At 34.8% G+C, this 61,716-nt stretch overlaps 7 protein-coding genes across 12 annotated transcripts; 4 read left to right on the plus strand and 3 right to left on the minus strand.

Annotated features, from left to right (window-relative positions):
- Positions 1-919: 919 nt before the first annotated feature.
- Positions 920-1,535, minus strand: LOC145580649 (uncharacterized). Its single transcript, XM_081637779.1, has 2 exons — positions 1,381-1,535; positions 920-1,256 (listed from the first exon to the last, which is right to left on the minus strand). Exons 1-2 carry the CDS (start codon positions 1,533-1,535, stop codon positions 920-922), a joined length of 492 nt encoding a protein of 163 aa, XP_081493905.1.
- Positions 1,536-4,081: 2,546 nt separating this feature from the next.
- On the plus strand, positions 4,082-9,204 carry LOC145580651 (uncharacterized). The gene is made up of 5 exons (XM_081637780.1): positions 4,082-4,105; positions 4,198-4,665; positions 7,516-7,875; positions 7,981-8,196; positions 8,458-9,204. The coding sequence occupies exons 1-5, from the start codon at positions 4,082-4,084 to the stop codon at positions 9,202-9,204; spliced, it is 1,815 nt and encodes a 604-aa protein (XP_081493906.1).
- Positions 9,205-12,918: 3,714 nt separating this feature from the next.
- LOC145582763 (ultraviolet-B receptor UVR8-like) lies at positions 12,919-17,398 on the plus strand. Of its 3 annotated transcripts, none has more exons than XM_081639775.1 (7): positions 12,919-13,245; positions 14,270-14,309; positions 14,423-14,714; positions 14,819-15,183; positions 15,268-15,669; positions 15,908-16,292; positions 16,886-17,398. In XM_081639775.1, exons 3-7 carry the CDS (start codon positions 14,487-14,489, stop codon positions 17,129-17,131), a joined length of 1,626 nt encoding a protein of 541 aa, XP_081495901.1. In that variant the 5' UTR covers positions 12,919-13,245; positions 14,270-14,309; positions 14,423-14,486; the 3' UTR covers positions 17,132-17,398. The 3 variants fall into 3 exon arrangements, with proteins under 3 accessions (XP_081495901.1, XP_081495902.1, XP_081495903.1); XM_081639776.1 differs by having other exon boundaries at positions 14,276-14,309; XM_081639777.1 differs by lacking the exon at positions 14,270-14,309.
- Positions 17,399-20,530: 3,132 nt separating this feature from the next.
- Positions 20,531-25,641, plus strand: LOC145580652 (uncharacterized). Its single transcript, XM_081637781.1, has 9 exons — positions 20,531-20,665; positions 21,556-21,580; positions 21,728-21,792; positions 22,144-22,161; positions 22,991-23,199; positions 23,374-23,533; positions 23,698-24,820; positions 25,123-25,257; positions 25,427-25,641. The coding sequence occupies exons 1-9, from the start codon at positions 20,531-20,533 to the stop codon at positions 25,639-25,641; spliced, it is 2,085 nt and encodes a 694-aa protein (XP_081493907.1).
- A 4,545-nt stretch (positions 25,642-30,186) lies between these two features.
- Positions 30,187-32,479, plus strand: LOC145582765 (putative pectate lyase 5). The gene is made up of 4 exons (XM_081639780.1): positions 30,187-30,297; positions 30,701-31,444; positions 31,596-31,734; positions 32,120-32,479. Exons 1-4 carry the CDS (start codon positions 30,188-30,190, stop codon positions 32,339-32,341), a joined length of 1,215 nt encoding a protein of 404 aa, XP_081495906.1. The 5' UTR covers position 30,187; the 3' UTR covers positions 32,342-32,479.
- A 764-nt stretch (positions 32,480-33,243) lies between these two features.
- On the minus strand, positions 33,244-41,147 carry LOC145582764 (T-complex protein 1 subunit epsilon). 2 transcript variants are annotated; one of them, XM_081639779.1, is made up of 9 exons: positions 40,870-41,147; positions 38,771-39,089; positions 37,080-37,428; positions 36,465-36,597; positions 36,322-36,374; positions 35,336-35,438; positions 35,011-35,177; positions 34,820-34,933; positions 33,244-33,649 (listed from the first exon to the last, which is right to left on the minus strand). In XM_081639779.1, exons 1-9 carry the CDS (start codon positions 41,066-41,068, stop codon positions 33,479-33,481), a joined length of 1,608 nt encoding a protein of 535 aa, XP_081495905.1. In that variant the 5' UTR covers positions 41,069-41,147; the 3' UTR covers positions 33,244-33,478. The 2 variants fall into 2 exon arrangements, with proteins under 2 accessions (XP_081495905.1, XP_081495904.1); XM_081639778.1 differs by lacking the exon at positions 40,870-41,147 and adding an exon at positions 40,128-40,528.
- A 1,685-nt stretch (positions 41,148-42,832) lies between these two features.
- Positions 42,833-45,974, minus strand: LOC145581677 (protein TIC 20-I, chloroplastic-like). 3 transcript variants are annotated; one of them, XM_081638703.1, is made up of 3 exons: positions 45,784-45,974; positions 44,634-44,796; positions 42,833-43,802 (listed from the first exon to the last, which is right to left on the minus strand). In XM_081638703.1, the coding sequence occupies exons 2-3, from the start codon at positions 44,791-44,793 to the stop codon at positions 43,162-43,164; spliced, it is 801 nt and encodes a 266-aa protein (XP_081494829.1). In that variant the 5' UTR covers positions 44,794-44,796; positions 45,784-45,974; the 3' UTR covers positions 42,833-43,161. The 3 variants fall into 3 exon arrangements, with proteins under 3 accessions (XP_081494829.1, XP_081494826.1, XP_081494827.1); XM_081638700.1 differs by having other exon boundaries at positions 44,634-44,801; XM_081638701.1 differs by having other exon boundaries at positions 44,634-44,874.
- Positions 45,975-61,716: the final 15,742 nt, after the last annotated feature.

A 61,716-nucleotide genomic window follows, 5' to 3' on the forward strand; every position in this document is an offset into this window, starting at 1 on the left:
GATGTCCCATTCGTTGATGCCAAAGCTCGAACGATCGATTCCCATCCACAGCCAAAGCCTTCACCTTAGGAACACAACGGAAGTAATAAAGTCCATCTACTCGTTAACCCGCTCCAATCACCCTCCTCGTCGATAGGTCCTGTATAACACAAAGTTTATTAGTAAATTGAGTAGTACAATTTGATTCATCACTCAATTGAGTCACCGAAATTAAATTGCAATCTAAGTGAGGCACAAAAAGAACATTATTAATCGTCAAGCCTCCTTGCAATGTCACCGAGCCAATTTTCAAAGCACTTGCACTCTTTCCATTCGGCAATCCCACCGGACACTTAGGAATATTAGTCACATTATGCATTAGAGAAAGATCACATGTCACATGGTTAGATGCACCGGTATCGATTATCCATCCTAACTCACCGTGAAGTTTGGGTTTAAGACTATTTAGATGATCCAACAATTGTTGGATCTGAGCCGAGGTAACCCCCGCAAGAGCCCCTCCATCTGCTGTTGTAGGAGCCGAAGAAGTACTGTGTGTGGGCTGGGATGAAGGCTGTCCCCCTGTCTTATTAGCACGGACAGGAGCTGCTGCCCCTCCTCTCCCACGCGCACCTGGTCTGCCTCCACGCGAACCTGACGCACCCCCACGACCCGGGCCCCGACCTCCACGAGGTCTATTGCCCCACCATTCCGGAAAGCCATGAATTTGAAAGCATTCGGACTCATCATGACCCTCACGACTGCAATTGTTGCAAAACTTATCACTGTTATCTACCACACGCGACTTAGATTTCGAGTCATATTGAAGTTTGAAAGCCACCGCATTCTCACGAGCCGAGACCATAGAAGTCTCACCTCCACGCAACCTCTCTGCTTGAGTCACCTGTTGATAAGCTTTATCAACACCGGGCAGCGGTTCTTAAGCCAACAATTGACCTCGAATAGGAGCATACGCATCATCGAGTTCAATCAAGAAATAGTGAACATAGTCATCCTCATGGATTTTCTCCACTTGTGCAACAATGTTGCATTTACAATCACCACAAGAGCAAAGTGGAACCAAGACATAGGCATTCAACTCATCCCAGATTTTTGGCAATCGACCGAAATATGCAGCTATTGTCTCTGTTGGTCCCTGCTTACATTCCCCTAAAGATTTCTTCAATTTACAGAGGCGTGTGCCACTCACCACACAGAATCTATTCTTAAGATCGGTCCACAACAGTTGTGCATCATCATAATCACCAATCGTAGACCTGACAAGGGTCCAAGGTGTTAGTTAGCCAAGAGACTAGCATGGATTGCACTGCCATCCAGTCTTCTAGCTTGTCCGCATCAGTCGGTTTCACCACGGTTCCATCAATGAACCCGAATTTTCACTTCGCCTTAAGAGCAGTCCTCACGGCTCTTGCCCACTCATTGTAGTTTTCACCCCGAAGTTGAATAATGGTGATAACATTCCCTGGAGCATCACTCGATCCAAGGTGAAACGTGAGATCCACCTTGGTTGGCTTTCCACCATCACCACCAGTCATTGCTTATTCTCACAGAAAAAAACTTCGAATCAATTCTCAAAAAATGAATTATGTGAACTCTCCCCTTCTCGTCACTCGTGAATTATGTAAATTACGTGTGAAAATTTTTTTTTGGATCAAACCTCAGCTCTTGATACCATGTTAAATTGATCACAAGAATATGTTTCTGTATTTCTCATCGCTATATCACGGCCACAATACATCAATATATACCTAGATACTTAGGAGTCATACTCTAATATTCTCTAAAGATAAACTTCCTAAGATACACCACAATATATCACAATAATATATTTTACATATTTGATATTATCCTAATAAAGACTCATTCGAGTGGCTAAAATTTGATGGCTATTATATCTATCTTTTTACTTGGTGTTATATTGAAAAATGAATGACTGCATACATATAATTTAGCAACGAGCATCGCTCAGGCACTATATACTGTAATTGTAAAAGGTGGTTATGCAATTTTTATAAAATAAATCATCTAATCCCATGATATATAATCTTCTTAAAAAAATTGAGTAAAAGGTTGTAAGAGCATGTCCACTTAGGGTTGATTATGTTCACCTCATTTTCACTTAGTTTAGTTAACTAAAAATAAGTTCCTTTTCAAAAAAAAAAAAAACAAAACAAAACAAAAAAAACAAAAAAAAAAGTTTTATAAGGGTTATCCAAATACAAATTACCACAAAAATAAATTTTATAAGGTCAGATAAGTTTAGGTAATAAGTTCGGATAAGTTTAGATAAGATAAGATAAGGTTTGATAAGTGAAAATCAGGTAAATAGAATGAAGAATCATATAAACCCTTTTCCTTAATCTTTTAATCTCCCTCGGTTCCTCTTCTACACCATATCCATTCCTCATTATTCTTTAAAAAATTGTTGATCTAACTACCTATTAATTTTCATTGGCGGGATGATCAACCATAAACACACGAGAAGTGCTGGTTGGTTGGGTTAACGTGTTGTGTCAATGGATAACTTAATTACTTAACTACACTTTAGTTGATTATATACTACAGAGTAAAAAAGATAAGTTCTAACAATGACTTATTCACAACTTGATAAGCTAAGCTAAAAAAACATTACGTTAGTCACACTGTGAGCCCACTTCACAAAGTATGATCAATGCCTTGAGATGCTTACCAATTTATACCATATGTGAGAAAATCTCACGTTCCTCAAATCATGAGGAAACAAATTCGTGAGTGGGTTCAAAGCTAAGATAGTGTAGTTTTTCTCACGAGGAGTGCATGCTCTAAGTATCAACTTTTGTTCAAATTGACTATGTGGTTACAACATACGATGTTGGCAAAATATGAGTTTTGTACTAATTATTAATTGTTCAAAATCAACTTGATAAAAGATAGACTTGAATTGAATTTGATGGATTCTAAATTTCCAATCAATGTACAAATGAAATTTATTTCGTCACCTTATGTATGAAGGAGGCAGCTTCAAGTTGAAGGGTTCATTCTGATTGTACATTTTCTTATCAGTGTTTAGGAGTTCACGGAGTAAAATAATTATTAGAGTATACGTGACACTATATGCTGTTAGTATAGCTCTTTCAGCAATTGTAAGTTATGTAAAGCAATGAAAAATATGTAACTTTATTGAGTAACGTCAGCCTATGCTATAGGACATATTGTCAATATAAGTAGTAACTCCTAAACTTATAAACTGTTTATTTATGTTTATCTTGATCTCATAACATAATCCAATGTAAAACAATTCAAATATGCTCTTTTCGTTCTCTAATTCATGTTCTACTTGGTGACTGTAGATACACAATTTAATTAAGAATTATTTAAGAATGTGAGTGGGTGTAAGATGAAGTAAGAAAAAAATATATCTCTATAAAAAAATGAGTTCGTACTGTATAAAGCAGTAAGAGAAATAAAGAGAATGTGTATGAAAAAAAAATATATACGTAGTAATTATTGTGGGATTAAAGGGGTAAGATGATAAAAGAAATATGTTAAAAATAGAATAAAGCGAAGTGAGTAAATTTAAAAGGACTGATCTAATATAAAAAGTGAACAAAACAATAAAGAACGAACTGAGCAATTTGTTAAGATCATGTATTTGAGATCTCAACAATTTTTCGGATATCACCTCTGAGATGATAAGAAGTAAGAGTTCATGTTTTTCCAAGATTCAAATTAATATCGACAAACTACTCTCTTGTTCTAAAAATGTTTGACTACAATTTTTCCTTACACAAATCATCATTCAACAACAATTTTTCCCTTTTGATATGATGTCTCTTTCGCAAGTTAAAAAAATATGAACTAGAATTGTTAACCTATATATTAATGTATAGTAATTGGGCCAAGGTGAAAAGCCCTAATCATGCTTAGGTTGTATAAAAACACTTGTTTACACTCTTATACAGACATACTGCATTATTCACTCTATTATTGACATGGTGTCGGAGCCACTAATCCTCTAAACCCTAAATCACTATTTTTCTCTTCTCTGCCAATCACTAATTTTTTTTTTTTTTTACTCTGTTAATTCCTCTGCTAATCGACTATGGTGAATGACAAAATTGATCTTGTTTCTCCCTTTTACCTTGGATCGGGTGATCAACCCGGCAATTCGATCACACATGTGGTCTTGAAAGGAGAAAATTATCTTGCTTGGTTTAGGGCAATTACCTTAGCGTTGAAATCTCGGGCAAATATGGTTTTATTGATGGAACAATCTCTAAACCTTCTGAGGACAATAAATTACTTGACTGGGAAACGGTGAATTCCATGTTGGTGTCATGGATTCTCCGAGCTATTGATCCTAAGGTTGCGGCATCCATCCCCTACTTTGAAGAAGCCAAGAAACTTTGGGATTATTTGGAGAAGCGGTTTTGCGAGGCTAGTGGCCCTCGTCTCCAACAACTGCGAACTTGTATTACCAATTGCAAACAATCGAAGGCTATGACTGTTGAAGAGTATTACACTACTTTGATGGGATTTTTTGATGACCTTCTCCGTCTCAAACCCCCTCATGGATGTGAATGTGGCAAGTGCTCCTGCAATGTTGCTGTGAAGTACGAGTTGGATAGAGAGGAGGAGAAATTGCATCAGTTTTTGATCGGCATTGATGATGACAAATACGCAATGGTGTGCACGAACCTTCTCTCGCAGTAGCCTCCTACGACCCTGGACAGAGCATACCACGCTTTCCTTCAAGAAGAGCATTCTCGTGGCATTGCTCAAGGCCATGCCCAATCAGGGAAGGCTGAAGCACATGTTTTTGCCTTGCCTTCGGATTGGCGATCTTTTCCATCTAATTCTCGTGTGGACAAATCCAAACTATATTGTACTCACTGTAAACGTACAGGGCACGACAACAATGGTTGTTTCATCCTCCATGGTTATCCCGAGTGGTGGCTTGAAAAGTATGGAAAAAAAGAAGGGGCATCGTCCTCGGTCAGCGCCCGTCTCTTTCTGATGCTGCCCCGTCTCTTCCTCCTGCTCTTGCTACGGCTGTGTAATACCCCGCATTTTTTAAACGTATTTTCTAATTAGTATTCTCTTAAAAAGGGTATTTTAGTAATTTATTTTACTATTTGAATTTTGGAGCCAAAATGATATTGAATTTTGGCGCCAAAAGTATTTTAAAACTCAATTATTATTTTTGGATTTTGGATAAGATTTATTATCCATTTATTTTATTTTAAAAACCGGATTATTTATATATATATTTCGGATATTTTAATTAAACAAAATTATATTTTATTATTTATTTAAAAGGGCCGAAAATTCCTAAATTATTAACTATGATTTTCGGATTTTCTATGTGTAGAAAATCTGATTTTCTTAGTTATTTTATTTAGTGAATAATTGGAATTTTATTAATTAATTATTTTATATAATAAATATTATTTACACAATTATTTTTAATTCCTTAAAACTAGCAAATTAATTCCCTAAATATCTAAAGCCACCACGATGGATTTTTGGGTGACTTATTTTGGTAAATTATATTTTTAATTATCTCCTCAAAATATCTTATTTTCCTTAATTCTATTTCTCCATCTTTTTTAATATCTAATCATCATATTTTATTGTCATTCATTCTTCTTAATCATTCCCCAAGTAATCTTCCTTGCCATATTATTTTTCATGACAATATACCTTCCATATTTTTGTTATACACGATCACCTTAATATCAAAAGTTTCCATATTTCTTTATTCACTTCTCCAAGTAATTTCCTTAATTCTTTTTACCATAATTCTTCCTACATTCTTCTACCATAATTCCCTCATTCACGAGCCTATAAATACCCCTTGATACCTCTCATATTCTTCACACCAAAAACCCAATTCTCTTCTTCTCTCTTATTCTTCTTTTCCCTAACCTTTTCATACTTTTCTTCTCCTCTTTTTATACAAATATTATCCCGTATACCTTTGAAGCCAGTTTTCGGGCATTTCTGGTCAGTTTTTGGGTTATTGATGTTTCACAGAAGATTGTTCCTCTCAAAAAATCCTTGAGGTTAGACTCAAGAATCACCCAATTCGGAGTTATATTGAAGGAGTTATGACCTCTGCAAGTTCTGCCTATTCTTTTCTACGAAAATTCAATTCTCTTAAATCCTATTCTTTTATCTTCTTCATGGTTAGTTTTCTAAAATACAAATAAGCTATAATTTTATATTAAAGTATTATTTTAAAAGAGTTTTATAGTCCATGCACATTAGATTTGAGTTTATGTTGTGATAACCTTATGGTTATGTTATTTGCAAGGTGTATTCGTGATTGAACTTTGAAAGTGCGAAGTGTTGATTGATATTCGGAATCAAGGTTCTTAAGGTTCTTTTTGTGTGATTTTTCTAGCAAGGATCAAGGTACGTTTAGGTGGCTAGATACCTTTGAAAGTGATTGGTTTGAATAACATGTTTTACATGATTTGATTGGTGATTGAATTAAATTGATTTGAATTATGATTTTGAAATAAATTATGTTTGAAGGTATTGATTTTAATAAAAGTATTTTGAATGATTGATTTTTAAATCATGTTTTGAATGGTTTGGATTACTTATGGTGTTTAAATAAAGGATTTGATTTTAAAAGGTTCGTTGAATTAAATAAAAGGTTTTTCAAGGAAGAGTTATTGATCTTGAAAAGTTATTAATATGAGATTTTATTCTCAAGTATCTACTTAAAAGGTTTTGATTTTGAAAGTATGTGGAATTATTAAAAAGGAGTTTGAATTATATTGGAATTTATTGAATATTAAAAGGATTTATTGAACCATTGAATTATTATTATTAATGCTTTATAAGCATGTTGGTAATCTCACTATGCGGATTTGGTTTATTGATAAGGCCTTGGACTTTGTATGACCGGGTCTTTCCTCAAGAATAGCCTTGTAATATAAGGAGACTAGCTTGGGGGGTGTGCACACTTGGGTGAGGAATTGGATTAAAAGAAATTGGTTCTTAATAAGGGAATTGGTTTTATTAACTATTATTTTGAATATTGAATCATTGGAATCGGTTTTGGAATAATGAGTTTGGAATTTATTGGATTAATTATTGGAATTGATTTTTAAAGCATGTTTGCAAATAAATTGAGCTTACATTATCTTGCACTTATCGTACTTAGCATATTTTGCTAATCCGTATTTCCTATTTGTTTTGGTTTGCCCTGTTTACCGTAATGGTAAGCAGTGTTGACTATTTTCAGGTGGAGTCATGAATGAGCATATGGGGGTCCTGGGATTTGCTTTACCTAGTTTAGGAATGTTGGTTACGTGTTAATTTGAGTACTCATAACAATGTTACTATTTTTATAAGTATTAATAAAAGAAAGTTGAGTTTCCGCTGCAAGTTTTGTTATTGAGTTAAGTATTTTGAGTAGCCTTGCGTAATCACGCGACGGTAATACGCCTAAATCTATCTATACGGTATAATTATACGTATTATACTAGTATTTCCGTAGAGGGAGATTTGGGGGTGTTACAGGCTGTGACTGATCACAGCAAACCTAAGCCTCGTGCCAATGCTATGGGTACATCTACGGCTGCTGCTACTTCCTTGCCATCGCAGGAAACCCTCTCGGCTCTGTCAGAACTTCAGCCCGAGCATGTCCGTCTTCTCTTAACTATGGCTAATAATCGTCAACAAGATAAGATGACGGGTGAGTATTTTTCTTTGTCCTGGATCATCGACACCGACGCTTCACATCATGTTACCGGTGACGAATCATGTTTAATGGGTGTGCAATTCATTTCTCACTGTCCTGTTGGTCTTCCGGATGGCACGCAAGCCATAGCTACGAAGGAGGGGCGTGTTTATTTGGATGACGGAATTATTCTTGAGAACGTTTTATACGTTCCTACACTAAATTGCAATTTAATTTCCGTATCTAAGATGATAGATGATTCCAATTGTAATGTACAATTCACTGAATTTTTGTGTGCTATACAGGACCAACTCTCGGGGAACCTGATTGGAGGCGGTGAACGGATAGATGGACTATATTATTTCCGGAGACTTCCTAGAGTATGTGCGATGACTAATCCGGAGGTCTCTACGTTTGAATTATGGCATCGTCGTCTTGGGCATCCGTCGTATCATATTGTCAAGTTAGTACCTGCTAGTAGTGCTAGTTCTAGTAGCAAATCTTTGAATAAAGCATGTGATGTATGTCCACAAGCTAAACAATCAAGGGATAGTTTCCCTACTAGTGATAGTCGGGCTAGCCGTATTTTTGAATTAATACATTGTGATTTATGGGGGCCGTATAAAACTCCTTCTACACGTGATGCTCATTATTTTTTGAAAATTGTTGATGATTTTTCGTGAGGTGTTTGGGTTTATTTATTGAATGACAAAACTGAAGTATATTCTTCTTTTTGCTCTTTCCTTGCTATGGTTAAATGTCAATTTGATGTGCATGTTAAGTATGTCCGGAGTGATAATGATACGGAATTCAAATCTATGCTTCCGTATTTTAATGAGAGTGGCATTCTTTTCCAAACTTCTTGTGTTGGCACACCTCAACAAAATGGTCGGGTAGAACGTAAGCACCAACATATCCTAAATGTCAGTCGAGCTTTAATGTTTCAAGGGAATTTACCGATTTCTTGTTGGGGTGAATGTGTTCTTGGAGTGGTTTATTTAATTAATCGCACTCCCACTCGTTTGCTAGATAATAAAACTCCCTATGAATTATTGTTTGGCAAAGAACCTAATTTTGACGCATTGCGTGTTTTTGGGTGTCTTTGTTTTGCACATAATCAAAAGGCCAAGGGTGATAAATTTTCTCCTAGGATTAGAAAGTGTGCGTTTGTGGGTTACCCTCATGGCAAAAAGGGGTGGAAAGTGTATGATTTAGAAACCGGTGATATATTTGTCTCACGTGATGTAAAGTTATTTGAGAATGAATTTCCGTTTCTGAAAAATGATGATTCTAGTGCTACTAATGTGGGTTTGGCCGAATTGACAAATGCTAATTATGGGGCGGACAATGATTTCTTGGATGACTTAGAATTTGTCTTGGAAATTGGTGAGAATTCCCACGTGCCCGAAATTGATACTCACTCCCCTGCTACTCGCACCCCTGCTACTGTGACTGCTCCTGTGTCCCCTACTACAGCTCGCACTCCAGCCCCTACAACCCCTCCTACGGACTCTGCTGTCCCTCTTTAAGTCAGCCTCGACCCCAGCTCACCTGCGGCAGCTGGTTCCCACCGCAGCCCCATTGCGGAGGCCACTGCCGAGGCTCCTTCTGCTGCTGCCAGCAGCTCGAACATCACTCTAATGCTGATCCGGCTATTATTTCTGATACTTATATCGAGTTGGGTCGCGGTCAAAGGCCAAAGCATGCTCCGGGATGGCATCGTGATTATGTCGCACATACTATATCTCTCTCTAGTCCATCTATCACTCCAAGTTCCTTTAGCACATTTTGTGAATTGTAATAATTTTTCCTTGCGACACCGTGTGTTTATTGTAGCTGTGGATACAATGGTTGAGCCTCGTAATTTTAATGAGGCAATGCAACATGAGGGGTGGAAGGAGGCTATGCAAAAAGAAATCACAGCTCTGGAAAATAATGAAACATGGGTGATGGAAAAATTACCTCCGGGTAAGAAAGCTCTTGGATGCAGATGGGTTTACAAGGTCAAGTCTAATTCAGATGGCACAATTGAGAGATTGAAGGCTCGTCTCGTTATATTTGGTAATCATCAAGTTGAGGGTATTGATTATAACGAGTCATTTGCTCACGTAGCTAAAATGGTCACCGTTCGGGCTTTTCTAGCTGCTGCCGCTGCAAAAAATTGGGAATTGCACCAAATGGATGTCCAGAATGCTTTCCTCCATGGTAATCTTGATGAGGAGGTGTACATAAAGCCTCCCCCTGGGTTTCATGGATCTCAACCTGGTTTGGTGTGTCGTCTGCGAAAATCATTGTATGGTCTAAAACAAGCTCCTCGTTGTTGGTTCTACACATTGGCTGCTTCTCTGAAAAGGTACGGCTTTTCACAATCGTACTCTCACTACTCTCTTTTTACTCTGCAATCTGGGTCAACTCAACTTAGTGTTCTGGTGTATGTTGATGACTTGATTATTTCTGGTAATGATTCTTCTGCAATTTCAACATTCAATCATACTTGAGTGATTGTTTTCATATGAAAGATTTGGGTGTGTTGAAGTATTTTCTTGGTATTGAGGTTGCCCGGAGTCCGAAAGGCATATTTTTATGTCAACAGAAGTATACACTTGATATTATTGCAGAGTCTGGTTTGTTAGGGGCCCGTCCGGCAGGTATTCCTATTGAGAATAATCATACTCTAGCTAGATCAGAGTCCTCTTTTCTTTCTGATCCTGAAATGTATCGACGACTTTTGGGTCGTTTGATTTATTTGTCTTTTACTAGACCGGATTTGGCTTACGCGGTGCATATCTTATCTCAATTTATGCAACAACCGCGACAGGATCATTGGGAGGCCGCCCTCCGTACGGTACGATACTTGAAGGGATGTCTGGGTCAGGGAATCCTTTTGAGCTCAGATTGTGATTTACATATTACTGGTTGGTGTGACGCAGATTTGGCTAGTTGTCCTTTGACGAGACGTTTCATCTCTGGTTGGTTGGTGTTTCTTGGTAATTCTCCTGTTTCTTGGAAGACTAAGAAGCAGGATACTGTTGCTAAATCTTCTGCAGAGTCAGAGTATCGTTCGATGTCTAAAGGCACTGATGAGTTAAAATGGTTAAAGGCCTTACTTGATAGTTTGGGAGTCTCGCATCCACGTGCGATGAGTTTGTTTTGTGATAGTCAATCTGCATTACATATTGCGCAAAATCCGGTTTTCCACGAACGTACCAAGCATATTGAGGTTGATTGTCACTATGTTCGGGATGCGATTCAGGCAGGTGTTATTAGTCCCTCACACGTAAAGACTACTGATCAACTTGCAGATATATTCACTAAGGCCTTGAGTAAGACTCAGTTTTAGTACTTACTTGGCAAGTTGGGCATTTGTGACTTACATGCTCCAACTTGAGAGGGAAGGTGTTAACCTATATATTAATGTATAGTAATTGGGCCAAGGTGAAAAGCCCTAATCATGCTTAGGTTGTATATAAACACTTGTTTACACTCTAATACAGACACACTGCATTATTCACTCTATTGTTGACAAGAATGCAATTCTCTAAGTAAAATGTAGGCAAATTAAAGCTACAAATATGATACAACTTTTGGTTTTTGTTCCTTGACTTATGGACACATCAATTAAAGAACTGTCACACGCGTCTAATATTCGGTCTAATTAGGATGTTAAAAATAACTTCTACAACTATATATTTCTAATATGACAAATTATTAGGTGATATATAGTCTATTTGATACCAATTAGATGTTGGTGTAATGGTGAATGGGATACACTTGATAGGGATGACTCGTGTTCGATCCCTCACAACAACAATCGAGAGGGAACTGAAATCTAATCATCCAGAACTGATTCCCGAATTCGGATTAGCCCTAAGGGTGAATCGGGTGGAAACACACAAAAAAAAAGGTATATTTGATCATTCTATGAATTTGGAATTTTCTCATTGTTTGTGGAATGAGGATGTAGTAAAAGTATGTTAAATTAGTATGCTTGTATCACGTTTTCCAATGGGATTATGATATGATTTGTCTATGTGTATAATTTGCCTAATCTTAGTGAACGTGGAATCATGTAGTAATTTTTTTAATAAAAAACGGTCGAAGTGGCAAATTGTCCCCATGATCCTTAATAATTGTGCAAAACTAGTTCTTTAGTCCATTGAGTTGGAAGTGTTGGGTCTAGGGTAGCTAGTGGGGCTAGAGGATATATTGAGATAAGGGAGGGAGAGGCCGATTGCTAATGAGGTGGCATTGGAGGAGGTTAGGGTGGCGATTGATCTAAGTGGCAGTTGAGGAGATGGTCGCCAACATGTGGTTGCAGAGTGGAAGGGGCATAGTTAAAAACTTAGAATTAGGGTAGGGAAGAGAAGAGAAGAAAAGAAAATAAAATAATAGGTTATGAATTTCCGTACTTATCTTTAAAAGTAAATATTTTATGATTTTTGGAATTTGAAAACGAGTACTTCAATGATATTAGTTGGTCAAATTTAAAGATGATTTTCCACTTAAAAGTTTACATATATAAGGATGAAAATGTGGATGATTGTATAGAAAATTTTAACAATATAATTTTTCTTTTATGAAACTCCAAAACCTTGTTGTAGTGTGTGACATATTGGAAAACTAACAGTTGTAGTAGCAAGTAATTGAAAAAAGTAGATACCTTTCCTATATGTGCGGATGTGACTAATGAATATACCGTTTTTTATACTTAAATTAAATTTGAAATTAAATCTACTACCTCATCTAATTACAATGAAGTAGCTGATCAAATTAGGTTAGCTTGCTAAGCTTGATCCAAATCTTGTACATGTTTTTGACAAATTTTCTTTGATCCGTATTGCATTTTTGACTACTTGACCTTACATTCAACATAAGACCTGAGTTTGCATCATTAACTCATTATTCGTACTAATACCTAAGCCTTAAACAAGGTGATTTTCTTACATTATCAACCTTCTACTTCAATATCTTTTAGAAACGAAAAATTATTGTTGAACATATCTTTAACCAACCCTAGTACTTTGATAATTAAAACGTGACAATTGGTATCAGAGTCAAATTAAACCGTTATACCTAGCCATATTGCTATTTGTACTCCACAAGACTCCTGTTTAACCAAATAAAGGTAAAAAACAATTAAACCATAGTTCACCCAAAATAGTTTACGTGTAAAAATGTAGTATCCCAATATACATAATGTGTGTATGTTATAGATTGTGGCATTTCCTTTTGGTTCACCACCAAATACACACCTCATCATCAAAGCTTATTGCTATTGCTTGCTCCCCTTTCTTTAAGAAACGTACACCAAAGCCCAAAACAAGAGAGAATTGAGGAAAGAGAGAGAATTCCTCTCTCACTTACAACTATTCCCAAATTTCTATCTTTTTATTTATTTTTTTATTTTAAACAAACCCCAACAAATTTCCTATTTCTTCTCCCAAAAAATCAAATTCCCTTAAATTTTATATGATATATTTTCCCATGGATCATTATCATCATCCAATTACAAGATAAAAAAGTTGACGATTTGAAGATTTTATTTTTCTGGATTCCATCCTAATTATAAGGTCCAATTTTCATTAAATTTCGTGTAAATTCAGTCAATTAGTTGAAGGATGTATATGAGTCTGATTTTTTCTGGGGTTTTTTTGATCATATGTAATCTTCATTTCTCATAATTATTTTTGCTTGATCTGTTGTGATCATGTTGTACATACATAATTGAATTGAAATTAAATTAGTTGTTAATTTTGGTAATTTTATGTCGTTTATTTTGTGTTGATGACAGTTTATTTACTAATCTAACTACATGATCAAAATTAAAACTTCGATTACTATTTGTATAAGTAAGAGCCCCACTTTGTTCCCCTGTTTTTTGGGTAACTTTAAGATCACTCTGTATGCCTTTAATTTTTGTTTATTGATCAAAGTTTCAATTTTTATTACTAATTTGATCGATCATAGATTGATTTTTGCTCTGCAAATTACTCTAATTCGAAGTATTATGATCATCATGTAAAAGTTTGCTTCTTTTTTTTTTAATTTTATTATTATTATTATTATTATTATTATTATTATTATTATTTTTTATTTCTGTTGTTGATTGTTTTGGATAAAATTTGGTCAATTAAATGAAATTCTAAACTTGGATACCTATTTTCTCAATTGGGTATTGTTTAATTTCCATGCAATTGAAAGTTTTTGATGAGATGATGGGAATCCATGACATGTGCTGAAACTTTTAATTGTTTTTTTGAATATTTGGTTGTCTTTTTTGTTATAATCAAAGAGAATTTGTTCTTTGATTATTGTTTTTCATAAATACTCGGATAATTGTATCCTACAGCTTTGTGATTGCGTGATTATACACTCCTTTCGTCCGAATTAATTGTCACGTAGATAGCTAATATTGAACTAGAACTAGTAATGTGACAACTAAATCCGAGTCAGTAAGATAGTATAGTCATTAGATTGTTACTTATTGTATGTGGTGCTTTAATTAATTTTTGTGCATGTCATCATTCTATGGCCATTATGAATATTGTTTTTCATGTGAGTGGAAAGTTTGGTTATGACTTATTTCGCTTGTAGGTTCAGGTGCTGCTAACTGTTGAATAGTATAAAACTCGAGGTAGTTATTTTCTCCATCATTTGATCAATGTTAGAGAATTTGCATTCTTGAATTTTATTGTAATTTATAAAGTATTGCATTTTGTGATAATGTTTGATTGTGTAAATTTACAGAAATTTGTTTGGTTGCTGTTAATTGATAAGCTTGGGCACTGCAAAGAATTCAGCAGTGCCCAACATGGATGCCACGACAAGTGGAACTGAAACAATTCAATACTGTAATATCCCTGAACAACCCATTATCGGATCGCTTGTTACCTCGCCTAGACCGGCATTTCTTCGTCAAGTAAGACATTGCTTTGGGGACTTGGTCCCTGGGGAATTTCCCTTGGCAGCTAACCCTTCCATCGTTCTTCATGTCCTTACAGCGTCTAATTTAGACCCCCAAGACCTCGCGAAATTAGAGGCAAGTCTTCCTATAGCTTTAACTTTTCCGATATGTATCCTACTAGTGAAATGTGAATTGATGATGCTGCTGATTTGAATTGGGGTTTTGTTTTTGTTTATCAGGTAACTTGTTCATTCTTTAGGCACCCGGCAAACTTTGCCCCTGACTATGATTTATCGATTGCTGAGCTTGCTGCTCACGATATGTGCCAAAAGAGAGCCATATTTAGACCAATGACCCCTGAACAAAAGGAAGATTTGAAGCAAAGGTGTGGGGGATCATGGAAACTAGTACTTAGGTATTTGTTAGCTGGTGAAGCTTGCTGTAGGAGAGAGAAGTCGCAAGCAATAGCTGGGCCGGGACACAGCATTGCTGTGACTTCAAGTGGAACTGTTTACTCCTTTGGCTCTAATAGTGCAGGACAGCTTGGTCACGGACTTACACCTGAAGGGAACTCTGCTGATGAGTATCGGCCTCGTTTGATAAGGTTGAAAATTTCTTATATAGATGATTATGATTGAATGGGAAATTCTGTGCAGAAGGAAAATTAACAGAATTCGTTGTTGTGCAGGTCCCTGCAGGGCATCCGGATTATCCAAGCTACTGCTGGGGCTGGGAGGACAATGTTGATCAGTGATACTGGAAAAGTTTTTGCATTCGGAAAAGACTCGTTTGGGGAAGCTGAATATGGTGTTCAAGGTTCTAGAATAGTAAATACCCCACAACTTGTTGAGTCCTTGAAGGACATCTTTGTAGTTCAAGCTGCTATTGGAAATTTCTTCACAGCTGTATTGTCAAGAGAAGGAAGGGTTTATACTTTTTCGTGGGGCAGTGATGGGAAACTCGGTCACCAAACAGATCCTAATGATGTGCAACCGCGCCCTTTATTAGGTGCACTTGAGAATATACCGGTTGTGCAGATTGCAGCTGGATATTGCTATCTTCTTGCTCTTGCTTGTCAGCCTGGTGGCATGTAAGCAATTTCTTCACCCCTTTTAGCTGGTGTTTATATTCATTGGTTTTCTTTAACCTTGGAACATTGGTTACCTTTTTTTTTTATATAATCTTGATTGCAATAAGTGTGCTTGGAATATGGGTTTTTTTGAACTGTTAAAATCCTAGTAGAACTAAGTGAATGCTAGTCAGCTACAGAGTAGTTGTGTTGATATGTACAATGACATGAACTGTTATCTGGCATTTTTGTTTGTCAGGTCTGTGTATTCTGTGGGGTGTGGTTTGGGAGGAAAGCTTGGCCATGGTTCAAGAACAGATGAAAAATATCCTCGATTGATTGAGCAATTCCAGACATTGAATATTCAACCCATGGTTGTGGCTGCCGGTGCTTGGCATGCAGCTGTTGTCGGTAAGGATGGAAGGGTTTGCACATGGGGTTGGGGACGTTATGGATGTCTAGGTCATGGAAATGAAGATTGTGAATCCGCTCCTAAGGTGGTGGAAGGCTTGACTGAGGTCAAGGCAATTCATGTTGCCACAGGCGATTACACCACTTTTGTAGTGTCAGATAATGGTGATGTATATTCGTTTGGTTGTGGAGAATCTTCAAGCCTTGGACACTATGATGGGACTGATGGAGAGGTTTGAATTCTTTGAACTTCATTCTTTTTTGTCAAGTTTCTTTTGTTACTTTTTGGTTGTGTTTGGTAAATTAAACTTTACAGTATCTGTTAAGTGTTAACTTTACAATATTATGTTTTATTTTATATATGCACGTAGAAGTTAGAACCAAACTATACCGGCAAGCATCAATGTTTAGTGAAGTCACCTTTGAATAAGGTGGTGCTTCTAATTTGAAATTTCTATGTACATTAACTTTAGTGGATGGATTTACTTGGTTCAAGATCTGGTGGATTCTCACCAAGATTAGAAGTAAAACAAAGCTTTAAAAGGGAGTACTACATTATATAGAATTAACTATGGCTTCATTATTCTCATAATTGGGCGCATATTTTTTTAGCCATGAGCTCATACTATATGTTATTATTGTGAGTCCATGAACTCTGATATTGTTGGAAAATTGTTAGTCAATCTTGCAGTTGTCTTTTCATTTCATTTAGGTGTTTTTTTGCTTGAAACCCTTATTTCTTTGCCAACCTTACCACTGCTTTTACCTCCCATTTCAATGTTTATGCATTTATCTCTTAGTGCTTGATACATTTTATTTCATATAGGGGAATCGACACGCTAATGTACTTAAGCCAGAGCTAGTGACATCTTTGAAGCAAGTAAAAGAACGAGTAGTGCAAATAAGTTTGACCAATTCTATTTTTTGGAATGCCCACACATTTGCGCTCACTGAATCTGGAAAACTCTATGCATTTGGTGCTGGCGATAAAGGACAACTAGGTGCAAAGCTTGGAGAGAATCAAATTGAAAGGGGGAGTCCAGAGCTAGTTGAAATTGACCTTAGTAGTTAGCCACACACTAATCAGTTGCTTTCTCCTCTCATTTGCAAAGTTTATATTGCCATCATTTAAACTGCATATGGGTCTTATTGTGTAGATTTCTGTACATAGCCAGAAAAAAGTAAGATGGTTTAATTTAAAGTTGAAGTTAGGGTTAGAAGGCGCTATCAAGCAAAATGATTTGCATCATGGACTCCTAAAGTACCAAAACTCGATTGACACTTATGGCGTCGAAGTTTATTTATTTGAATAGTTTCTAGTAATTTATTTTTAATATCTTATCTTGAAGCAAATACTTAGTTAATTCTGTACCGATTTAGCCAAAACTTAAACCAATTTTTATAGCTTAATTGTTGAATGTTTGTAATATCTATAATTAGTTCTTATTCTATTCAACTGTTAAGGAGAGGTGAAGGGAGTTGGAAAATCATTTACCAAAGGACTAAAGGTCTGTTCCGTTTAGCTTAATTTTAATCCAGTTCAGCTCCAATCAGTTTAGCTCAGCCCACTTCAGTTTCTAATTTCTTTTTCTCATAAACAATTCATTTCAGCTCTATTCAGTTCAGTTCAGCCCCAATCAGTTCAGTTCATTTGTTTTCAGTAAACTAGAACAAGCACTAAGACCTTGTTCACCTCACTTTTTTTCTAAAATTATTTTTACTGATCTTTATCTTATTATATTTCTTCTTTAAAGTTACTTTTTTTTTGAAGTAAAAAGTTGGTGTCCAAAATATGAACTGCCAATCATTATTTTTTTTTTAATAATTATAGTGATTAATTTTTATTTTATTTTATATTTAGAGGGTTAAGTTTTATATATCAATACTTATATACTAAAGTAATCCTCAAAACTTTGTTATTATTAATTTTTTAAATGTTAGAAGTTTGTTAAGATATCTAATTATTGATACTTTTGAAAATTTGTGAAAAAAATTTGTTACTGAACTTGGAATAGTTACGTATTAATAGTATACTATTATTTTTTTTATTTTTAATTGAATTAAAAATTTAATATAATCAAGTATATTTACTCGTCTTATGTAATTGTATAAATTTATTTCTCTTTAGGTGACATATAAAGAAGTTTTGTAGGTATTTTTTAATAAACGAATATTGAGATACTAATGTAAAATTACTATAAAACTATATATATATATATATATATATATATATATATATATATATATATATATATATATATATATATATATATATATATATATATATTCCAAACATAGTTTGTTACAAAGTGTTTATTTTATTTTCCTTACTAAGCATGAATTTTTTTTTCCTTTCTCTCACATTGCTATTCTTCTTTTCCTTTTCCTCCCTTTCCTTTTGTTTTATTATTATTATTTCAAAATGTTGTTTTACAAGTTTTATTTTAAATGAGATTTTATGTTTTCCTTTTTTTATATTTAGGTTAGTTTTTACTCTGTAATATTTAATTTTAAAAAAAGATTTTATTGATATTTGAATATAACTCTTCCATAGGCAAAAAAAATCATATATGATCACACGCTCTTTCACATATAAATAAATTAAATCCATGCCATTATCACAAGTAACAATAACTTTTTAAGTAATCAAAATATTTTCAATTTAGAGTAAAAGTGTCATTGTTGAGTTTACATCTATTGTTGAGGTTTTGTAGATATAGGTGATTAAATATGAATTGAAAAGTATTGGGATGGAGATGAGATAAACTTGCTAATTGAAATTATGGATATGGAAATGAGAGCTTTTCTACGAAAATAATTAAATTAAATAATTAAATTGACAAATTAAAATTGTCTTTCAAATAAAAAGAAAAAAATAATGGTATATATAGTATTTGATTGAAAGTGATGTTGAATTAATGTTTGGTTTTAAATGTTGCCACTTAGAGCAAAGTCTTATATATAAACTTTTTATGTTAACCAATTGATGTATTGAAGTAGATATTTGTTTAAAGTATTAGGTTGTGGAGCTGAATCTAGTCATGTCTTCACCACGCCTCCAATGAGGCTTCATCATGTATCTATCAGCAGAGCCGGTTATAAGGCAGTGGCGGTTACGTTCCAGGAATTGCTCGTTATGAGTTCGAACTCTCTAAACAAATACATATATCAAATATCATAATTCAAAATAAAATTTACATTGGCTAATTCGGGTGTGCACAATACATATCAATTACAACAACAACAACAACAACAAAAAGTTTAATTAAATTATAATTGAACTCGACTTTTTACAATTTTGACACACGTTCTTTCCAAAATACTTTAAGTCTTTCATCTTCAAACCGTAAAATACAATGTCAGAATATATACATATTAACATTCTACTTCCTATTTCACTAATTCTGATTTCACAGTTTCACATCATTTACCCAATTACTCATTTATTAATTAACAACTTTACAATTCCAATCAAACATTCACAACTTCAAATATTTAAGTAACAATGAAAGTATATAACAATTTAAAACTTAAAAACAAAACCAAAAAACTAAAAAAAAAAAACACACACAAAAAAAAAAAAAAAAAGGCTATACTTGAATTGAAGAACACTCCAAGAGATGAAGAGAAACCCACGAATTGAAGGCTGACGCTCTGTATAATTTGCAATATTGTAAAAAAAAAAAAGTAAAAGGAAATTTTGAATTTTGGTACCTCGAAAATGGACCCTGTTGAATTTTCGTACCCATTTAACCTCGAAAATGGACCCTGTTGAATTTCGTACCCATTTAAAACTTTTTTTTTTACTTTGGTTCCATCAAAGTGTAAAATTATAGGTTTTGGTACCTCCGTCCATGTTCCGTTAACTTTTCCGTCAGTGGGGCCCATTATCTAATTATTTAATAATTTAATTTATTAAAAACAAAATTAAAAAAAAAAAAAAAACCAACCAGCTATTGCAACCCCTCCCTTATCCCCGTTAGCCACCCTTCCCCCTCCTTGTGCCGGCTGCCGATGCCCAAACATTCCCCCGATGCCGGCGAGCCCACCTCCTCCCTTTCCCTCCTCCGATCTCAGCTACAATAGCTATAAAATCACCGCACACCGCCGCACAGTAGCAACTGCCCACCAAAACAACCACCATTCGCTGAAAACAACCCCCCTCCCCAGTTCGCCGACCTCCTCCTTTCTTGAAACAACCACCATCCCCTTTTCGCTGCCCCCCCCCCTAAAACCCATCTAAAACAACCCGAAAAACAAAACCTGTTTAGGGTTTTTAAACAACCCTGAAAACGGGTGGTTTCTGGATTGTTTCGTTCAGGTGGGTTTTGCGGCAATTGCGAGGATGTTTCAGGTGGGTTTTGCTGGTGCGTGTTATAGGGGATAATTTTGGTGGTGGTGGTGTGATGGAGCGGCGAATTGGAGGTGCTGGTGGTGCGAATTGAAGGTGTTGGGGTTCGAATTGGAGGGGATGGTGGTGCGAATTGGAGGTGCTAGTTCTCAAATTGGTGGCTACTGTGGTGCGAATTGGTGGCTGTTGTGGTGCGATTTAGAGGTGTTGGTGGTTAATTTGACGGCTAAAGGTGGTTGCAGTCATGGTGGCGAGGTGAGATGGCTGCGTGCTTGGTTGCTACCGGCTTGAAGGTGGCTAAGGGGTGGCTGGAAGATGACGGGGCCCACTAACAGAAAAGTTAACGGAACATGCCAAAAAAAAAAAAAAAAGATGCCGGCTTTGGGTTTCGAAGCCCTGACTTTTCACCTAAAAGGTAAAGCTCTAACCATTGGTCCGCGCATTGTAGTATTAAAAATAGGTGCATAGTTTAGTATTTAACCCTTATTTTAATTATTTTTCTTTTAAAAAAAAAACCTATTCATTTTTTTTTCGGATCTAGTATAGGTTCAGCTTAACCCACTAGAGATCGCTCTAGGCCCACCTTTTGTGGCCCCCTGTATAGATTTTTCTTACGGAAATAAAAAAATAAATAAATTTTTAATTAATAAATAACTAAAATAGAAAAATATGAGAAGTATTCACCTATAATTTTTTTTTCTTCTAATTATACTCATAACCATGCTAATAATTTTTATCCTTTCCTTTTCTCTTTATCCCATCTGGCACCTTACCAAATTTCAATATAGTGACTCAAAAAATAATAATCCATAAAACAATCGAGTTAAAAATACAACAATAATATAAGGGGATGAAAATTTTGTTGGATAATTTTACGAGTATATGAAATAAATATGTCTTGCTTTATTGTTTGGGGCCCTTTTTTAAGTTTTCGGTCTGAGTCCCATAAATTTCAGAGACAGACCTGTCACATTTACTTAAAATAAAATAATTTCAAATTGGATCTTGCTAACGAACGCCCCCGGGACGTTGGATAAGCATTTAAAATATTACTTAAAATGGTATTAATTTGGGAAAGCATGACAAAATCACGTGTCGATCGATGTTATTAATATTAATTTTTAATTTAATCTTTCTACTTTTAGCTTATCCAACGCCCTCGGAGCATTCGTTAGCTTTTGCTTTAAAATTATGTCTTTTTACACATACTTAATCTTATCTATAGATTGTTTTTTTTATAACTAAACAACTATGTATCATTTAAAGTTATCTTGCTATAAAAAGTGTTAATATCATTGTGAGATGCATGGTTATCAGGTTATATTCTCTTAATGGAATCGAAATTAGCCATTCCTACAAACCTTAGCTGGGACTATAACAAGGTTAATCAAACACTCAAACAGCCAATACCCACAAGAAATGTTTGGTTGACCTCAAAGGTTGTAGATAGATTGAGAGAAAATTATCATAGATGTTATGTAGAATAGTATTGAAATAGTGATCATGTATTTTTTTAAAGTGTACATTTGAACATCATATTAAGTTTTTCGTCTAAACGGGCCTTTCGATTTCCAATTTATTGCTCTCTTTATTTCTTAGCATTAAGTTTTTCGTCTAAATTGGCCTTCTGATTTCCATTTTTATTGCTCTCTTCATTTGTTAGCATCTTACTAACCTAACCTAGTTTATTGACGTGTTAACGTTCTTAATTTGTGTCATTTGAAATATTTCAGATGCATAATGAACTAATGGTAATTGGACCATTATTTATGTTACTAAGTGTAATAGAAAGAGTATGTATACTTTATGCATTCCGAATATTCCTAACTTTCTAAGGTTAATGGCAAATGGTAAATGTGGGTAGGACATTATTATGATCTCTTAAATCGCTTAGTGATAATCTTTTTATGTGCCACACATGAAACATCTATGATAAGGAGAAGGACCCTAACCGTACTTTAACCCTCCCGGTTTTTTGGTCCAGCATTTGCAAGTCAGACACTTTAAGAGTGAGGGGGGAAGAGTAAAGGATCCTCAACCTCTAAGTGTCTCTAGTAAAGATTGAACCCCCAAATTCAAGGTTGGAAGATACAATCCTTACCACTAGAACAAATTTAGCTTGGTATGGCTATATTCAATATGTTTGAATAGAAAAACCTTCAAATATCAAATACAAAGAAGTAGAATTTTAAGATTGTCAAACATAATTTTTTTTAAAGCCACAAAGGGTGGGGGGTGAGAATCGATCCTACAATTTTCTGAAACCAGGAGGCCGGAAGCTCTAACCACATGTGCTATTTCTCACTCTCAGATTGTTGAGCCCTAATATTGTACTTAGTATTGTTAATGGGCTGAATTATGTCTATAAGGCGTAATCTCTTTACTTAGGGTGTATAAAATACTTTTGTGCATAAGCTAATACAACACACAGAAAATTCATTCTCTAAAGTTTGACATGGTATCAGAGCCAAACCACTCTAAACCCTAAATTACTAATTTTTTTTTATTGATCCTTCGTCTCCTTTTTACCTTGGTTCGGGTGATCAACCCGGCAATTTGATTACTCATGTCATCTTGAAGGGTGATAACTATTTGGCATGGTCTAGGGCTATTACCCTATCTTTGAAATCTAGAAGGAAATTCGATTTTATTGATGGCACAATCAACAAACTGATTAAGAAGAAGAAGACGCTAGATTGGGAAACTGTGAATTCCATGCTCGTGTCTTGGATTTTAAGGGCTGTTGAACCGAAACTTCCAGCCTCCATGCCTTATTTCGATGAAGCTAAGTAATTATGGGATTATTTGGAGAAGCGTTTTTGTGAAGCTAATGGCCCCCGTCTCCAACAACTACGGGCTACTATTGCTCTGTGCAAGCAGTCACCGAATATAAGCATCGAGGACTACTACAACACTCTGATGGGATTATTTGACGATCTCGCTCGCCTTTAACCACCTCACAGCTGTGAATGTGGTCAGTGTACTTACAATGTGGCTGCCGAGTATGAACTAGATAAAGAAGAAGAAAAATTACATCAATTTTTAATTGGTGTCGATGATGATCGATTTGAGATGGTGCGGACTAATCTCTTATCTCAACAGCCCCCTGCGACCCTTGATCGTGTTTTTCAGGCCTTCCTTCAAGAGTAGCGCTTCCACCGGCTGACCATAGGCAATTTCAATCCACCCCTCGTGTGGATAAATCAAAGCTTTTCTGCACTCACTGCAAGCGCTCGGGTCATGATAACTCGGTGGGGTGCTTTATGTTACATGGTTACCCTCTCTAGTGGGTTAAGAAATACGGGAAGAAGAGAGCAGCCCCTGCTTCGTCTACTGCCGCTGCTGTGCTTGGCAACCGACCCTCTGCCTCGTCCGATTCTGCTGCTGCTTTGGACCCGAGCAAACCCACGATGTGTGCTAATGCCGTGGGTTGCTCCATGGGTGATTCTTCTTCTCCCTCGCATGACAACCTCTCTGCTCTCTCTGCACTCCAGCCAGAACATGTGAGAATTTTATTGAACATGGCTACTACTCGCCAACAAGAAAAATTGAGTGGTGAGTCTTGTTCTTTGCCTTGGATTATAGACACTAGCGCCTCTCACCACATAACAAGGAATAAGTCTTGTTTGGTGGATGCTCATGCCATATCTCCATTTCCCGTCGGTCTCCCGGATGGTGCACAAGCTATGGCTACGAAGGAGGGGCAAGTGTATTTGACTGAGAGAATTACTCTTGGGAATGTTCTATTTGTTCCACAATTAAATTGTAATTTAATATCGGTGTCGAAAATGATTGATGATTCTTTTTGTTTTGTCCAATTCACTGATTACTTGTGTGCTATACAGGACCAACACTCGAGGAGCCTGATTGGAGGTGGTGAACGGATAGATGGACTATATTACTTCCGGCGGCTTCCAACAATATGTGCGGTGACTACTCCGGAGATCTCCACCTTTGAGTTATGGCATCGTCGTCTAGGGCATCCGTCGGATTCTATTGTCAAGTTAGTTCTTGCTATTAGTACTAGTTCTAGTAGCACATCTTTAAATAAAGCTTGTGAAATTTGTCCGCAAGCTAAGCAAACTCGTGATAGTTTCCCTACTAGTGATAGTAGAACTAGTCATATTTTTGAATTAATTCATTGTGATTTGTGGGGGTCGTATAAGACTCCTTCTTCTTGTGGTGCACGCTATTTTTTTACCATTGTTGATGATTTTTCAAGAGATGTTTGGGTTTATTTATTGAATGACAAACCTGAAGTTTATTCTTCCTTTTGTTCCTTTTTTGCTATGAATAAATGCCAATTTGATGTAATTGTGAAATGTGTCCCGAGTGATAATGGGACAGAATTTAAACACATGATTCCGTATTTTAACGAACATGGCATTCTTTTTCAAACCTCTTGTGTTGGTACACCACAACAAATGGTCGCGTAGAGCGTAAACACCAACATATCTTAAATGTGAGTCGTGCTTTGATGTTTCGGGCAAATTTGCCAATTGGTTTTTGGGGAGAGTTTGTCCTTGGGGCGGTTTATTTAATTAATTGTACCCCCTCCCGTTTACTAGCCAATAAAACTCCTTTTGAATTACTTTTTGATAAGCCACCTAATTTTGATGCATTACGAGTGTTTGGGTGCCTTTGTTTTGCTCACAATAAAAAAGTTAAGGGTGATAAATTTGCTCCTAGGAGTCGGAAGTGTGTGTTTGTAGGTTACCCTCACAGTAAAAAAGGTTGGAAAGTGTATGACTTGGAATCGGGTGATATTTTTGTTTCACATGATGTCAAGTTTTATGAACATGAGTTTCCATCTACGGATAATGTTGGAGTTGTGGATACTCATATGGGTACGAATGATGTGCTACGCCTATTATTCTTGCTGCTGCTACGCCTCTTACTGTTGCTAATAGCTTTGCCGAGTCTGCCCCAACAGCTGTGTCTGGCAGGCTGGACCGCACCCCTGCTGCGGCGTCTAGTGCTGCCTCGTAGAGCAGTCTGCTTCTGCTACTATTTCAGACCCCATCCACCAGTCCGCTTCTACTACTGTTTCGGACAGCACTCCACAGGCTGCTCCGAACCCCCCTACCTCTTCTCTGGATTTGGATCGTAGTAAGAGACATAGACACCCTCCGGGATGGCACCGTGATTATGTGGCACATACTGTTTCTCTTCCATGTCCATTTATCTCTCACAATTCATCGCCTATTCCAAGCTCCTCAGATTCTCCTTAGCCCTTAGCACACTTTGTGAATTGTGATAAATTTTCTATGCAACACCGTGTTTTTATTGCAGCTGTGGATACAACGGTTGAGCCTCAAAATTTTAAAGAAGCTATGCAACATGAAGGTTGGAAAGAGGCTATGCAAAAAGAAATATCTGCATTGGAAGATAATGAAACCTGGATAAGGGAAGAATTACCTCCGGGAAAGAAGGCTCTTGGGTGCAGATGGGTGTACAAGGTGAAACATAATTCCGATGGCACAATTGAACGATTGAAGGCTCGCCTTGTTATATTTGGCAATCATCAGGTTGAGGGCGTTGACTATAATGAAACATTTGCTCCCGTCGCTAAAATGGTCACTGTTCGTGCTTTCTTGGTTGTTGCTGCAGCGAAAAATTGGGAACTGCATCAAATGGATGTTCATAATGCCTTTATTCATGGCGATCTTGATGAGGAAGTATATATGAAGCCTCCCCCTGGATTTCATGGCACCCAACCTGATATGATTTGTCGTCTTCGGAAATCTTTGTATGGTCTTCGACAAGCACCTCGTTGTTGGTTTTCTAAATTGGCCGGTTCTCTAAAGAGGTATGGTTTTTTGCAATCGTACTCTAACTACTCTTTATTTACTCTGCAAACTGGTTCTATTCAACTTAGTGTTCTGGTGTATTTTGATGATTTAATCATCTCTGGTAACGATTCTTCTGCTATTTCAACATTCAAATCATACTTGAGTGACTGTTTTCATATGAAAGATTTGGGTGTGTTAAAGTACATTCTTGGTATTGAGGTTGCGCGGAGTCCGGAAGGCATATTTTTATGTCAACGAAAATATACAGTTGATATTATTGCAGAGTCGGGTTTGCTAGGGGCCCGTCCAACAAGTACTCCGATTGAGCAGAATCATACTCTGGCTAAATCAGAGTCCCCTCTTATTACTGATCTTGAAATGTATCGACGGCTTGTGGGTCGGTTGATTTATTTATCTTTTACTAGACCTGATTTGGCTTATGCGGTTCATATCTTGTCTCAATTTATGCAACAACCGCGGTAGGATCATTGGGAGGCTGCCCTTCGTACGGTGCGTTACTTGAAAGGATGTCCGGGTCAGGGAATCCTTTTGAGTTCAGATTTTGATTTGCATATTACAGGTTGGTGTGACTCGGATTAGGCTAGTTGTCCTTTGACGAGACGTTCAATTACTGGTTGGTTGGTGTTTCTTGATGGTTTTCCTATTTCTTGGAAGACTAAGAAGCAGGATATTGTTGCTAAATATTCTGCTGAGGCAGAGTATCGTTCGATGTCTAAGGCCACTAATGAGTTAAAATGGTGAAGGCACTACTAGCTAGCTTGGGAGTTTCTCATCCGCGTACAATGAGCTTGTTTTGTGATAGTCAATCTGCGTTATATGTTGCGCACAATCCGGTCTTCCATGAACACACTAAGCATGTTGAGGTTGATTGTCATTATGTTCGGGATGCGATTCAAGAAGGGATCATTAGTCCGTCGTATGTGAAGACAACGGATCAACTAGCAAAAATGTTTACTAAGGCTCTTGGCAAGCAACAATTCATGTATCTTCTTGGCAAGTTGGGCATTTGTGACTTTCATGCTCCAACTTGAGGGGGGTGTTGAGACCTAATATTGTACTTAGTATTGTATTTAGTTAATGGGCTAATTTATGTCTATAAGGCCTAATCTCTTTACTTAGGGTGTATAAAATACTTTTGTGCATAAGCTAATACAACACACAGAAAATTCATTCTTAAAGTTTGACACATATTGTCAAACTTAATGATTGTTTAGATTCTTACATTAAATCATATATGACACATTAAATATCAATAAAACTCAATCAAAAGTCAAACGGCATAATTAAACTTATGGTCTTTAAGAACTGTACAAGTCATGTGCCTAAACTAGCCTAATTAAATTAAATTAAATTCAACTCAAATATTGAATACCTAGGTTTAATTAAGATCGTTGACGCTTATTAAAGTACTTTTCATAATTATCATTATAACATCAAAATATATTAATCATCAAAAGTCAAAACATACAAGTAATAAATAGGTTTAAATCCAAATTTTGCCTCTCTAACCCCAAAAATATCTAATGACCCCCACAAACTAGTATTACTAGTGGAAAAAAGGCCCTATAATTTAATTTAGGGTAATGTTATATGTAACCCTAATGGCTATATATAGGGCTACATATAAGCATTAAATATACTCTTAAAAATTGTATAAAATTAGAAATTTATGAGAAAAACACACATAAATCAGTGTTATTAGTCTTTATATTTTGATAATTTCTTAACTTTTTACGATTTTTAAGAGTTTTTAATCAAGTATAACATTTTCCTTTAATTTATTAGCCAGAGCTAAATTAACAGTTTTTTTGGGCCTGTATATTTGCCCTACAATGTACCAAAAGTACCAAAGTTGAAGTTCTATTACAATTAATTGCCACGCTACTGGCCCCATTTTATGTTCATTCATTGCCCCACAAACTATGAACAGGCCGTTAAATAATTTTTGTGTCGTCATATTGCATTCTCTGCATAAAATACTGGCCAGAGTTTCCTGCATTGACGTGGAGTGAGACACCACTTTTAGAATAGTGATTCTGTGATAGCGATTGTCGGTACATCTTCTCGTCCCTTAAAAATTGCTCCATTGTTTTTCAATTAGTTTAAAATTACTCTACTTCTTATTTAAAAAATAACTTAGTCTTGTTATCATTTTAATTCTCTTACATTCTACTCCGTATATTGACCTTATTAAACTGCACATAGACAATTTTTTTTAGTGAGGGTCTTCATTTGCGACATTTAGAATTTTTCGATTGAGTAACAAAAGGTAAATGGGTCAAATAATTAAGGGACGGGTGGAATAATAGATAATCCTAGTTGATACCCATGTACATAATACATATGGAGTACATTTATTTATCTTTATCTTTAGTGTACTTACGTACATGGGTATATCCTTAGTTTCTTACACACCAATACACCAATCGAACACAATCTTGAAAAATAAAAAACCTTTTTTCTTTAAATTTCTCTTGTTTGTTGTGAACGTCTAAAGTCCAAAAGGAGAACATAGGGCACATGGGTAGAACATGCCATCCCTTATTCTAGATTATGTATTTGCATTATTTCACAAGACTTTCACCAAGAAAAAAAAATGTCTTCTAAAACTTTTACAAGTAACATAATAACACTCTTATTTATTGGTTAAAATAATACGCTTTCACATATAATAGATTAAATAGTGTTAAGTAGGTAGTTTGAACAAAATTTAAACTATCATTTTAATCTCGGCTCTATTAAATAATACGGTCCTAAACAAACATATATAGACTTTGCTATACTTAAAATATTTGAGATTTGAACTTTCATTTGTGACTTTCATAATGTGGACATGAAGATCGACTAGAAGTCTAGAAGTAAATACTCCGAGCTAACAAGTAGCTCTTTTTCCTGGTCCATAAATACATGGAAGAATAAAAATAATATATGGATTTTTTTGAAAAAAAAAAATAACTAACAAGAATTTATTATAGGATGAGACATTTTATCATATAAAAATTTTGGACAGACATAGGCTCAAAGGTTACATAGTGTCGGTGAAACCATGATATAAATATTTCTGGTTTTGTTGATACAATATCATCTCATGTAATTTATACTCACCACTACAATTTTTTCATTTATTGATGCACAATTTCTGTGCCACTAACTTTCATTAACCGTAAACTAGCTAAAGAAGGCACAGTAGATTTAAGTACTATAGTGTTGAATTACTAGGATTCTTTAATATCCATTGCATTTTTCTTCATGTCATCTTGTTACTTTAATGCAATATTTAGCTTAGGTGTTGTTAATTTCAAAAAAAAAAAAAAAAAAAAAAAAAAAAAAAAAAAAAACTTAGGTGTTGTTTTGAAGCACTATTAAAATACAATTTTATCGTTTTTTTATTATCAAAATCCATTAGTAAGTAATTTAAGGTAACAAGCAAGTACTAATATGAATATTTCACATAAAATTTTAATTTGTAATTAAGTAAGGAATTATTTTGATAAGTAATATACAAATCCTTAACACCTCACAAACATAAACAAAAATCACGTACTTGTCGTTCATAAAGAAATATCATTACAATAATTATTACAAATAAGCTTAATTTCTATTTTGCATCAATGAGAACATATAACTATCCAAACTCCAAAGTAACAACTTTGGCATCATTGTCAATGCAACTAACTTCCTAACTTCATAAAACCCTACATCATTTCCACATTGTATTAAGGTTAATTAGCTAATTAAGCAAATCATTGCTAATTTGGGGTGTGTTCAACCTCCTAGGTGGCCCAAAACCCCAAAATTACTAAATTTATTGTAGTATCCTAGCAACCAAAAAAGTAACATGGGCCCCAATCTATATACCCAATCAAGTTTCCTCAAATTCACCAATTTCTATACCCTCTTTAATTCTTTATAAACACCCTTTACTCCTCCTTGCTTACATAGTTCAAAACTCACACAAAAGAAAATGGCATTTCATCTCTTCTTTCTCTTCCTCTTAATCTCTCTTCTTTCCCCCATTTTCATCCACTCCTCCCATGTTAAAGATCCCGAACTAGTAGCACGTGAAGTACAAGAGTATGTCCTTAAACTTATCGAATTCATAATTAAACATGTACATCACACATAATACATAATGTTATACTTCGTGGTCGTTTGATTTACATGAAAATATGTGAAATTTTGTTATTTTAGGAAGTTGGAAGCTATGCTGGTAGTCGTTTGGTTCCAAATATAACTTTTTATATACACTTATAAGTAGAAACTTTGTCGCAAGTAAAACTTTCTAAAAATTGCAATATTTTTTGAAAAAAGTGTACCTTCATTCAATTAAGTAATTACTAAAAGTTCAATTGCATATGAATGTTACACCTACAATATACATTTTTTTTTTTTTTTGGAGGGAAAATTTTACAATGTAGTGAATGTACATGAGTTTACACTAATGTAACACATTTTTTCTCTTATAACAATATTGTAGGAAAATTATTAATGCAACTACAAGGAGGAATTTAGGATACCTATCATGTGGGACCGGAAACCCGATCGACGACTGTTGGCGGTGCGACCACAAGTGGTTTAAGAACCGCCAACGGCTAGCGGATTGTGCCATAGGGTTTGGCAAGGGTGCGCTCGGGGGCAAAAACGGAAAGATGTACGTGGTCACGGACAAGGGCGACAATCCAGTAAACCCTAAACCCGGAACCCTAAGGTGGGGTGTCATCCAAGAAGAGCCACTATGGATCATATTTGCTCATGACATGGTGATCAAGCTTAAAGAAGAATTAATGATGAACTCATTTAAGACAATTGACGGTAGAGGGGCCAGTGTACATATTGCTGGTGGTCCATGCATAACTATACAATATGTTACAAACATTATAATACATGGTTTAAATATACATGATTGTAAGCGTGGAGGGAATGCTATGGTGCGGGACTCCCCATCACACTACGGGTGGAGGACGATATCGGACGGTGATGGTGTTTCCATCTTTGGTGGGAGTCATATTTGGGTTGATCATTGTTCACTCTCTAGTTGTACTGATGGTTTAATTGATGCTATTCGTGGTTCAACTGCCATAACAATCTCTAATAATTATATGACCCACCATAACAAGGTTATGTTGTTGGGACATAGTGATTCTTTAACTAGAGATAAGAATATGCAAGTTACTATTGCTTTCAACCATTTTGGTGAAGGGTTGGTCCAACGGATGCCAAGGTAAAGCTTCTAAAATTCTCTTGTTGTCTCTTTTTCTCGAGTGTGTTGTTTGGATTTAGTTGTCACGTTACTGATTTAGTTTACACTGAAAATGTGACAGTTATATGTGGTGAACGCTAACTTTTTGATGCAAAATGGGGAATTTGGGCAGGTGTAGACATGGGTATTTTCATGTGGTGAATAATGACTATACACATTGGGAAATGTATGCAATTGGAGGAAGTGCATCACCTACAATAAACAGCCAAGGCAATAGGTTCCTTGCTCCCAATGACCCAAATAACAAGGAGGTAATTTTTATCCTCAAACTCAAATTAGAAGTTTATATTTTTTTTTAATATGTCCAAATTTTATAAACTAGTGTTTACTTGGGGATATAGATCAAACTTGACACCTAATTACCAAAAATTGATAGAAATTGTTTTTATACACATTACTCTCGATATTTTAAAATAAGATACAGAGTAATTCGTAAATTGTTATAATTGACTCGGAAAAGCCATTTGTTCATCTTTAAATCATACAAAAAAACCCGGTTTAAGGGCTAAAGAATCAATAATAAATTACTTGTCCATGTATCATACATGTGTTAAGTTAATGGATTAAGGCTTTGATTTATTGATTAATAACTACTGTAGTTAATGGATTGCAAGATTTGGTTAAATATAATTGTAGGTAACAAAACGAGAAGAGTGGCCACAAAGTGTATGGAAGAATTGGAATTGGAGATCACAAGGAGACCTAATGTTGAATGGAGCCTTCTTCACTTCTTCAGGAGCAGCGTCTTCCTCGAGCTATGCTAGGGCTTCCAGCTTAAGTGCAAGATCTTCTTCGTTCGTAGGATCGATAACCATGTCAGCCGGTGTACTGAACTGCAAGCAAGGCACTCGCTGCTAGAGCAATATTATTATTGTACTAAACTCCCCAAATTGTATTTATCTAAAAGGGGAGGGGTGAAAAGTATTGCTTACCCTCTTTCGGAGTAGAACTATACTAACACAACTTCAGCCTGCTTCTGAAGAACAGAAGATATCTTAAGAAGCAAGAGCAGATGTGTTGTAAGCTCATTCATAATAGTAATTTTTCTTGCAATTCATCTCCAAATTTGTTCTTTTGATCAGGATTCATTTAGCGAATCAACAAAGAATAATAAATGCTCACAAAACAATGCCTCGACCAACCATCCATGAACTATCATAATTCATGATGATGCCATTCTAACACAAAAGAATAGGCAACTATAGAACGAAATAAGCTAAAACGAAACAAGCGGTCTGATAGTCTGAAACAGAGAAAGAAATTGATAAATTAATGGGAGCCTCATTCAACCACATACTTCATATAAAAAAAGAAAAACAATCTATATACCAGAATTTCAAAGTTACAAGTCTTACAACTAATAAAAAAAGGACAAGTCAAAGAATTACTACGTAAATAGATCTATCTATAAACATGAATTCATGACATTCAAACTTGTGGGATGCAATAATGGGGTCAGATCTCACATGGAATGCAGCATACACAGTAATGCCATAATAAATAATCACAAGACAAAATTCCAACCACAACTTTATCCCTTATAAAATTCACATGAACATTTGATGCCTTAGATTTTGTCTGCTCCTAAAAATTAAGCAAACTTATTCTGCCTTTATTATGAAATCAGACTCTGACAGCTTTATCCTATCCACATAAAATTGTGCAGAATTGTCAGCAAGCCAAGATCTAGCTTCACAAAGCTAGCACTTGTAACTCCATTATTTACGGAATACATAATATTAAGGTTTATAAGATGAAGATATAACAATAAACCACAAAATCAAACATCTACATTGATCAGAAAAGACGGTCTAACTGAGAATACTCAGTGAAAAAGATTCGAAGTACAAAATTTAGGGGCAAACAGAGTTTCAATTCATTGTCATGAGAAACGTTCCATTTTACGCCACAAAAGCATCATCAAAGACCCAATAGAATGACATCTACTCTTAAGAAGGGGGAGGACTCACACAACATAACCTAAATTACATACTATCAAAATTCAGATGGGGTAATGACATCATCTATCTTCAAAATCATCTTCACAACCTGGGTAGCTAACAAAATCTGCTGCTGCTTCCCGATCAAGGTCTCGAAAACATACTGCTCACGCATGTCGTTTGTGCCAACGTCATTGCAATCTATGCCCAAGTGAGTAATGTTCTCCTGCACAAACCAAAAGGCAAGACCAGGGACTCAGTTAAGTTTCAATTCATCAAACTTGAATTTAATCCCCCAAAAAATGCAGTAATCCTCCTACATTGCTCACACTTTCCACAACAGATTATATGAAAAACAAAGTTAAAAAATAAAGCAAATATAATGTCACGCACAGGCACACATTTTTCCATAAGAAACGCCAAAAGGATTTAAACTGAACCAGTTCCCTAAAAACCCAAACCGTGTTTAAAAAATTAAAAATCCAACTGCTCCTACAGTAGGTCATTACCAGCATAGTAGCAAGAAAAATGTCAAGGAAGCATATATATTTAAAAACACTAATATACTCATAACTGTATTGGCTGTATGGCTACTAAGAGAAATCATGGACCCGTCCTTTTCTGATTTATCAGCCTATGAGCAGCATTCTCACATAAGAACTTATGTATCATAGCAATTTCATACTAACAAGCATGCACTCAGTAATCCATTAAAAGGAGAGTAGAAGAGTCTCATGGAAAATCATACTTACGGTTTGTTTGGATAGTAAAGTGGAAGAAAAGGAAGGAGAGGAAGAAGGTAAGGTAACATTTTCCTTCCAAATCTTTCCAACATTGGAAGGATTTGATTTATTACAGAGGGGAAATAGATCCTTACATTTCCCTTCCCTTCTACCAAATGCTATATAAACACAAGGGAGAATGGATCCCTTTTCTCTTCTCTTCCTTTCACTCCAATTTTCTCAATCCAAACAAAGTATCACTGTTAAGGAAGTGAAAATTAAACACCGATATGAGGTATAACATGGTGCACAGCACATTTGACAGCAGGAAAGAATATCCACTTGCCAGATGATATGATATTTTTTAAAAAAACATGCATCTTTCTTACGTAAGCTCATTGAATTACAAAAATGAAAGTTAAACAGTAGGAACCTTAGATGAAACACGCAGGATTTTACTCATCAGCAATTGCAGGGTATATACTACATTACTCTTTGTGGTAGCAATTTCGTAACTAATTGGAGATTCTTATTTTAAACAACAGATGTGCAAGACTCCCTGGTTAAGCAATTCTAAAAGAAAGGCCTTGATCCACAGTCTCTTTTTAAGCCAAGATAAAAGCAATTCATCAACTAAAACGGTGGAAGATACAAAGTGCCACACAGACAGTTACCTTGATTTGCTGATGTTTCACGGCAGACAGTGTTTCAATAGGCTGAAGACCACTGTTTTCAGCAAGTGCCATGGGAACTGCATCAAGAGATTCAGCAAAGGCCCTGATAGCATACTGCAGATACAAGAAAAGACAGTTAAAAATAAATGAAAGTTACAAAACATTCAATATTCAAGGTAATATTTTAATACCTGCTCAACTCCTGGAAATCGATCAGCACCTGCCTCTACAGCAAGAGAACAAGCAATTTCAGCAGAACCACCACCATACACAATAGAATTGTTGCGGATTAGGTTCCTTGCAACACAAAGTGCGTCATGGATGCTTCTCTTTGTCTCTTCAATCATCATTTTGTTACCTGCATCATGAATGTTAAATAAGCAATTAGCATACACAGCACAAATACAACACAAAGTACATGCACATGCACTTACATAAGCCTAATTAGGTAAATAAGAGATTGAAATTGTATCAGATGTGAACTAAGTAAGATTTAGAACAGAGACATGAACCTACCGCCACGGATAAATATGGTCACAGCCTTTGAATTGGCACAATGTTCAATGTACAGCATTCGATCTTTTGTGGTACCAAAAGCTTTCTCACGAACCAACCCGGCCTGAAATATCAGGACTATATCAGGGGAATAAAAAGAAAGGCCACACAGAGAACTTCAAAAAAAAAAAGTATTAACCTTCACTTATAAGTCAGGGACAAATTTTTCTGGCATTGCGAAACTTAAAAAGATTTAAGCAACACAATTTCACATATGAATATAAGTACAAAATAGGACTAATAAAAGATAGGTCACATTATTGATTACAGAAGAATACAGTACGAGATTAGATGATACAAGTTTACTCAGCTGAGAAGATTTATAACAAGAATCAAAACTCTAGTTAAACCTCAGCTTTGTTGAGCAAGGCATGGCTAATGACACATTCAGGTAGCTTTTAGCAAATTGTCAAACACTGGGGCTAATGCATCAAAATGGGCCAGTTGGATACCCCTAACTACAATGTCACTGAAAGTTATTTGTTCATCAAAATAAGAGAATTCAACCCTCATCATAATTCATATATAATCACAATAACTCAAAAGAATATTTCAGTGAGGGACATCCAGACCACTGCTTCAAAACACCCTTCCATGACAAGCTAAGGACTTAACAATCATTTCACGCAAGGTATTGACTGATAACTGTCGCTACGGCTATTGTTCCACAAAATTGAAACATTTCAACAAAAGCAGGAATATATTATAATGCCAAGCTACATACTAATAAGAAATCCATAAACAAACAAAAAAAGGATCATGCTTGAAGGAGTTTTTGTTTGAGTCTAACAAAGGAAATTACAAGATGATGCAAGACACATCTCATTGCAGCAATCATTATGACATCAATACCTAAGCAAAACGGACACATGCTAACTTCGAAAAGAAATTAAACATCTCAGTTAAAACTATTATTCAAGAAGCTTTAGCAAAAGGGGCATTCGTACCCGTCCCAGCTTTTCAGGAGTCAATTCTTGAAATCTGGGGACAATTCTTCCTCCTGAAAATACATAGAATTTCCAAGTAAGTACAATCCAACTAAACAAAGGTCAAACCATATTCTATAGCAAGAAAAGGCATAATCACACACCGGTGGCAATAGCAATAAGCTCCAGCTCAACACCTCCAACCCATCTGACAGCAGGCAAATTCCTATGCATCAACAAATGGTTTGCTTCATCATCGAAACCCCATTGACAGATAACCAAAGTTGCACCAACATCCTGAAACTCCCAAATCCGCCAAATGAGAGATGTGTATTACAAAAGTGCACATCCTTGAAAACATAACATACTCCTTCAGACTCTAAGAATCTCAGTCATCAAACAGAAATAGGCATAGACATGCTGTTGATGTCACAATTCACTTAACAGAGGACTTTTTTTAATCAGAACATAGAATCAAAAGACTGAACCAGAATAAGATTTAAAAAGAAACTAAACAAGCCATGATCCAAAAGAAGGAATTAGCTAAATGGATATTTCTCCAGCAAACCAGCAACAGTAACCTTTATGAGCTACGACCATGCATACAAGCGCTTGGCTTCCTTGCACATCCTAACCCAAAAATGGGTAGGGATATAGGATGTTTGAAAAAATTTCACAAATTGTCGTAACTAGAACAGCTTATGTGCCACCATACATATACATATCATTCAAAGAAGCAGCAAAATAATCAAACATATATATGATGTCTCAAAACCCACCTTGCACTTTTGAACCATTTCATCAAAGTAATGTTGCTCTTGTTTGCGTAATGTCTCAAACTTCTCCACAGTGTCAATCTCAACCTTATGCTTGGTTTTTGGCTTTGGTGGCTCAAAGGGGCAAGTTAAAATTGCTATATTAGCATCTTCAATTTTTTTCGGCATTTGGGGGTGGCTCATGTCCTTGTCCACAACAATACCATAGATGAGTTCGGTATCTTCAAGTTTACCTCCCACTTTCCCCTCTACTTTAATTAGATCAAGATTAACATCCTTCCGCTCCAAGTCTGCAACAGCCAAAACCGCTTTAACCGCAATCTCAGCCAAACTGCGTTTACAGCGATTTACACTGGAAAAAAAAAAAAGTAATTTTAAGTTCCTGACAGTGAGATTCATCAAGAAAACCACAACCATATATAAAATAATAAGTCAAGGTAAGTATGATAGCCAACAAGCCCGACATACGGGCTCTTGCAGTCTTGCTAGATGAATGAGCAGAACTCCCACTAGCTAAAGCCAAGGATATAACTCTTTGGTATCAATATATGGTTCTGATAATAGAATATCCATTAGACCAGATTACCAAAGAAATTTAGGCATTTGACTTAAGTGCAATATAGAACTTATTCCAGAGGAGATCTCCAAGCATTTTAAAGTCATATTTGTCTCTAGGGAGCATATTGGCAGTTAACATTCAGAGAGAAGTGCTGGTTATTAACTGTCAGAGAGAAGTGCTTCCAGGGGGAAAGGTGGTGGGCAGATAATTTCACAAATCCAACTTGTTAAGACATTGCAAAATCAGCAAGAGTCCTTTGACTAATTGAATAATCACGTGGAGTTAAAACCACACACCATACACCAGGATAAGAACAGCAACAAATCTAGAAGCGACTGACAACTTGATTTTGATATGCTCACATTGATTTGAACATCAGCTAATAGAAACAAGTATTATTGAGGATAAAATTCACATGTTTGGGCTGAGCAAGAAATAGTAGATTTGGCATGAGCAATACATGGTGGATTTGACATAAACAAGAGTTTGTGTAATTGACATGAGCAAGGCATAGAGGATTGAACATAACCCATAAGCACTATTACCTAAATAAATTAGCAATATAACACTCCTCATATTACTAAATATAGGCTCCATTTGATTTGAAGTCATTCAACAGTTAAACTCTGGGTTGTTCAACATTCTTTGACTTATTTCAGAAAAAGTTAATTCAAATAAGTTTGTTACAATCAAGATAGCAGATAATGAATTAAGTTTAGATAATACACGTTCATCTTATTTAAATTCAGTTGAATAGAACACAACCTTAGCCAAAACTGTATTACTATCCTTCACAAATAAAATTTTTATCTCAACCATGAATGATATGAGAAGTTTCATAACATAAAATACTATATTTAGAATGTGACCTAATGTTTATATTTTGAGAAAGCAGTATTAGTATAAATCTCAGAGTACTAAGGTCATAAATTTCAGGGCGCTCCTACTACTTTCTCTATTCTTCATTTATCTCAGCAGCTAGCTCCTAACTCAGGCAATCATGCAACATCAAGGTTTGCTTAATTTATACTCCAGTAAGCTTGGCAAATGAAAATCAATCAGACCGGGAGTAAAAAGTCATAGCCACTTTAAAATACTAGAAATCATGACTCGTGAGAAGGATAAGTAAGCATACATTTTCGAAGACAAAGTAGTCATGCAAGTCTGGATCAAAGGCTCTACATCGGTTTCTCCAAATTCAAATTTATGTGCGATCTTCTCCAGATGTTCAACAGCGATCCGAGAAGCCACTTCATATCCTTCTGCTATTCTAATAGGATGGATACCACGATCTAAGAGATTTTCAGCCTGCTCCAGAAGGGCACCAGCCATGACAACTACTCCAGTAGTGCCATCACCAATTTCATAATCCTGACTGCGGGACAATTCAACCATCAACTTTGCAATTGGGTTATCAACATCCATCTGGTCCAAGATAGTAGCACCATCATTTGCTGAAAACAAGGATAGCATAAGTGTAAGAATCATAAATGGAAAAACAAACTTGCATAAAATGACATACCTTTACATTTCAAAAGCCTACTACAGTGATGAACAAAACTATAGTTGAATGTAGTTTTAAGATTGATTACTCTAGAGTTAATAATTGCTGTCCTATGATTTAATACAATATGGACATGGACAACACTTCACCTAGAGAAAATATAACTGTCGATAAGTAGTATATTAGGATCCTTCAAATATTAGATGCTAGTCCTCTATTAAAAAAATAATCAATAATTTTATTGTCTAACAAATAGAATAAGCATAAACAGCCAGCCATCCTGAGATTTAAGCTTGAATAGGTTAGAATCAGAAGTTGAACAAGCTCATTGTACCCCAAACAAAAGGACCAAACAACATATTAGAAATATACCCAGTAGATCAAAAGAAATAGTTGCTAGAGAAATGAATCCATATGGATGATCATATGTCCAAGGAAAACAGGTCAAATTGATCAATAATCTCCCCAGCTATAACCCAAACCTAGAGGTGCATTCTAAAACCCTAGCTCATCCCTGTTGCAAACCTCGAAAAGCAATACCCGTAAATCTTAAGAGTTAAAAACCCAACTTCTCCAACAAAAATGCATATGAAATCATTTATATTACTAAATAAAAATGTAATTAACTGAAAAGTTCATTGGAGAAGGCCGCATTCATCTTCTCATTTGCTAAAGTTAAGATCTTTCCAAACCCTAGAACATAACTAATCCCAAAAGGATCCTTCATTCAATATCTCGCAGAGAAGGCAAAGCACATCAATTCTAAGCTAGTTGCAAACATCCCAATTAATTAGCTATAAGCAAGCATTAAACCAAGTACAAATCCAAAACCCAGAACCCAAACCCTAGCACTAACATCTGAATTCAAAATTATACCTATTAAGTTAAAAATCAGACCATAAAATCACCTAAAAATCCCTAATTTGAAACAATAATTGCACAAAAACATCTAAAACGAGTGAAAATCAGATTAGACAGAAAAAGTAACTGATAACAATGTCACCGTCAGGAGATTGGAGCATCTTATCCATGCCCTTAGGACCAAGTGAAGTACGAAGAATACGAGAAACCGCTTTTCCAGCAGTAACATTAGCTTTCACAGCCTCTAATCCACTCAATCGAGCCTTCTGTTCTTGCTCCCTCAATATTATGAATCGCCGCCCCGATTCATCGAATGCCGCAAACGACATTTCCCCCTTTCGAGATGAATCAGAACAAGAAGAAGAACCAGCAATAAAAGTAATGAATTTTGAGAGAGAACAGAAATAGTGTGAATTGTACAAACTCCGAAAATATGAAAATGAGAGTGAGAGAAGTAGAGATATTAGTAGAGCGTTCTAACTTGATAATAGTACGGTGTTTTATGGATCATCCGACCCATTTTTAAGCTTTTTTTGTGACCTAAAACTAAAACCCAACTCAAAACTTTTTTTTCTTTTTTGAAAATATAAAAAAAAAAAACTATGAAGTACAAACTCAAATTTTGAAACTGTTTTTTTTTTTCCCAAGAGCTAAAAAAGCAAACTAGATGGAGTTCGATCTCATTTATTTAGTGGCTAACCAACTAAAACCAACTAAACTAGTCGACATCCTTCTACTGACTACAAGAACGGCCCAAAACCAAATCAAAACCCTAGAAACATCTGAATCCAAATTAGTGAAACAAAAATTTAGAAGCAGATCAGAAATAAAAAGGCAAACATTTAGAAAAGAAAAGTAAGGGTAGTAACTGATAGTGATGTCGCCGTCGGGAGATTGGAGCATCTTGTCCATGCCTTTAGGGCCGAGAGAAGAGCGAAGGATGCGAGCGACGGCTTTACCGGCGGAAATGTTGGATTTCTGAGCTTCTAAACCTCTTAAACGGGTCTTTGATTCTTGCTCCCTCAGTATAATGAAGGGACGTCCGAATTCATCGAACGCCAACGCCATTGTCGATTACTTGAGATGAATTTTGAGGAGAGAGAAAGAGGTGGAAGGTTGTGGAAGCTCCGAGAATGGGAGCGGGAGAGTGAACAAAGAGGAGAGAGACTTGGGCGGAGTTACTTATTAGCAGCGCCGCACCGCTGTAGCCTCTAGGGATGGATGATCGATTTGTTGGTTTGTTCTGGATCATCCTAGACCCGTTTTCTTTCGGATCTTATACCCAAATTCAAACCTTTTTTTATTTTTTTTATTTATGCTCCTACAAAGCATGTATAAAAATACAACAAGCATGTACGAGTATCATTTTATTCATATAAATACAGTATAAAAATCATACTCAATAAAAAAACCTTGCCTTACACATAAAAAAAAAATAAAAAAAAAAAATTGGAAATTATCTTTAAAATCATACGAGTATATCTTATCTTTTTTAAAAAATTAATCCATTTTATTCAATTACTTTGTAAGCTAAACAAATCAGTTTCAATCTTTGAAATGAAATTTTAATATCTAGAAACGTACTCCATAGTTAAATTGTAGGGATGACATAGAGATTTTAAAAAAAATAAGGGTATAACATAAACTATTGTAAATTACGGGGGAAGTGGCAAATTGAAAGGTCAAAGCTAGGAGATACTACATATTTTGATTAATAGTTATATTTTGATTATTTGATTAATAGTGTGTAATTCGTGAGGCTTACTGTGTTTGGGTTGTAGGCACGAAAAAATTATATAAGTGCAACATCGGATTTCATATAGGTCAAAAATCAAAATATTAGGTCAAAAATCAAAATATTGACTTAGACTTATTTGACTATTAATTAAATTTAATTATTTTGGGTGAAATATACTAAATTAGCCCATTTTAATTAAATTGTTTATTTAGTAGCTACTAAATGAATTAAGCTATTATAAATAAGTCATGATTAAGAGCCCTCTTCACATCACTTGGAGTAAGAAGAGGAAAACTTAGAGGAAACAAGGAGACTACAATAGAAAACAAAGAAAAACTTATTCTAGAAGATCATCCATGGAAGAGATCAAGCCTCGACGGCCCTCAACACAAAGGAAAGAACAACTTCAAATTATCAAGAACATCATCAGTTCAACCTCTACATCAAAGTCATTGATCTCGTCGGCTCTCAATCAAGGATTCAAGTCAGAGGTCTACATTAACAATAAGTCAAAGTTTTGCATCAATTGTCTTCTATCGTGATCAAGCCGTGACAGCCTCAATCAAGAATCAAGTCAACCCGTGAAACAAGTTAAAGTTCAAGTGGAGATTGAATCAGATGAGCAAATTAGAGATTGTACCCATAAATTATCAAATTCATTTATTTAGAATCTATATTATGCAGATTTAAAATTTGTGTGTACATGGGTAAAGGAAGTGGTCCATACCTAATTTTTTTTTAAAAAAAAAATCATCCAATTTTCTACAAGATCAAAGACAGGTAGGAGTCCAACCAAAGTTGCAAATTCAGACTCCAGCGTTTCCAAGTGATCCACATCAATGCCATGATTACTAATTGATCTACACACAAGTATTATGATTGAATTTTGCGGAAAATTTGTAAGAAACCTTTTAAAACATCAAATAAGTGAAATAGCACCTTTTTATAATAGTTTATTTTGAGAAAATACCTTGTAAATTATAATAATGTAAGTTATACGACTTCACGCCAAATTGTAAAAATGTAAACATTCCAATTTCCAGCAAATGGAATTAGGAATAGCCAGTAAGCCAGGTATAAACAAAACCAGCCAATAACAAAAATATCAGAGTTTCATTTGCACAAAGCCACATAGTGCTTAAATTCACGATTCTAGTCACTATATTATAAAAATCAAACGTGAACTATGCACATATTCAAGGCGACTCTCAGATTCCTACAAGGCTACAATACGCATTCTAGACAGAAAAATATGGCCTTTCTGCATTCTGCAAATTAAATATGACAGCAGGGGAGCGGGACACAAAAAAGAGCACCTTAAACAGATGAGAGTGTTTGGTCCTTTCATGATATGCTCTCTAAACAAGCTGCTCAAGTATGTTCCACATTTGCAGAACACTTCATCCACAGACAAAGGACCTAATTAATCATATGGAATTTGGATGTATGCAGCATCACACACAAAGGGAACATCAGCATACATCCCCGCGAGAGCGCACCTAATACACTCCAGCACGGTGAACAAGTAACCAAATGCCACAGCTGTCCAAAAATGCATGCCAAACTTGCCCCAGTAAACTGCTTGAGGCATCCAACGGCTGACAGTACCAATAACCTGCAAAGCTATCTCGAGCAACATCCCCATCACAACATGAAACCTGAAGAAGTGGGGCCACTCTTTTCTCCTCACTATCCCGAGGTAAGCAACAAAGAAATATGCCATGAAAAACCAGGGTGGCAGCCTTCCAATGGATCGGAGGAAAGGGTATGTTAGAAACTCAAGGTCCTCAAGAAAGGGATGAAGATGATAAGCTGTTTCTGCATACATCCAGGTCTCATGCAAAGGCATCAGATAAGGAAGGCAGGCTAGGGTTCTCCACCACCATCGAGGCTTCTTCATCATCTGAGGAAAGCGGAAACTATAAGGAACATCCTTTGCTGCTCGGGGTGCCATGGAGTGTCCTCTCCTTTTAGGTAACAGAGGAATAGTGTGCGACAAGCCACCATGCTCTCCACCCAAGAGAGGAGTCGATGAAGCTGAAAGATGAGAATACAATGAAAAACCTGCCATTTATCAATGAATAAAGATGTCAAAATCGGAAATAACAAATGACCAAGCAGTGAGTATGATCGGTAAGCACCACAAACAACAAATTGTATCTGAAAACACATAAATGGACCATGATTAGAACTTGTTGGATTCTTTTACCGGGTACTAGCAACCCTCAACACATGAGATAAAATTCTCTCAGCATAACTTTGTATAGTTTTATTGCTTGTCTGAGCCACCAAATACCTTCATATGTGTTTAGATGATGAACTTACAATCTAGAATTGTCCCAATGCCAAGCACAGTGTGAAAGGCCAATTCAATGATGGATTTGAAATTAAAATCATTAATTCATCACCCTGTCATTTGAAATTACAATACCCCTCAACTGCTCTATTTTTTCTGTACATGCCCACTTCTCAAACCTACTGCACAGCCAAATGCACTCTCCCCCTCCTCTCCTCTCCTCTCCTAAACGCCATTATCTCTACATCCCATCTCCTCCACTCTCACTGCAATCACCACCAAATACTCCATCTTTTATCAAAGCTAGAACCTGATGTTCCTCTATTCACTAGATACAGTTGATGATGCAGAAGCAAGAAAAACACAAATGTGGGCGGAAGCAGTGCAGATGTGGTTAACATGACCAAGGGAAATCATATTGTGGGAAGAGAAAGAATTGAAAATTTTCATTGCCTAATTAATTGTAGAATCGAAATTCTGGAAAACAAATTTCTAGTATTTGAAATGAAATGTGAGTTCCCAGATGCAGGACTGTCAAAAATTCAGAAGTATTGTTGAAAGTAAAACCAAACTCGGGAAACAAGAACAAAATTATATACCTGTAGGATGATTCAATTTCAGCGCCTCGGTTGGTCGACATAGAGCTCTGACATTGGTTAACACAGCCTTTGCAGGTAAAGGAGCAGGTCTTGGCCGGGAAGCATTACAGGAAATAGGCTTATATGGTCTGAAATTCATACTGCATCCATTTATGATCATTCTCTGACCTAGTTCATAAGTTTAAGCACCCAAAACAGAACATTTCAAACATCAATTAAGGAACTGGAGACCTAGGGAAGACTGAGATGAAAAATATCAGTCTGAGGATCAAAAATGTTGTAAAATGACAAAGTTGAAGTAACATTATAAATCACAAATTAGACTGATGAGCATGCACCTACAGAAATGCAACAATTGTCAACTAAAAGGTTTAATCTACACTTCATCGAGTCTCAATTTCCAGGATTCCCATTCTTTGTTAAACGTTTTCAATTTACACATAACAATAACAACACATCATTTCAATCATGGAAAATTGATAATTCATAAAACAAGCTGACAATTCATCGAGTCCCAACACAAAAGAAGCTTCAACTACAAAGGCGGCATGAAATTCTTGTCTTGGAATAAAATTAGTTCCCAAGCGAGGAAGGACTTTAATCAAAAACTAATCATATGTTTCAAAAATTAGTTCAGAACATTGCTGATAGAAACTTTCTACTAGTACATACTCATCAATACTCTCAAATATCTGCAGAATTGGAAAATTTACAGCATTTTGCAGAATTTCAGCTCCAATGTCAAGCAAAATATGTTTCTTAAACCACCCAACATCGAATTTGAACCCAAATTAAACCACCACCTACTTGAATTTGCACACAATCAATATTTCCAGCTTTGTTAATTGAATTACATAAAATTAATATTAAAATTCAGAAGTTAACAGAATTACCGAATACGAAGTATAACACTAATTATTCAATATCCAAGATGACAAAAAAAATAATCGAATTGGAGATGGAAGGTCGAATACAATTGCAGCAAAAAGATGAAAAGTGTGGTAATTTCGACCACATAAAAAGTTCATAGAAATAGAAATTACTGAGAAATAGAATTAGATTATAATTACACACTAAGAATGAAAACCCTAATTGACATTGAAAGTTAAAATTGAGCTGAAATTAGAGTAGAGAAAGTGAGGTCAGTTACCAGTGTGAGTGAGAGAAGTGTAGAAATGGAGGTTAATGAAGACGATGAATAGTGAAGTAGAAGAAAGAGGAAGAAGAATGTAAGCAGCAGTTAGGGTTTTGGGAAAGCAGCAGCAGCATACATGGTGATAATGGTGAGATTGGGGATAGGACTCCGAGAATGAGAGAGAACTCGAACTCGAACACTTACCGAGTTACCGTAGAGGGTTAGCCAAATTTCGGTTTTTTTTTTTTTTAAAACGACACCCTTTCGTTTAGGGTTCGTTTGACATTGTTTTGATTTTCTGTTTTTTTATTTTTGTTTTTTAAAAGTACTAGATAAGCCTTGTGCGATGCACGATATAAAAAATTTCTTTCAATAAGTATTTATTTTACATATGTCCCTCGTATGAGATAAATTATAAAACCTAACCATTAATTGCAATGCTATTTAAATCTAACTAATTTTAAAGAAGAGTACAAATACAAGTAAATTATGCAATATGAAGTACTCTTTAACCCGGAGTATTTATATTTTGAAGCCAAATAGTAACTCAAATTCATCGTAATATAATATATGGAATATAATTAATATAATAATTTTTTTTTTTTTAAAAAAAAAAAAAAAAAAAAAAAAAAAAAAAAAAAAAAAAAAACTATTGTAATAACTTAAGGTAAAAAAATAAAAATATAATGTCAGCAATTAATTTAGGCGGGAAAAATTTCAATCACAACTTAACACGTGTACAAATTAAAAAGTGATGATGTCAGCGGTTGTTGTTTTAGTTTATTCATAGATATGATATATGTCCCATGATGAATCAAAAATTATATAAACTTATTAAAATCATGACAATTTTGAAAACTGATAATAGAAAAGTGAAAACACCTTTTTCTTGTTTCCTGTTTTTGGTTTTCAAAAAAACACGAAATCGAAAACCAAAAATGATGCAAAACAAGTCCTTAGCAGTAAGGCCTTGTTTAATTCACCTTATTTTTGCTGATCTGATCTGATTGTCTGATCTGACCAAACTTTGATCTTAAGTGTACGATAATCTATAAGGAAAAAATATATCAAGTGGGATCTTGTTAGATTTGTAATAATGTGTAGTTTATTAATATGTAATTTTCACAATTTTTTTCGATACAAAATTAAAAATATTTAGCGATAAAAATTGCACATTAAACGATGTTCTAATCTGAACTTATTTTTTCTGATTTGATCTGATCTGAACTTATTTTTTCTGAAATAAGTAAAAATAAGGTGAACTAATAAGGCCTAAGGGCCTGTTCATATTTACTTAATTTCAGTTCAGTTCAGTTCAGTTCAGCTCCAATCAGTTCAGTTCAGTTCAGTTCAGTTCAGTTCAGTTCCAATCAGTTCAGTTCAGTTCAGTTCAGTTCAGTTCAGCTCTTAATTTCCCTCTCACATAAAATATTCATTTCAGCTTAATTCAGTTCAGTTCAGTTTAGTTCAGTTCCAATCAGTTCAGTTCAGTTCAGTTCAGCTCCAATCAGTTCAGTTCAGTTCAGTTCAGCCCAGTTTAGTAAATATGAACAGGCCCTAAGTCTTGTATTATGCGGACTATAATTACGAGTAATTTTCTTGTAAGACGATCAATTTAAAAGTAATATTAACAATTTTTATGGTAATTTGAATGGATAACTTTAATTTGTGAAAAGCGTAATTGAATTTTAATGTCTAAGTACATGTTATAAAAGCTAATACTTCGTATGTTTAATATAACACTCGTACATTATTAATAGAATGTGGAGTAAAAGCTAACAAATGTCCTGGGGCATTAGATAAGATAATTAAAAGGAAAAATATTAAATTAAAATAAAAATTAATTATATCGATTGACGCGTGATTTTAGCAATCATTCTCAAATTAAAACCACTTTAGGAAACATTTTAGATGCTTATCTAACACCTCAAGGGGCGTTTATTAGCAAGATCATAAAAAAATTATAACTTAATATGAGTAGTATAATTTTAATTGCTTTAAAAAAAGGAGGGGTGGTGTTGGGTGGGAAAAGGGAGAGCGTCCGGCGAAGGAGCGGGAGGATCTGGGTTGGGGGTTGTCGAGGAAGGGGGCTATTGACGAGGAGGGGGAGTTTGTCAACCGGGTAGAGGTCTTGTTGCGTGGGGTTTATTTTATTTTTGTAATTAAACTAAATCATGTTTAAAAAAGAAAATTTAAAAAAGCTTTTAGTCACATAGCGACACATGTCATAATTAAATTACTAAACAGGTTATCAACCAGTTACATACATTCTATTTTGAGCAAATGTAGTCAAAGGTTAACTTATTTTGAAATAATCAAAATGTCGTTTTATTTTTAAAAGATCTACCAAATATCAAGCTCTTTTTGACAATTTTTCCCTAACATTATCCAGGCCATACATAAACATTTGCAATTCTAAGCTATATAGATTGTAGAAAATCGAAGATGAATTTACTTGTAAACTTGTACTCCATAAAATGCTAACAAGGACCAAACATAAGGAATTTTATTATGCATAGCCCTAAAGATCAAAAGTAGTACATCTGTCGTACCATGCAATTCAGCAATAACCTTCACAATAATGTTACAAAATTGTTTACATCAAGCCAACTTAAAAATAGAACAATGAAAAACCAACTAATGTGACCCCGGCAATGGTAGACACCTCAAGATTGGATGCACCATTCTTCTTAGTAGGTGATGATCCGTCCATGGAGGGATCAGTTGGAGTGTCTGGAAACATCCCGGCCGGGACAGGCCCACCAACGGGGCCTGCCTCGGCAAATCCACCTGAAGGAGAACCAACATCGCCGCCTTCATTGCCAATATCTTCACTTGGGCTATGGGCAGTAGTTGTTTTGGGGATAATAGCTGCCTCGGCGAAGGCTAGTCCTAATAGAGCGAAAAATACTAAAGCAGCAACTTTCTTAGCCATTTTTCCTAAGACAAAGTTTACAAATGAATGCTCCAAGGTCTAAGATGAATCAAAGATATGACGTGCAAGATGTAAGAAGATTATGTGGGATTGATATAGTTGAAAGAAAAAAGTGGTTAGAATTGTTTTATAAGGTATATGGAGTTGCGAAGTTATAGGATAACCTCCTATAGAATTGGTCATTTGTTAATGCAAATTTAGTGACTCTTGATTAAACTCATAGGAATTACTTTATCCAATAGCCTATAAATACCATCACTATATATAGATTATGCTAAAATTAACATAATTTATTTTTCACAAACTTAAGTTTAAGTAAAAGTGTTTTTCTTTGATATGTTAATCGTCATTCTGATGAGATCAAAATAATCATAAATTTTAGACAACTTAATATACGAAGTATTAACCTAACAAACAAAAAAAAAAAAAAAAAAAAAAAAGGAAAATGGAGGAAAAAGTGATTTTACATTTTTATTAAATTTTTAAAAAAATGAAAATTAATAATCCTACCTTTACTATTTCTACTCAAAATAATCCAACCTTTTCATCCGGAAACAATCCTATATTTGACCCTCATCTTCCCAAACTCTCCTCCATCCAACATCCTCCTCTCTTCCATGGTTTGTTCACCATGAGCACTACCCCACCATAACTTGCACCACCTCATCACAACCACCACTACGTACACCACCACCTGACCCACCTTACCTCACCTTAAAACACCCACACATCACCAGATCCCGAAACTCAAGCTGACACCGCGTGACCACCAAACCTCACCCCTTCTCACATGAACTCCCCCTCACTTGACCACGAGCTAGACCACAATACAAATTTCAACTAAGGGGGAGTGGGAGAAAATTGGTCATCGACGAAGGTAGGGGATATCGTTTGCTGACTAAAAGGGGTAGGGGTTGCTATCGTCGACAAGAAAGCAGTGGGGTCGGGGCGCTATCATTGGCTGGGAAAGGATGGTGCGGCTTGGGTATTCTGGTGGAGTTGGCTGGTGGTGTTACTCCAAAAGGGAAGAAGAAGGCATGGTGGAGGAGTTTGTTTCAGGTGGGAGGTTTGGGAAAGGGGTTGATTATTTTTTTTTTGGGTAATGCTATATATAGCCTTTAGGGTATATATAAACATTAAATATAATTTCTAAAATGGAATTAAATTGGGAATTCATGGCAAATTCACGTGTAAATCGGTGTAAATAATGTTACTTTATCCTCAATATATTCTTTTTTCAGCTTCTTAGTTTATCATTTTCTTTTTTTTTAATATTATTTTAAAAAATAAAAAATAAACCATTTAAAAGGTGACACATGGCAAGTCAACATCTAACATAGGTTGTCAATTTCACAGACCATGAAAAGATAAGGGTCAAAGGTGGGATTGTTTCTAATTCCCTCCAGGTTTTCTTCTTGGGAGGGTTGTTTTTGTTCCCTCTAGGGTTTATCCCTTCCATTGCTAAGTTTTTCCAACTTTTTTTTGAAGGTTTTCCTTCTCTCATCTCCCTTTCTCTCCATCTCTACCATCTCTTTCCTCTTGCTCTTAGTTGTGAATCTTTGTAGGAGTTTCCACTGGTGTTTTTACCGATGGTAAGCCCCCAAAAACCTATTAATTGCTTTTAATAAATAAATCTCATCCTTAAAATGAGGACTTTTTTCTTAAGTTTATTTTCTTTTTATGTTTGTACGGCAAAATTGAAGATTTAGGGTTTCATAATCTTTACAAAAATCTAAATGACCGCATGAGTATTTTCACTCAAATGACTATCCATCAGTGGATTTCAAGCCGAATCAGTATGAACTCACAAATTGTAGTGTTTCAGATAAAGTTTTTTTTTATTATGGCGATTGTTAATCAAATCTACGATGTATTTAGTTTTAAGGTGTGTACTTGTGTTAAAATTCTTGATTTTTTAGAAATTATATGTAAGTGTCGTTTAACTATATTTTATTAATGAAATCCCTTTTTTCTTTTTGTAAAAAAAAAGGTGGGATTGTTTCTAAACTTCAAAAAAGGTGAGATTATTTTGAACAGAAATGGCAAATGTGGGAGTATAAGTTTCCATTTTTCCTTTAGTTTTTAACCAAGTATGATAATGGGGTCTATCTTTTTCATTTTTTTACCTTTTGGGACCTCTTAATTTTTTTTTATTTTCACTGTTTGGTACCACAAGTGTAATTTCCAAGAAAAAGTAACCAAAGGTAAGTAAAAAAGATAATCCCTTGGATTAAAAACTCAATCCCCTAAATAGCTATATATATCTAAAAAAACATGGTCCCCTAATAAAAATAAATAGCCCCCTAACTATTGTCTATAGGGGTGGGAATGTGTGCATTCTAGGATTAGTGCCCTAAAAAGGAGTGCACTGATTGGCGAATCTGGAAGAGACACGTGTCTCTTGAGGGTGTCGTTATGACGTTTTTTCTCGAGAATTGAGCATCCTGATGTAATGGAGGGCTTTCCTCTTTTCTGGTGCTATCATGTTGCCACATGTCATCTTTCTATTGTGACACGTGTTGTCCTTCAACAAGCAGCACTTATTACTTTTGCATAGATACACATACGTTGTAATAAGAATTGGTAAAAGCGGACATGACATGAAATAGACACGAACAGAAAGGTTAATATCAAGAGTTTTAATATTAATTAAATGAGTCAACACGAAGCAACACGTTTTATATAACAAGTCGGGTTAATGTTGAGATTCCCAACACAAAATTAATATGACCCAAGACACTCATTATTTTTTTAGATTTTTATATAATTATATTAAATGAGACAAATATTTCTCCATATAACACGATACGAATGATGTGTCCAATTTATATAGTATTTTACCCCCGTCCCTTGGTCATAATTGGTAGTATTTTTGGCTCTTTAGAGCCACTTTTATTACTAATATGTGTTTTCTAGTGTTTTCGTAGTTTTGGTTGAGTTTTATAGGGCGTTGCACTCTTGGAGCATTTTCCCGGGATTTTATGAAGCGGCTACGAGCATTGGAGGAGCACGACCATCTTTCATAGCCCAAGATCGGTTAGAGTCATCGAACCGGTGATTAAGGGCTCGACTTATGAGAAGATGAGGCATTGGACCGAATGATTAAAGCCCCAAGGAGGATATTTGGTTTGGGCCGAGTTACAAGCCTAAACAAGGAGTCCAAGTAGCCCGAAGGGTCTCCGCCCGATGGCGCGCCCAATCGGTCGATGCCGCGCCCGATCGGGTGCGAGAAGAGAAGCTCACGAAAGAAAAAAAGGCGGGCCCGATCGAGCGGTGCCTCGCCCGATCGGGCATTGAGGAGAATTTTAAGCGTCGTTTAAGTTGTTTTAATTTAGGATTCTCAAGCTTAGTTTTATTTACGCTTTTGTTAAGCGAGTTTAGTATTCTTTTCTCCCTTCCCTTACTCTCTCTCTCTCTTTTCTTTCTCTAACTTTTCTCTCTCTCCCCTCTTAAACTCTAGTATTATTTTCTCTCTCTACAACTCTTTGTTTAATTCCATCTCTTGTTTCCTTCAACTTTGGTAACGATTTCTTCTCCTTTAATCTCAGCTATTTATTTTATTTCTTCCATCATGACTTGTTTAATTGCTTTGTTTAGTTTATGTTCGATTATGTCTGAGTAGTTTTCTTTCTAGGGTTTATGGGGATCCATAAATAATATGAAGGGGTAATTTATTGTTGTTGATTGTCAAAGCTTGATTAATTTCCTATTGATTGATTTAATGCTCTGTGACTAGATTAGGCCTGATCTTTTATGCACGAGTTTGACAATATTGATTCGAGATTCGAGAGATGAGAATTGATGTTTAAGTCTAGTTTCAATAGACAGGTTAATTTATAAATGGTTAAGTCGAGATTCGAGAGATGAGATTTAATACCGGTAGATTAATTCTGTGATTGTAATACGTAGCGAAAGCCCTTTATGATCTGTTAAATTGATGCATTGATGATTGATTATTATGTTTTACCCTGAAATATTATTTATTCGTGAACCTATTCCCTAGATCTTTTATTATTTGATTTCCCCCTACTTTTATTCCTTCCCACTTATACTCTTAGTAGTTTAGTTCCCTTTTATAATAACAAATTGGTTACTTGATAATTTAGATTATATTGATTAATTAGGAATAAATTAACTCGTTTCCCTGTGGTTCGACCCTTCTTCCCTATCTGCATAGTTAGTGGATTTAGGTATTATTTTTGATTGGGTGACTACGACTTTAGCCTGTCAACGAACCGAAAACGGAAAAAACGGGTTAGTATTAAGGATTTCCAACATGTTTAATTGGACGAGTCAACCCAACAAGACATGTTTATTAAATGGGTTAAACCTATTTATTTTCGGACACAAACACGATACTATTGTCAGCTATAGTTGTAAGGTTTCCTTTCTATTTTATTTGGACAATGCTTTTTCTATCTCTCTTCTCGTCATAGGTCACTAATTTTTTTTCTCTTTTAACCCCATAAAATATCGTACAAGTTCCTTATGATGCAATTTAAAAAAATTTACCGATAAAGTATTTAATTTCTTCCACTAAAAATTGAATATATTTTACTTTTGCATGTGTTATTTTATAAAGAATAAATTTATTACAAAGTTCAAAGCACAATATAAGGGTCATAGCAGAGTTTTATTTTTAGAGAATGATCAGTTGAATTTTTAATTTGATTGTGTTATCTTATTTTGACTAGTTGATAATTTGATAAATTGATTATTAATAAGTATTTGATAAATAAGTGTAAGCAAATAGTTTGAATAGGTAAAATTACCAATAAGAAAATTGACATATGTATAGTATTGTAAATTAATAATTCCTAAAAAGATAGGTGTATGGCCAATTTTTCATAGAATCTAATGGATTGATATGAAAAAAAATTAATATGGATTTTTTAAATTTGTAATTGATGTGTCCAATTTATATAGTATTTTACCCCCGTCCCTTGGTCGTAATTAGTAGTGTTTTTGGCTCTTTAGAGCCACTTTTATTGCTAATTGGTGTTTTCTAGTGTTTTTGTAGTTTTGCTTGAGTTTTGTAGGAAATTGCATCTTTGGAGCGTTTTCCAGGTTTTTCATGGAGCAACTACGGACATTAGGAGGACACGACCATCTTTGAAACCCAGAACCGGTTAGAGCCGGTGATTAAGGGCTCGGTAAGTAATACCGGGGCATTTGGACCAAGTATTCAAGACCCGAAGAGGAAATCCGGTTTGGGCCGAAAAATCAAGCCCAATCGAAGTCCAAGCCTCGAGGAAGAGACCGGGCTCGATCGGGCAAGCTTACGCCCGATCGGGCGGGCGCGTAGTCAGAGGCATCAGGAAAGGCGCGCCCGATCGGGTGAGCATGCATTAGCTCGATCGGGCGCGGCTACCCAGGAGAGTTGCGAAGAAAAAGGCAGGCCCGATCGGGCGGCCCTTCGCCCGATTGGGCGCGTGTTTTTGAGGGTTCAGATTTGCCGAATTCTTAGTTTTCAATCAGGATTGTTTTTAGAGTTGTTTAAGTACAATTTTAGTACGAAATCTTGTTTTTTTTTTACCTTCTTTTTTAGACTTTCTCTCTCTACTTAGATTATTTTCTCTCTCTAAAATTCTCTCAACTTTGTTCTTGCTCAACTTTGTAGTTCCATTGATTTTGGTAACGATTTCTTCTCTATTAATTTCAGCAATTTTATTTCTTTATTCTCTTATGGCTTATTTAATTGTTTTATTTAGTTTAGATTTAATTATGAGTGAGTAGTTTTATTTCTAGGGTTTATAGGGATCCAATAAATAATATGAAGGGGTAATTTATGATTGTAGATTGTCAATGCTTAATTATTTTCCTATTGATTGATTTAATGTTATGCAATTAGGTTTGGCCAGATTTAATTGTATGGGTTTAGCAATATTGATTCGAGATTCAAGAGATGAGAATTGATGTTTAGGCTTAGTTTCAATAGGCGGACTAATTTATAAATGGTTAAGTCGAGATTCGAGAGATGAGATTTAATACCGGTAAATTAACTCTGTGATTGTAATACGTAGCGAAAGCCCTTTATGATCTGTTTAATTGATGCATTTGTAATTGATTGTTATGTTTTACCCTGGAATATTGTTTATTGGTGAACCTATGCCCTAGGCTTTTCTTTCATTGATTTACCTCTTACTTTTATTCCTTCATACTCTTACTTTTAGTAGTTTAATTACCCTTCTAATAATAATTTGGTTATTTGATAATTTAGATTGCTTTTAATTAATTAGGAATAAATTGACTTGTTTCCCTGTGGTTCGACCCTTCTTCCCTATCTACATAGTTAGTGGATTTAGGTTTTATTTTTGATTGGGTGAATACGACTTGAGCCTGTCAGTAATCCCATTAACATTATATGAGTAATTAGCGTAATTAAGGAAATGTTTTTAATTAATTTGTATTAATACTTTTTTGGACATGTATTTGCATTTATATATAAATCAGTGAGTATAATTTAATTTAATTTTTGACAGGAAAGTTGGGAATATTATTAAAAATGGTAGATATATGGCCAATTTTTTTGACAAGTAATTACTTGTTTTGTGGATAAAAAGAGAAGTTAAATAAAGAGAAAAGAAAAAAGGTAAAAACGTTTGCTTTTTAAAAAAAAGAGATAAAAACGTTTTTCATATTAAAAAATGCTTAAAATATATTTATATTAGATTAAAAAATCTCACATTATTTTAACGTGCAAGACCTTTTTTAAGTAGGTATTTCTTCCATATTGTTGTATTTTCTATAAAATTTCAAATAATATATAATTTTTTTTAAAAAAAGTATAACTTTTACTCAATCAAAATTATTTATTGATTGTGGAATTTAGTTTAAATTTTTTTCTCTAAAAACAGCTTGGCTCTTTTCTGCGTAATTAAAATGATATAAAATTATGATTAGTCTAATAATACCATAATTATATGTGTCAATAATGTGCTATTTAATATATACATAGTTTCATGTAATTTGTTAATTTGTAATTAAATATAATACAATGTATTTAATTTTGACTTAATTTGAACCCACTTATATAAAATGCTAGATTCGTTATTACACTCAATCATTTCTTCCAATGGGTAATATGTATTTAACTCATTATCTTTTATTATTATTATCATTATTATTACGTATTATTTTTATTATTATTATTATTATTATTATTATTATTATTATTATTATTATTATTTAGAATTGGAGCGGTAGCCATCATATTCCTCTTGATTATGGGGTGGATAAGCTGTGTTAGGGTTGGACTAGAGCAGCTGTGTTTAGTTTTTGTTTCATACTCGCGGCAATCTGTTTCATATTTTTTTAAGAAACGTAGATTTTTTATGCATTAATTATCAAATTAATTACCTAATAATTCCTTATTTTTATTATAATTAATTAAATTTTTTTTTATGATTAATGCTTTGTCACTAGTTGGTTTCTGTATCATTGGCGTTGGACAATTAAGGATTCAGATTCTAGCTTTGTCACTAGTTGCTTTGTCACTAGATTCTGACATTTGAAACTCCGAAATGCATTGATTTAATCCGGTAAATTTGGTTTATTCTTTTTAGTATTACTATTATTTTTTTATTAATAATAATATTGTTATTTGGTACCATTTGACAATTTTTTTTTTGTTTTTTTTTGTTTTTTGTGTTAGGATTGGTGTTATCGAACTGGTGTAATGATTGTTTTTCTGGCGCTTGTGATATAAGGTGTCATGAAAATACACTAGCTTTTCTAAAAGACTTACCGTCAATTTGTGTGTGTGCGACCTCGTAAGTCAAGACTTACATGGAAACTCAATAGGTGGTTTCTGCAGGCGGCGATACCAAGCCCCGTACCGCCTTTCCAAAACGACACCTACTTTGAAACAAAAGAACATAGGTGTTTAAAAGAACATACATCTGGTTTATAAAGAACGCGAAAAAGTAAGTCAGTTTTTTTTAAAAAGGAAAGAGGTAAAAAGTAAATTATTTTTTACTAATACTATACTTTCTCTAGAATTTACCAAAATAATACTTTCTCTCTCTAAAATTTTTCTCTCTCTAAAAGTTTTCTCTCTCAAAAAGTAAAAAAAAAAATCCAAAAAACCAGTTGAACTTCAAACTTCAAAATCCTAAGCAATTTTTGAAGAAATTTGTAGTTCTAAATCCAAAATTCTTGAATATGGCGGACGAAAACAACATATAAGTATAATTTTCGACATGCTTGAGTGTTTATTTTGGAATTTGATCAAGTTTTTTTTGCAATTCATACGGAAAATCGACTTTGTTACTTTTATTGTTGTTTGATTTTTGATTTTTTGCAATTCATACTATATTTTTTGTGATTTTGGGTTTGTTTGTTTGTACTACAATGATAAACAAGTTGAAGATGAAGATATTGAACACAAATAACCCATTAAAATATTTAAGAAGAATGGAAAAAAGAAAAAAATTGATAAAGTTGCAAACAGTGTCGAAGATTCAAAAGACGTTATTGTGGACCCATCAATTTTAGTATATTTTAACACATGTTCATAATCGTTTCACATAATGTACATTGAAATTAAACAAACCATAATGTTCTTTGTCATATATATACATGTACATTAATTCAGAATTATAAGAATGAGCAAAAGAAATGAGTGTACATATAAATTACAAAATGTTCATTAAAATAATATATAATGTTCACTAACTTGTATATAACATATTTTAACACATGTTCATTATTGTTTTACACAATGCACATTGAAACAAACCTCATGTTCTTTGTCATATATATACATGTACATTACTTGTAATTCTGAATTATAAAAATGAGCAAAAGAAACGAATGTACATTGTAAAATTACAAAATGTTCATTAAATATAGGGATAATGTTCATTAAAATAATATATAATGTTCACTGACCTTTCTATGAGATCTTATCAAATATCTCTTTGAAACGAGAACCTTGGTGTGATTATGCTCCATTTCATGTTTCACCACGCAATATAAATTAGACTCCTTATTAACATCAAACTAGATGTATGCTTTGCAACCAGTATGAAAATCCCTTTTTTGGTACAAATATCACTCTTTATTTTTTTTGAAACCAGCATAAGAACATGTTAAAAATCGTTGGCTTACTATCTTATCATTCCTTGTTTTTTTGTCTCCTTTGCATGTACCAAATCCATGCTTAAAAGCAAATGTATTGTATAATTCACAAGCTTCTTCATCAGACTTCACTTTCCTAAAAAGTAACTCTGAAATAGCATATTCTGTGAAGCCTAAAAAAATCAAATAAATGAAATGTTCATTAACATAAATATAAATGAATATTTTAGTTAAATTAAATGTATATTATAATAAAGAGAAATATAACTTCGATGTAATGCTCATTGTATAATATAATAAAGAACATAGAGTTTTAATCAAATGTACATAATGTAATACAATAAAGAACATTATAACCATTCTAAACGAACAAAAAAATAAACTGAGTAAAAGAACATAATTGCAATTTAGAACGAACATCATCTTCAACCTTTGTATAATTAAAAAAAAAAGAGAGAGCAGAATGAACATAAGTGAAATTTAGAATGAAGAGCAGAATGAACATAAGTGCAATTTAGAATGAACATCATCTTCAACCTTTGTGTATTAAAAAAAAAACAGAGCATAAACTAATGCAATAATTATTGATTAAAATTAACATAAATACAAAAAAAAGGGCAGGATTCAATACAATTATATATATATATATATATATATATATATATAACAATTATTCAATAATTTGCATAAAATTCAATAAAATTACAAATTACATTCATCAAATTCAACAAGATTACAAAAATGCGAAAAATAATTTACCTTTTCCTTCTTTTACAATATCATCTATTTCACCACAATCATCATCATTCTCATGATCATCATCACCGGCAAATCGACGATCGGAATCATGTCTAAGTTCTTGAGCAACCATTTTCTCTCTCCAAAAACTTGAAATTCTCTCTCTATCAATGAAGTTCTCTCTCTAGAAAATTCTCTCTAAATTGAAAATATGATTTCTGATTTATGAATATCCTAATTCAGTCAACATAAATATGGAAAGATCGTCCTGCTGTTACGTACTTCACGTAAAAATAGAGTTTGATTTTTTTTTTTTTAAAAAAAAGGAAAGTAGCTGCTGTGATTTTTAGCGAGATGTACCAAGCAGCGTATCTCCTCCTGTATGGTAAAATTTTCAATGGAAACTAGGTAGATTAAGAAAGTCAACTACTACCTCCGTTTATTATTATGTGCAACCTTGAAGCACATTACGGTTACCTAGGCAAAAGATGAGGGGCATAGATTAGAAGGGTAATTGTTAACTTAATTAAAGGGATTGGAGAGAGAAAGTAGGACCCCCCCCCCCCCACTTGCATTTTGGTGGGGAATTCTGAAAAAGAAAGAGGGAAATGTTTTCCCTCTATATTTTCACCCTAAATTCGAATGGGTTGAAATTTGGAGGAAATTTCATTTCCCTCCAACTTAAACATTTAAAAAAAGGCATGCATTCAATTATTTTACATTTATTAAAGTTTGACATTCACCATTTATGAGGGCTATAAATACCAACCCTCATTTTCACAAAAGCAATAAATGTTGTTTCAAGCTTACAACCATGAAAATGTTCAAACCTTACATTGTTTTGTCTAACACAAAAGGTTAGCACTAAGTACCCCAATTAGTCCATAATTACACAAAAAATTACCCACTAACTACAATTAGTGCTAAACTACCATCTTCATCATCATTCATAGCATTGTTAGTGGTCTATCTACACAAAAACAACATAGGGCAGCTTCATCACCTCAAAAACCTTCATCAGCCCACCCTATATCCTGTTGTAGACACCCATTTGTGTCTCCCCAAAACCAAACCCAGTGATGAATGCCTTGCACGTTGTGTTATTATCGAATTGGGTGAAAGTGATTCGAAAGCCAAGTGTTGCGGTTTAGTTTTAATTAAATTCTTCTCTCTGTTTTTGAAAATGACCTTATTTATTTGGAAATGTCCATTTCAGTTTATTTTGGTCCATGATAAGGGTCCAATAATGGTGTAGATGGATGGGGTTTGAAAAGACCTTTCCAACGATATATTATGAGCCCGATTCCGATGAATATTGAGGAAGTTATGGCCAAAATACTAAACTGGGCCCAGTTATTTGTTTTAATGCGGCCCAATGATCTAGAGGAGGGCCCAATATTAATTGTTATTCCTAAAATTATTAGGATTAATTATAGTTTTCTAGAAGTTTCTAGAAAGTTCTTTTTAGTTCTAATATTGTTAGATTTAATAATTAATTATCTCTAAAAGATTTTTATTTGGAATAAAATATTGTTTGGTTATCTTAAAAATACGTATTTTATCTTCTGTACGGATTCCGTAGATCAAGTTGATTAAAGATCGGATTCCGCGTGAAGAAAAACGCGCTAATACAGGCTGTCGCCAAACGACAAGTCTGTCGCCGCGCGACAGACCCTGTCGCCTCGCGACAGAGTCAATTCCTGGCGACAGCGTGGAGTTTTATTCCTTATCAAATTCTATGTTTTTCCGGACTATTTTTCTTATAAATAGCATCCGAATTCCTGTTTTCGAAAATCATTCACAATCATCAACTTTTTCTCAATTCTCTCTATTCTCTCTCTAAGCAATATATTCTTTTCTTTCTCTTTCTTTCTAAACTACCTTTTTTTTCAAATACAATATTCCGCATTCACAAGAGTTAGAGTCTCTTAGCCAAGTTCGAAGTTGCCTTCGCCCTAGACGTGCAAGGTTTGATATTTTCTGAGGGTTTGGTCCAAATCTAGTCTAAACTTTATTTAATTTGATTTCAATTTAATTCCTTAGTTGTTCTTTATTCTTTTCATTGAAGTTTACTAACTTGTGTATTTTGTTATTAGAAAAAGGTACGAGGCTTCAAAGTAAGTAGATTAGCTTACTCCCTATTTCTTTCACAATGTAGATTGCATGCTTATTATTGTTTATGATTCCTAGTATCATGTTAGGATGCTTTTAATGCTTTCTAGTATCATGTTAGGATGTTATTTAATGTTTTCTAGAGTCATGTTTAGGGTGCCTTTAATTATTTCTAATATCATGTTATCATGTTAGTACCATGTTAGGTTTAAAGCTTTGATCTTTATTGTTTAGTGACATGCTAGGGTTTGTTATTAACCTTATTAGTATCATGCCTAGGATCTTGCTATTATTATCAAGCTTTATTATGCCTTATCATGCTATTATCATCGTTGTTATTGTTTATTTATTATGTTGCTTGATATATTTTATTGTTATTGCTTGATCACGCCTTTTATGCAGGTTTAAAGGGAATTTGTACTTAAAATCATGCTTAATAAGATAATTATTAATTTGGTTTAGGCTAATGTGATTTTAAGTCAAGTGATCGCCAATAATAGTATTATTTGTGCATTAATATTCAACCAACATAGATAAACAGGGTAGGTTTAATATAATGTTTGTATGTTATTCGAAAAGCGCACATGAATACGAGCAGAACAAAGTAGAGGCCTATTTTATAGGGCGGGTCCTTTCTTTTGTAGATTGGATTCGTACCCTCATCCCCGGACCCTATTTGGTTCAAGACCTTATGGAGTAGTTGACGGTCCTTTGGATTGTCTTTTGGGTTTACAAGTTCCTAAAACTTGTTGGCGACTCTTTTTGCTCTTTGTCTTTCCCTTTGGAACGCCACCGTACTTTAGTGTATGATCACAGTGGGGTTCAAGTTTGGGGTTATCATAATGCTTGAAATATTCCCTACACCTGTCAACAGCAATCTGGAAAAAGAAAAAAAAAAGAAAAAAAAGACAAGGCATGGCGTGGCAGATGAAGATGAATCTCTGTTTTTTGATATTGATCAAATACTGACAGAGGATAAAATAGCTGAACTATATTATGATGAGGAAGAAAAAAGGCAAGATGAAGACATAGAGGAATATGAATCTGAAAACGAAAACAGACAAGAAGAAGAAGATGGAGAA

The sequence above is a fragment of the Chenopodium album genome, chromosome 15, assembly GCF_948465745.1.
Source record: "Chenopodium album chromosome 15, dcCheAlbu1.1, whole genome shotgun sequence".
Taxonomy (NCBI): Eukaryota; Viridiplantae; Streptophyta; class Magnoliopsida; order Caryophyllales; family Amaranthaceae; genus Chenopodium; species Chenopodium album.

Coding starts and splice junctions, on each gene's coding strand:
- LOC145580649 (XM_081637779.1), bottom strand. CDS start 1,535: ATGACTGGTGGTGATGGTGGAAAGCCAACCAAGGTGGATCTCACGTTT. Junction 1,257..1,380: donor AGGACTGCTCTTAAGGCGAA/GTGAAAATTCGG, acceptor GACCCTTGTCAG/GTCTACGATTGGTGATTATG.
- LOC145580651 (XM_081637780.1), top strand. CDS start 4,082: ATGGTGAATGACAAAATTGATCTT. Junction 4,106..4,197: donor TGAATGACAAAATTGATCTT/GTTTCTCCCTTT, acceptor TGCTTGGTTTAG/GGCAATTACCTTAGCGTTGA. Junction 8,197..8,457: donor CTTTGAATAAAGCATGTGAT/GTATGTCCACAA, acceptor GTGCATGTTAAG/TATGTCCGGAGTGATAATGA.
- LOC145582763 (XM_081639775.1), top strand. CDS start 14,487: ATGGATGCCACGACAAGTGGAACTGAAACAATTCAATACTGTAATATC. Junction 14,715..14,818: donor AAGACCTCGCGAAATTAGAG/GCAAGTCTTCCT, acceptor TTTGTTTATCAG/GTAACTTGTTCATTCTTTAG. Junction 15,670..15,907: donor GCTTGTCAGCCTGGTGGCAT/GTAAGCAATTTC, acceptor TTTGTTTGTCAG/GTCTGTGTATTCTGTGGGGT.
- LOC145580652 (XM_081637781.1), top strand. CDS start 20,531: ATGGTGGTGCGAATTGGAGGTGCTAGTTCTCAAATTGGTGGCTACTGT. Junction 24,821..25,122: donor TTTTCAAACCTCTTGTGTTG/GTACACCACAAC, acceptor GTGTGTTTGTAG/GTTACCCTCACAGTAAAAAA. Junction 25,258..25,426: donor AGTTGTGGATACTCATATGG/GTACGAATGATG, acceptor CTACTATTTCAG/ACCCCATCCACCAGTCCGCT.
- LOC145582765 (XM_081639780.1), top strand. CDS start 30,188: ATGGCATTTCATCTCTTCTTTCTCTTCCTCTTAATCTCTCTTCTTTCC. Junction 30,298..30,700: donor GTAGCACGTGAAGTACAAGA/GTATGTCCTTAA, acceptor ACAATATTGTAG/GAAAATTATTAATGCAACTA. Junction 31,445..31,595: donor TTGGTCCAACGGATGCCAAG/GTAAAGCTTCTA, acceptor GAATTTGGGCAG/GTGTAGACATGGGTATTTTC.
- LOC145582764 (XM_081639778.1), bottom strand. CDS start 40,329: ATGTCGTTTGCGGCATTCGATGAATCGGGGCGGCGATTCATAATATTG. Junction 36,375..36,464: donor GCTTATTGCTATTGCCACCG/GTGTGTGATTAT, acceptor ATGTATTTTCAG/GAGGAAGAATTGTCCCCAGA. Junction 34,934..35,010: donor GATTTCCAGGAGTTGAGCAG/GTATTAAAATAT, acceptor TTGTATCTGCAG/TATGCTATCAGGGCCTTTGC.
- LOC145581677 (XM_081638703.1), bottom strand. CDS start 44,793: ATGATCATAAATGGATGCAGTATGAATTTCAGACCATATAAGCCTATT. Junction 43,803..44,633: donor GAAATTGAATCATCCTACAG/GTATATAATTTT, acceptor GATAAATGGCAG/GTTTTTCATTGTATTCTCAT.